The 53,346-nt window shown below is 41.3% G+C and overlaps 2 protein-coding genes and 3 non-coding genes across 5 annotated transcripts; 2 read left to right on the top strand and 3 right to left on the bottom strand.

Annotated features, from left to right (window-relative positions):
* The first annotated feature begins 350 nt into the window (after positions 1-350).
* Positions 351-4,048, top strand: rplp1 (ribosomal protein, large, P1). Its single transcript, XM_047383029.1, has 4 exons — positions 351-564; positions 1,347-1,421; positions 3,564-3,678; positions 3,899-4,048. Exons 1-4 carry the CDS (start codon positions 493-495, stop codon positions 3,979-3,981), a joined length of 345 nt encoding a protein of 114 aa, XP_047238985.1. The 5' UTR covers positions 351-492; the 3' UTR covers positions 3,982-4,048.
* A 5,818-nt stretch (positions 4,049-9,866) lies between these two features.
* Positions 9,867-9,939, top strand: trnav-cac. Its single transcript has one exon. It is a non-coding gene; the product is annotated as a tRNA-Val (tRNA).
* A 2,594-nt stretch (positions 9,940-12,533) lies between these two features.
* On the bottom strand, positions 12,534-12,606 carry trnav-cac. Its single transcript has one exon. It is a non-coding gene; the product is annotated as a tRNA-Val (tRNA).
* Positions 12,607-28,384: 15,778 nt separating this feature from the next.
* On the bottom strand, positions 28,385-42,562 carry clptm1l (CLPTM1 like). The gene is made up of 18 exons (XM_047384516.1): positions 42,303-42,562; positions 38,496-38,703; positions 38,302-38,396; positions 38,031-38,220; positions 37,101-37,300; positions 35,925-36,003; positions 35,608-35,725; positions 35,430-35,524; positions 34,499-34,583; positions 34,057-34,160; positions 33,774-33,839; positions 32,695-32,745; positions 32,522-32,604; positions 32,391-32,425; positions 32,199-32,254; positions 31,225-31,269; positions 30,972-31,087; positions 28,385-30,881 (listed from the first exon to the last, which is right to left on the bottom strand). The coding sequence occupies exons 2-18, from the start codon at positions 38,658-38,660 to the stop codon at positions 30,797-30,799; spliced, it is 1,668 nt and encodes a 555-aa protein (XP_047240472.1). The 5' UTR covers positions 38,661-38,703; positions 42,303-42,562; the 3' UTR covers positions 28,385-30,796.
* Positions 42,563-43,689: 1,127 nt separating this feature from the next.
* trnah-gug lies at positions 43,690-43,761 on the bottom strand. Its single transcript has one exon. It is a non-coding gene; the product is annotated as a tRNA-His (tRNA).
* Positions 43,762-53,346: the final 9,585 nt, after the last annotated feature.

The raw sequence follows: 53,346 nt of genomic DNA, 5'->3' as shown, positions 1-53,346 counted from the left end.
TGGCTGTATGTGTAGCGTTGTCTTACTGGAAGGTGAACCTCCACCCCACCTCTTCTGCTGCTTTTCACAGGGTTTTTTTTTAGCTCCATCTATCCAAAATTACAATGAAAATACTGAGACATTAAAATCATGATAGTTCAGATCATAACGGGTACAAATATATTTAGAACAAATTAGAAATGTAATGTTTAAAATATTTAATATAAACATATGCAGATATATCATTGTAAAGAGTAAAAATGTAAAAAGTAGAAATTTGATTCAGACAGGAAAGCCACCCTACGTTATGTGCGTAATTGCGTCATCCCCACGCAGAACTGACGTTTGCTATATAAATTAAAATCCCGCCTTCTGCCTTTCCTTTTCCGCTGTAGGAACGTTAACGTGCCTAAGGTGCTCGGTTCTTCATTCGAAGCTAAGGCCCCCAATCCGGCGACTAGCACCGTCAAACTTAGGCATCCGAACCCACTAAACAAAAATCCATCATCTACAATGGCCTCTGTGTCCGAGCTCGCCTGCATTTACTCCGCTCTGATCCTCCACGACGATGAAGTCACCATCACAGTAAGTCTCCCGAGAGTAGCCATGACAGCCGGTGCGCTATCTGTCGGCTGCCCAGTAGAAACAGCGTGTTGGAGGTTATATAATGATTATTATAGATAATAATAAGATGGTTTAGATTCTAACGTCATCAAATACAAGGGAAATTTTGTGATAATCACAGTAACGTAGACTTACAGGTGCCTCTTGTGCCAATATGGCAGCATGCTTGTAGCTATCATTAGGCCCGCTTCGCAGCACAGTTTTGATACTGGGAGGGTTTATACCGTACGAGTGAAATCAGGGAACATCTTATGAATTTCATTTCATTGTTTACAAGAAATTAAACCAATACCTCAACTAAAAACATGTTATAAATACATGCTGTGCGTGTCATCATAGCTGTAGGTTAGGATGACTTATGTATATCATGATGAAATTGCGTTAATTGATTTAAGTAATTACTTAGCCAGCTGTATGTCTTTTGTACTGAAGAAGATACTGTCGATCAACATGTATTTGCATCTGAGGAGGACATTAAAAGACCTTTCAAGACACCAAGATCATGTGTATAGGTCAGAAATAAGGGTAGTTGTAAAATTAACATGGTTTTGTTGGACCAAAAGTCCAACAATGTTCCCTGGCTGTTAATAGCAGGGATGAAACGAGACAGGAAGTCCAGTTACCTTCTAGTTAAGAATTTAGGACTAAATTAAGTCCTCAGCTATGAAGTGATTTATTTTCCTTATTAGGCATCAATTTGGTTACCTTTGTATAAAAAGTGAAAATGTTGTCTGTGTCTTTAGGAGGACAAGCTGAATGCTCTGATCAAGGCTGCTGGAGTCACTGTGGAGCCCTTCTGGCCAAGTCTGTTTGCCAAGGTAAGAACACAGCCCATTAAAAATACATGATCCGATTTTCTAGTAGATATGTAAACGCTTCCACCTTAAAGAGCATGTCAAAAGACATGAAAATTATACAAGAATCATATTTGTAGGTTAAAACATATGACAGTTGCACTGTTTTAAAGTTTTGGGATATTTAATGACCAGTTTCCATAGAAACCTGTTAAAAGATTTGACTTTTAATAGTCCTTAATTTAGCCAAACGGTCACATTTGTTATTGTTGAATATTTTCACCATAAAAAACAGCCAAAATTGGATATTTAGTTGTAAAAGGTGGTCTTCTGCTTGTCTTTAGACTCGAATCTCAACAATGTGCTCAGATTGTGTTGCTGATGCTAACAGGCATCAAGAAAATGGATAACTAGTGTTTGCTTTAGTTTATCAGCTGTGATTCTTGTAACTGCAAATAGCTGCATAATCACAGAAAACGCCTGGAGCTAAATTCAGTAGGTTGACAGCATAGAGTAGTTGTATCATCGAACTCACACAACAAATAGCCTGCCTACAGGGGTTGGACCATGAAACTGAAACACCTGTCATTTTAGTGTGGGATGTTTCATGACTAAATTGGACCAGCCTGGTAGCCAGTCTTCATTGATTGTACATTGCACCAGTAAGAGCAGAGTGTGAAGGTTCAATTAGCAGGGTAAGAGCACAGTTTTACTCAAAATATTGAAATGTACACAACATTATGGGTGACATACCAGAATTCAAAAGAGGACAAATTGTTAGTGCACGTTTTGCTGGCGCATCTGTGACCAAGACAGCAAGTCTTTGTGATGTATCAAGAGCCACGGTATCCAGGGTAATGTCAGCATACCACCAAGAAGGACGAACCACATCCAACAGGATTAACTGTGGACGCAAGAGGAAGCTGTCTGAAAGGGATGTTCGGGTGCTAACCCGGATTGTATCCAAAAAACATAAAACCACGGCTGCCCAAATCACATCAGAATTAAATGTGCACCTCAACTCTCCTGTTTCCACCAGAACTGTCCGTCAGGAGCTCCACAGGGTCAATATACACGGCCGGGCTGCTATAGCCAAACCTTTGGTTGCTCATGCCAATGCTAAACGTCGGTTTCAATGGTGCAAGGAGTGCAAATCTTGGGCTGTGGACAATGTGAAACATGTATTGTTCTCTGATGAGTCCACCTTTACTGTTTTACCCACATCTGGGAGAGTTACGGTGTGGAGAAGTCCCAAAGAAGCGTACCACCCAGACTGTTGCATGCCCAGAGTGAAGCATGGGGGTGGATCAGTGATGGTTTGGGCTGCCATATCATGGCATTCCCTTGGTCCAATACTTGTGCTAGATGGGCACGTCACTGCCAAGGACTACCGACCCATTCTTGAGGACCATGTGCATCCAATGGTTCAAACATTGTATCCTGAAGGCGGTGCCGTGTATCAGGATGACAATGCACCAATACACACAACAAGACTGGTGAAAGATTGGTTTGATGAACATGAAAGTGAAGTTGAACATCTCCCATGGCCTGCACAGTCACCAGATCTAAATATTATGGAGCCACTTTGGGGTGTTTTGGAGGAGCGAGTCAGGAAACGTTTTCCTCCACCAGTATCACGTAGTGACCTGGCCACTATCCTGCAAGAAGAATGGCTTAAAATCCTTCTGACCACTGTGCAGGACTTGTATATGTCATTCCCAAGACGAATTGATGCTGTATTGGCCGCAAAAGGAGGCCCTACACCATACTAATAAATTATTGTGGTCTAAAACCAGGAGTTTCAGTTTCATTGTCCAACCCCTGTATATTGGAGTGCCCATCTGCACTTTATTGCCCACAGAAATTAACCAAGAACATTAACAGGTGCAAAAAAGTGTCTGTTTTATCAGCTCTAAAGTTAAAACTTAGCACAAAGTAAAAATCTCATAAACTTCGAATTGTTCGTTTTGTTGCGGACAGAATAAGTCGTTGATCTGACGGTGTCAAAATTTAATCTGAAAAGTGTAGAAATAAACATACTGCAGAAAAATTATTCAACTGGTGATATTTATTTTAAGATAAATTGCTGAGACTTGCTTAAAGTAATTGTCATTTAGCAGATGAAGGGCTGGATAAATGAATGACCCTTGAACTTTGTTGTTCCAGGCGTTATCCAGCATTGACATCGGCAGTCTGATCTGCAACGTCGGCGCTGGAGGAGGCGCGCCCGCTGGTGTTCCCGCCGCAGGAGCTGTTGCAGTAGCTGGTGGTGACGCCCCAGGTAACTGACCCTAACATTTAGTTATTAAAGAATCTCATTTTTGATGAATTTGGGCACAGGGTGTACTTTTTTTATTTGAATGTGATTTGATTCTAAAACAATGTCTCTCCAAATGATACAAACTATACTTTTGCATGTGATCCAAAAAGCTTTTTCAGTTGTCTTATTGGAAATTCCATTTTTAAATTGTTTGTTAACTTTTATATCTTCACCTCTGCAGCTAAAGAGGAGGAGAAGAAAGAGGAGAAGAAGGAAGAGTCTGAGGAGTCAGACGACGACATGGGCTTTGGTCTCTTTGATTAAAGCGGCTGTTTTTCTAAGAAAACACAATAAAAATGTAAAAAGAAATAAAAAAAAAACATTTTCACAATTTGCCCTTGTTTTAATAGAATTTACTAGCTTTTATTCAAAGTGACTGTTTAGGTGAATTTGATTAAATTATAAATCTATTACAAAACAGTCAGTGAGGTTTCAATTATATAAAAAAAAAATTCAAAGATCTACAGAATTATGGCGTATAAATAAAAACCTCACTAACTTGAGACAATTATTCTGGAATGACAGAACGATTTCTTGAGGGACCATTGGATATGCAAAATAATTTCCAGCATTCCTGTTGCTTGGTTCTTAGAAGTGGTCTCATTTGTTCTGTAAGTTCCTTCTAATAAAATCTACCATCACAATTACGATGCCGTCTCATCTGGGCTTGGGTCCCGTTCCTCCACCATCTACGACCCATTCTTTGTTTCTGCATGGAGTCGTTATAGATGGCTGTGGGAAGAAGGATCTCATGTAGAGGTTTGTGTAAGTGCGGATATGCAGCAGGGTTTTACTGATGACACAGTTGTGCTGAGAAGAGGATGCTCAGAGTTGTCCATTAAAGAAGCACCTTTGCACAATTCAGGGTTCTTAAAAAGTCTAGAAAGTATGGAAGTTGGTCTAATTTTCCAGGTCTGGCAAAGTATGGAAAAAATATAGTGAAGTGTGAAAAAATGTTTGATTTTCCATACCTTTTCCATTTTTAAAGGAAAAGCATTTATTCCTAAGAATAACAGTAGGTATACCTTAATTTCTATTTAATTGACACACCTAGTCTTTGATTTGCTGCATCATGTTTATTTCAACATTTTACCCATCAGTATTTTTTCTTACTCAATGCACACTCATCCAATAAGAAGAAAATCAGCCCACTCTTTAATTATGGTTTTAAGAAATCTTAAAATATAAGATTACTGTTTGAATAGTTATTTCATCCAAATTATTTAAATGATTAAAACATTCCTAGTGTCGCTTTCTGAAATAAATCGTCTAATTACAACATGTAAGCACCTTACCAAAAGTTCCAGGTGAGAAAAAGTAATAGTACTTTAGTAATGTAAATTTTGAAGTGTACAAGTAAGGTAAGTTTATTTATATAGCGCTTTTCAGCAACGAGACACTCAAAGCACTGTACATACAATTACAATACAATCACAAAGAAAATAAACAGATACAGACACAGAAAAATCAAATGATAAAATCACAACAGAGGTAATTAAAAAAATAAAAACTAAAAGAATAGAATGATGGATAAGAGAATGAAAGGAAAATTGGACTGCAAACACAACTAATCATGCCTAAATGGCACAGTCAAAGGCCACTCTAAACAAATAAGTTTTTAATCTTAATTTAAAGCAACTTAGGGTTTCGGCACTTTTACAGTTTTCTGGGAGTTTATTCCAAATTAGTGGAGCATAAGAAGTAAAAACTGCTTCTCCATGTTTGGTTCTGGTTCTGGGTATGCAGAGTAGATTTGAGCCAGAAGACCTGAGAGGTCTGGCTGGTTGATACACTGACAACAAGTCTGTAATGTATTTTGGTGCTAAGCCATTCAGTGATTTATAGACTAACAAGTATTTTAAAGTCTATTCTCTGAGCTACAGGGAGCCAGTGTAGGGACTTTAGAACCGGGGTGATGTGCTCCACTTTCTTAGTTCTAGTGAGGACGCAGGCAGCAGCGTTCTGGATCAACTGCAGCTGTCTGATCGACTTTTTAGGCAGACCTGTGAAGACACCATTGCAGTAATCAATTCTACTAAAGATGAACGCATGAATTAGTTTTTCAAGGTCCTGCTGAGACATTAGTCCTTTAATCCTGGAGATGTTCTTTAGGTGATAGAAGGCCGACCTTGTTACTACCTTTATGTGCCTCTGAAGGTTAAGGTCTGAGTCCATCACTACACCCAGGTTTCGAACCTGACTGGTGGTTTCTAGCTGTATTAACTGAAGCTGTGGGCTAACTTTTAAACGCTCTTCCTTTGGTCCAAAGATTATTACTTCAGTTTTGTTTTGATTCAGCTGAAGAAAATTGAAGCCCATCCATGCATTGATTTCTTCTAAACATTTACCCAGCGCTTGAATGGGTTCATGGTCACCTGGTGACATCGTAACGTATTGCTGTGTGTCGTCTGCATAGTTATGATAACTTACGTTGTTGTTTATTAAAATCTGAGTTAGTGGAGCATGTAAATATTGAATAGGAGGGGCCCTAAGATGGACCCTTGGGAGACGCCACATGTGATTTTTGTGGTCTCAGATGTAAAGTTAGCTACTGACACAAAAAAGTCCCTGTCCTTCAAGTAGGATTTAAACCAGTTGAGTGCTGTACCAGAAAGGCCGACCCAGTTTTCCAGGCGCTCTAATAAAATGGAGTGATCAACAGTATCGAATGCTGCACTAAGGTCCAATAATACCAGCACTGTGGTTCTTCCACAGTCTGCATTTATACGGATGTCATTGAACACCATGACAAGAGCAGTCTCTGTACTGTGGTGAGCAGGAAGCCTGACTGGAAGACATTGAAGTGGTTGGTCGTTGTTGGGAAGTTGTTTAACTGCTGAAACACGGTTTTTCAATAATCTTACTGATGAAGGGGAGGTTTGATATAGGCCTCTAGTTCTGTAGTAGCTGCTTGTCCAAGTTGCTCTTTTTCAGTCGAGGTTTGATAATTGCTGTTTTCAGGGCCTGGGAGAAAACACCTGACAAAAGGGACGTGTTTATTATTTGTTTTAAATCAGATGTTATTACGGGCAAAGCTTTCTTAAGGAAAGCTGTGGGTAAAACATCGAGACAGCAGGAAGAAGAGCTCAGTTGCTGTACGATTTCTAAGTTTTTGTAGTTTATTTGTTGAAATTGGGACATTTTGTCGAAATCAGTTGTAGTTGGAGACAACATTGGTACTGGAGTTGTTGTGGATGTGCTGACTGCCTCTCTGATCGTTTGGGTTTTTTCAGTGAAGACGTTAGAAAAGTCATTGCAGGCCCTGGTAGAGGGGAGTTCAGATGCTACAGTTAGAGGAGGGTTTGTTAACCTGTCGACCGTGGCAAATAATGCACCAGCATTGTTAATGTCTTTGCTGATGATCTCAGAAAAGAAGGATTCCCTTGCATTTTTCAGTTGTAGGTTATATTTGTATAGTCTCTCTTTATAGATAATATAGTGAGCCTGGAGTCCAGTCTTTCGCCACCTGCGTTCAGCTTTTCGACACTCCTTTTTTTCACTTCTGACTGGTGGAGCACTTCTCCATGGAGACATTTTCTTCCCAGAAACGACTTTCACTTTAATTGGAGCAGATGAATCAATGATGTCTGAGATTTTAGAATGAAAGTTATCTACCAGCTCATCTACAGTGTTACAGGGCAAAGTGGAGGTAGAAGAGTAAATCTGGTTAAAGGTTTCAGCAGCACCGTCCTTAAAGATGCGTTTTCTTATCATGTCTCTTTGGCAAACTGAGTCATTGCAGATGATGCTTTCAAAAATAACAGAAAAGTGGTCAGATAGAGCAACATCAGTTACAGACACCTTGGAAATGTTTAGACCCTTAGTGATGATCAAGTCTAAAATATGTCCCTGTTTGTGCGTTTGCTGTTTAACATGTTGAGTCAAACTAAGAGTGTCACATACAGGTCCTTCTCAAAATATTAGCATATTGTGATAAAGTTCATTATTTTCCATAATGTCATGATGAAAATGTAACATTCATATATTTTAGATTAATTGCACACTAACTGAAATATTTCAGGTCTTTTATTGTCTTAATACGGATGATTTTGGCATACAGCTCATGAAATCCCAAAATTCCTATCTCACAAAATTAGCATATCATTAAAAGGGTCTCTAAACGAGCTATGAACCTAATCATCTGAATCAACGAGTTAACTCTAAACACCTGCAAAAGATTCCTGAGGCCTTTAAAACTCCCAGCCTGGTTCATCACTCAAAACCCCAATCATGGGTAAGACTGCCGACCTGACTGCTGTCCAGAAGGCCACTATTGACACCCTCAAGCAAGAGGGTAAGACACAGAAAGAAATTTCTGAACGAATAGGCTGTTCCCAGAGTGCTGTATCAAGGCACCTCAGTGGGAAGTCTGTGGGAAGGAAAAAGTGTGGCAGAAAACGCTGCACAACGAGAAGAGGTGACCGGACCCTGAGGAAGATTGTGGAGAAGGGCCGATTCCAGACCTTGGGGGACCTGCGGAAGCAGTGGACTGAGTCTGGAGTAGAAACATCCAGAGCCACCGTGCACAGGCGTGTGCAGGAAATGGGCTACAGGTGCTGCATTCCCAAGACCTGGGCTACAGAGAAGCAGCACTGGACTGTTGCTCAGTGGTCCAAAGTACTTTTTTCGGATGAAAGCAAATTCTGCATGTCATTCGGAAATCAAGGTGCCAGAGTCTGGAGGAAAACTGGGGAGAAGGAAATGCCAAAATGCCAGAAGTCCAGTGTCAAGTACCCACAGTCAGTGATGGTCTGGGGTGCCGTGTCAGCTGCTGGTGTTGGTCCACTGTGTTAGCTATCTCCTGATAGCTAGCTGCATTGACTGCAGGGTCAATGCAGCTAGCTATCAGGAGATTTTGGAGCACTTCATGCTTCCATCTGCTGAAAAGCTTTATGGAGATGAAGATTTCCTTTTTCAGCACGACCTGGCACCTGCTCACAGTGCCAAAACCACTGGTAAATGGTTTACTGACCATGGTATCACTGTGCTCAATTGGCCTGCCAACTCTCCTGACCTGAACCCCATAGAGAATCTGTGGGATATTGTGAAGAGAACGTTGAGAGACTCAAGACCCAACACTCTGGATGAGCTAAAGGCCGCTATCGAAGCATCCTGGGCCTCCATAAGACCTCAGCAGTGCCACAGGCTGATTGCCTCCATGCCACGCCGCATTGAAGCAGTCATTTCTGCAAAAGGATTCCCGACCAAGTATTGAGTGCATAACTGTACATGATTATTTGAAGGTTGACCTTTTTTGTACTAAAAACACTTTTTTTTTATTGGTCGGATGAAATATGCTAATTTTGTGAGATAGGAATTTTGGGTTTTCATGAGCTGTATGCCACAATCATCCGTATTAAGTCAATAAAAGACCTGAAATATTTCAGTTAGTGTGCAATGAATCTAAAATATATGAATGTTAAATTTTCATCATGACATTATGGAAAATAATGAACTTTATCACAATATGCTAATATTTTGAGAAGGACCTGTAGATCTATTGCACTTCTAGGAGGAGATAGATTAGGAGGTGGTGGAGGTCTGCGGCATTTGGAAGATGTTGGTTTAGTAGCAGGGCCTCAGCCACGGGGGGTGTTGAATGGAGAAGATGTTAGAGCCATGTGGGTCCTGATTTTAAGAGCTACTTTCATGTTATCAGAATCCAGTAAAGCGAAAAGCGGGTTCAGTGGGGAGATGGGAGAGTTCTGTGTAGTCTGGGTCTGGGGTCTGGCGGGTTTACCGGGGTTGTCGGTCTGACACACTTCCAAGTGTGTCGAAGTTAATAATTCATACAGTTCTGGCACCATTCTACCAATCAAATGTCTCTTTATCATTACCGAACAGGACGACACAGCGCCACCGGTGGCTAGAAAGTACATTACATCTGTAGGGATAAGAGCTACCATAGAAAATCAAGGGAAAGTTAAGAGAGTTAAGCCTGGGAAAACATACCCTCTATACCTGCTTTATCGCATTGTTCAGCGTTACAAGCGAATAAATGATTCTAGATATTTTACTAGTTATCATGTAAATAATTTACTGCACAGTCAACTTACGACAATACCTAAATCGGATAGCAGTTAACCGGAAGTATATATCGTAGTAATACGGGCGCCGTTTTAACGGACGCAGTGAAACAGCTGTTACGTGTTTCCGTAGTGTAGTGGTTATCACGTTCGCCTCACACGCGAAAGGTCCCCGGTTCGAAACCGGGCGGAAACATGTTTTTTTTTTTGTTTGTTTTAATGTACATTGCGATTGAAGCATCAAGTACCACAGTTAATGCTACCGTACATCATCGAAGTCTATTTTTTCCGATTTGAAATCGGAATTATGCATGAAAATATCATTTTAGCCAGCCAGTTGTTTCAGTTATGTCGTAAATCAAATGCGTAAAGGTTTCTTCAAAGAGACGTTGTAGATGCTGATGGCTGTGGGCAGGAAGGATCTCCTGTAGCGCTCCGTCTTACAGCAGATCTGAAGAAGCCTCTGACTGAAGACACTCTGTTGTTGTAGGACAGTCTCATGAAGAGGATGCTCAGGGTTCTCTATAATGTTCTTCATTTTATGAAGAATCCGTCTTTCCACAATGATCTCCAAAGGTTCCAGAGGAGTCCCCAGAACAGAACCAGCCTTCTTTATCAGCTTGTTGAGCTGGAAGTCTGAGGTGTACAGAGTGAAAAGTAATGGTGAGAGTACAGTCCCTTGTGGTGCTCCTGTGCTGCTGACTACCTGGTTAGACTCATAACCCTTCAGTCTCACAAACTGTGGTCTGTTTGTCAGGTAGTCTTTGATCCAGGAGATTGTTGAGGCCTCCACCTGAGTCTTCTGGAGTTTCTGACAAAGCAAATCAGGTTGGATTGTATTAAATGCACTGGAGAAATCAAAGAACATGATCCTCACAGTGCTGCTGGCTTTGTCCAGATGACAGTGGGTTTGTTGAAGCAGGTGTATGATGGCATCTTCAACTCCAACTCCACAGCGATAAGCAAACTGAAGGGGGTCCTGATGGTTTACTGTTTGCTTACTCAGGTGGGCAAACAGGAGTCTCTCTAGGACCTTCATGATGTGGGATGTCAGGGCAACAGGTCTATAGTCATTGAGGACTGATGGGTGAGTTTTCTTGGCTAGTTAAATCAGACATCTTTTTTACCTGAACATGATTGTCTCTGGATTGTACCTGGAATCAGAAATTATAATGCTAACTGAATTATAAATAAACTTTTAAAACATATAGCACATTTCTTCATTAAAAATGTAAAATGAAAAGCTTATTTATTCTCAATCACACTCTCCAGCGATACAGTTGGATTACATAAAACTGTCCATTTATTCTGGTTAACCTTAATATCACCTGAAATATTAAATCGATTTTCAGTAACAATTAAAATAATAACATAAACTGTTAGAAATCACTTGTGTTAAACGTTCACTGTGATGACTGCCAGCGGGAGCTTAGTGCCGATAGTCCGGTCAGATCTCTACCGGGCTAGCTCACCTCACCGCCGGTAGGGCTGGCGAGGCGAGCCGGTTACTACGGTGGGAACGGAAAACTCCGAACACGTCGGAGCACGTTTGAAATTAAGCAATGTCTAGATAAATCAAGCAGATATTTCACGTCTACATAGTTATATTCCCGCACTAAAAACATTGTAGAACTTAATTTGTGACACAGAAAGTGTAATTTTCCACAATTTACTCAGCTTTTGTTGCTATGGTCCGCCATGGCTTCCCCTGCTTGACCAATCCGCTTCGACCCGCAATGAATGATGGGAAATGATGGGCCGCGAAGGATACTCACGACCCATCCGTCAAATTGGGCAAAATAAGGACACATTTGTTGGCAGAATTTGCTCGGAATGATTCATGAATCGGGACAGCCTTCGTCGCCGCGCTGTAACGTAATCGGCCTACAAATACGGCCTTCGAAGGATGCAGCTCCTGAGGCTGACTTCCGGGTCAGCCTCGGCGTTGGTACATTCCCTTTCAGTTGATTTTCTGAAATGTAAATTTGTTTTCTGAAATGTAAATTTGTTTCGCATCTTGTTAAATTGTTTTCTGAAATGTAAATTTGTTTTCTGAAATGTAAAAGTGTTTTCTGAAATGTAAATTTGTTTTCTGAAATGTAAATTTGTTTCGGTACTTGTAAAAGTGTTTTGCACCCCCCGGCCACCGTACCAGCGAGCTCTGCTTCTCTGCATAAAGGCCAATGCAAGTCTCCCAACGCGGTTGTAGGCTCGTTTTAAGGTAAAATACGATTGTAGCTCACTGTCTGCCTTGCTGTGGTTGCAGAGAGGTGTCGGTTTTGTAGAAGCAATGTTCCGCTGATGAGTTATTGATCCGGAAAAGCTGAATCTGTGAATAACTTTCTAACTTTACCGAAGTGTTTATTAGTTTGGTAATAAGCTGTACAAATGAAAAACTAGCTAACATTAACGAATCGCGATGAAATTATTATTTTTTTATTTTTTTACAAATGTAAGAGTGGTAATTTACAGCTGGCCAAATAATTACTGAAAGAAATGCGATACCACAAATCATCATTTTGTTAATATTTGTTTGATATTTGGCATTTTCTAACGATGCAATAACCTGTTTTATGGCAGCGTTAGCTTACATGAAGAGGGAAAGGTGGGTTAGCTTTACGCATTTGATTTACGACATAACTGAAACAACTGGCTGGCTAAAATGATATTTTCATGCATAATTCCGATTTCAAATCGGAAAAAATAGACTTCGATGATGTACGGTAGCATTAACTGTGGTTCTTGATGCTTTAATCGCAATGTACATTAAAACAAACCAAAAAAAAAACATGTTTCCGCCCGGTTTCGAACCGGGGACCTTTCGCGTGTGAGGCGAACGTGATAACCACTACACTACGGAAACACGTAACAGCTGTTTCACTGCGTCCGTTAAAACGGCGCCCGTATTACTACGATATATACTTCCGGTTAACTGCTATCCAATTTAGGTATTGTCGTAAGTTGACTGTGCAGTAAATTATTTACATGATAACTAGTAAAATATCTAGAATCATTTATTCGCTTGTAACGCTGAACAATGCGATAAAGCAAGTATAGAGGGTATGTTTTCCCAGGCTTAACTCTCTTAACTTTCCCTTGATTTTCTATGGTAGCTCTTATCCCTACAGATGTAATGTACTTTCTAGCCACCGGTGGCGCTGTGTCGTCCTGTTCGGTAATGATAAAGAGACATTTGATTGGTAGAATGGTGCCAGAACTGTATGAATTATTAACTTCGACACACTTGGAAGTGTGTCAGACCGACAACCCCGGTAAACCCGCCAGACCCCAGACCCAGACTACACAGAACTCTCCCATCTCCCCACTGAGCCTGCTTTTTGCTTTACTGGATTCTGATAACATGAAAGTAGCTCTTAAAATCAGGACCCAAATGGCTCTGACATCTTCTCCATTCAACACCCCCCGTGGCTGAGGCCCTGCTACTAAACCAACATCTTCCAAATGCCGCAGACCTCCACCACCTCCTAATCTATCTCCTCCTAGAAGTGCAATAGATCTATGTGACACTCTTAGTTTGACTCAACATGTTAAACAGCAAACGCACAAACAGGGACATATTTTAGACTTGATCATCACTAAGGGTCTAAACATTTCCAAGGTGTCTGTAACTGATGTTGCTCTATCTGACCACTTTTCTGTTATTTTTGAAAGCATCATCTGCAATGACTCAGTTTGCCAAAGAGACATGATAAGAAAATGCATCTTTAAGGACGGTGCTGCTGAAACCTTTAACCAGATTTACTCTTCTACCTCCACTTTGCCCTGTAACACTGTAGATGAGCTGGTAGATAACTTTCATTCTAAAATCTCAGACATCATTGATTCATCTGCTCCAATTAAAGTGAAAGTCGTTTCTGGGAAGAAAATGTCTCCATGGAGAAGTGCTCCACCAGTCAGAAGTGAAAAAAAGGAGTGTCGAAAAGCTGAACGCAGGTGGCGAAAGACTGGACTCCAGGCTCACTATATTATCTATAAAGAGAGACTATACAGATATAACCTACAACTGAAAAATGCAAGGGAATCCTTCTTTTCTGAGATCATCAGCAAAGACATTAACAATGCTGGTGCATTATTTGCCACGGTCGACAGGTTAACAAACCCTCCTGTAACTGTAGCATCTGAACTCCACTCTACCAGGGCCTGCAATGAATTTTCTAACGTCTTCACTGAAAAAACCCAAACGATCAGAGGGGCAGTCAGCACATCCACATCAACTCCAGTACCAATGTTGTCTCCAACTACAACTGATTTCGACAAAATGTCCCAATTTCAACAAATAAACTACAAAAACTTAGAAGAAATCGTATAGCAACTAAGCTCTTCTTCCTGCTGTCTCGATGTTTTACCCACAGCTTTCCTTAAGAAAGCTTTGCCCGTAATAACATCTGATTTAAAACAAATAATAAACACGTCCCTTTTGTCAGGTGTTTTCTCCCAGGCCCTGAAAACAGCCATTATCAAACCTCGACTGAAAAAGAACAACTTGGACAAGCTGCTACTACAGAACTACAGGCCTATATCAAACCTCCCCTTCATCAGCAAGGTTATTGAAAAAGCTGTGTTTCAACAGTTAAACAACTTCCTAACAACTTCCAACGATGTCTTCCAGTCAGGCTTCCTGCTCACCACAGTACAGAGACTGCTCTTGTCAAGGTGTTCAATGACATCTGTATAAATGCAGACTGTGGAAGAATCACAGTGCTGGTATTATTGGACCTTAGTGCAGCATTCGATACTGTTGATCACTCCAGAGCGCCTGGAAAACTGGGTCGGCCTTTCTGGTACAGCACTCAACTGGTTTAAATCCTATTTGAAGGACAGGGACTTTTTTGTGTCAGTAGGTAACTTTACATCAGAGACCACAAAAATCACATGTGGCGTTCCCCAAGGGTCCATCTTAGGGCCCCTCCTATTCAATATCTACATGCTCCACTAACTCAGATTTTAATAAACAACAACGTAAGTTATCATAACTATGCAGACGACACACAGCTATACGTTACGATGTCACCAGGTGACCATGAACCCATTCAAGCGCTGGGTAAATGTTTAGAAGAAATCAATGCATGGATGGGCCTCAATTTTCTTCAGCTGAATCACAACAAAACTGAAGTAATAATCTTTGGACCAAAGGAAGAGCGTTTAAAAGTTAGCACACAGCTTCAGTTAATACAGCTAGAAACCACCAGTCAGGCTCGAAACCTGGGTGTAGTGATGGACTCAGACCTTAACCTTCAGAGGCACATAAAGGTAGTAACTAGGTCGGCCTTCTATCACCTAAAGAACATCTCCAGGATTAAAGGACTAATGTCTCAACAGGACCTTGAAAAACTAATTCATGCGTTCACCTTTAGTAGAATTGATTACTGCAACGGTGTCTTCACAGGTCTGCCTAAAAAGTCGATCAGACAGCTGCAGTTGATCCAGAACGCTGCTGCCTGCGTCCTCACTAGAACTAAGAAAGTGGACCACATCACCCCGGTTCTAAAGTCCCTACACTGGCTCCCTGTAGCTGAGAGAATAGACTTTAAAATACTTGTTAGTCTATAAATCACTGAATGGCTTAGCACCAAAATATATTACAGACTTGTCAGTGTATCAACCAGCCAGACCTCTCAAGTCTTCTGGCTCAAATCTACTCTACATACCCAGAACCAGAACCAAACATGGAGAAGCAGTTTTTACTTCTTATGCTCCACTAATTTGGAATAAACTCCCAGAAAACTGTAAAAGTGCCGAAACCCTAAGTTGCTTTAAATCAAGATAAAAAACTTATTTGTTTAGAGTGGCCTTTGACTGTGCCATTTAGGCATGATTAGTTGTGTTTGCAGTCCAATTTTCCTTTCATTCTCTTATCCATCATTCTATTCTTTTAGTTTTTATTTTTTTAATTACCTCTGTTGTTTGATTTTATCATTTGATTTTTCTGTGTCTGTATCTGTTTATTTTCTTTGTGATTGTATTGTAATTGTATGTACAGCGCTTTGAGTGTCTCGTTGCTGAAAAGCGCTATATAAATAAACTTACCTTGTACACTTCAAAATTTACATTACTAAAGTACTATTACTTTTTCTCACCTGGAACTTTTGGTAAGGTGCTTACATGTTGTAATTAGACGATTTATTTCAGAAAGCGACACTAGGAATGTTTTAATCATTTAAATAATTTGGATGAAATAACTATTCAAACAGTAATCTTATATTTTAAGATTTCTTAAAACCAAAATTAAAGAGTGGGCTGATTTTCTTCTTTATTGGATGAGTGTGCATTGAGTAAGAAAAAATACTGATGGGTAAAATGTTGAAATAAACATGATGCAGCAAATCAAAGACTAGGTGTGTCAATTAAATAGAAATTAAGGTATACCTACTGTTATTCTTAGGAATAAATGCTTTTCCTTTAAAAATGGAAAAGGTATGGAAAATCAAACATTTTTTCACACTTCACTATATTTTTTCCATACTTTGCCAGACCTGGAAAATTAGACCAACTTCCATACTTTCTAGACTTTTTAAAAACCCTGAATTGTGCAAAGGTGCTTCTTTAATGGACAACTCTGAGCATCCTCTTCTCAGCACAACTGTGTCATCAGTAAAACCCTGCTGCATATCCGCACTTACACAAACCTCTACATGAGATCCTTCTTCCCACAGCCATCTATAACGACTCCATGCAGAAACAAAGAATGGGTCGTAGATGGTGGAGGAACGGGACCCAAGCCCAGATGAGACGGCATCGTAATTGTGATGGTAGATTTTATTAGAAGGAACTTACAGAACAAATGAGACCACTTCTAAGAACCAAGCAACAGGAATGCTGGAAATTATTTTGCATATCCAATGGTCCCTCAAGAAATCGTTCTGTCATTCCAGAATAATTGTCTCAAGTTAGTGAGGTTTTTATTTATACGCGTTGTACAAATGGAATAGACAACAGGGGGAAATCTTTGGCGATTAGCAAGACACACTCAATAAAGGAGTGGTTCTGCAGGTGGGGACCACAGACCACTTCTCAGTACCAATGCTTTCTGGCTGATGTTTTGATCTCTTTTGAATGTTGGTGGTGTTTTCACACTCGTGGTAGCATGAGACGGACTCTACCACCCACACAAGTGGCTCAGGTAGTGCAGCTCATCCAGGATGGCACATCAATGTGAACTGTGGCAAGAAGGTTTGGTGTGTCTGTCAGCGTAGTGTCCAGAGCCTGGAGGTGCTACCAGGAGACAGGCCAGTACACCAGGAGACGTGGAGGAGGCTGTAGGAGGGCAATAACCCAGCAGCAGGACCGCTACCTCCACCTTTGTGCAAGGAGGAACAGGAGGAGCACTGCCAGAGCCCTGCAAAATGACCTCCAGCAGGCCACAAATGTGCATGTGTCTGCACAAACGGTTAGAAACCGACTCCATGAGGATGGTATGAGGGCCCGACATCCACAAATGGGGGTTGTGCTCACAGCCCAACACCGTGCAGGACGCTTGGCATTTGCCAAAGAACACCAGTATTGGCAAATTTGCCACTGGCGCCCTGTGCTCTTCACAGATGAAAGCAGGTTCACACTGAGTACATGTGACAGATGTGACAGAGTCTGGAGACACCGTGGAGAGAGATCTGCTGCCTGCAACATCCTTCAGCATGACCAGTTTGGCAGTGGGTCAGTAATGGTGTGGGGTGGCATTTCTTTGGGGGGCTGCACGGCCCTCCATGTGCTCACCAGAGGTAGCCTGACTGTCATTAGGTACCGAGATGAGATCCTCAGACCCCTTGTGAGACCATATGCTGGTGCGGTTGGCCCTGGGTTCCTCCTAATGCAGGACATTGCTAGACCTCATGTGGCTGGAGTGTGTCAGCAGTTCCTGTAAGATGAAGACATTGAAGCTATGGACTGGCCCGCCCGTTCCCCAGACCTGAATCCAATTGAGGACATCTGGGACATCATGTCTCGCTCCACCAACGTCACGTTGCACCACAGACTGTCCAGGAGTTGGTGGATGCTTTAGTCCAGGTCTGGGAGGAGATCCCTCAGGAGACCATCCACCGTCTCATCAGGAGCATGCCCAGGAGTTGTAGGGAGGTCATACAGACACGTGGAGGCCACACACAACACTGAGCCTCATTTTGACTTGTTTTAAGGACATTACATCAAAGTTGGATCAGCCTGTTGTGTGTTTTTCCACTTTAATTTTGTGTGTGACTCCAAATCCAGGCCTCCATTGGTTAATAAATTTGATTTCCATTGATGATTTTTGTGTGATTTTGTTGTCAGCACATTCAACTTTGTATAGAACAAAGTATTCAATGAGAATATTTCATTCATTCAGATCTAGGATGTGTTATTTGAGTGTTCCCTTTATTTTTTTGAGCAGTGTATAAATATATACATATATATATGTATAGAGAAAGAGAGGAAAATAAGTATTTGAACACCTTGCAACTTTGCAAATTGTCTTGATAAATCAAGCAGATTTTTCACGTCAACACAGTTATATTCCCGCACTAAAAACATTGTAAAAGTTAATTTGTGTCACAGAAAGTGTAATTTTTCACAGTTTACTCACAGCTTTTGCCAGTGTGGTCCGCCATGGCTGCCCCTGTTTGACCAAAACCAGCGCCGTAGAAAGAGAGAGTTACGACACTCCCATTGACTTCTATAGAAAGAATGGAATGCGGAAATCACGTGGTTCATGGAGCTGCTAATAGTTCCAAACACCAGCAGCTCCAGCATTGGACGTAGTTCATTCTCGGTGCTTCATAAAGATTTTTTACGGTAAGTTGATGAAAATACAACATTATATTGATGTTGTGAGGCTTTAGTTTACTGTTCTGTATCGCAGTTTAGCAATAATATTTTATATCGCCAGGTTTAGTTAATTAAGCATGTTAACTCGCTTGTTGTATTTTAACTGCAGCTAGCTCATTGTAAGCATGGCGGGTTTTAGACGGGTCTATCTCATTGTGTCTGATTCAGCATTTTAAAATGTCCATTACAGCTTACATTCTTAACGTTGATAATTTTATTGTAATTCCAACTACTGAACTAGCACATCTTGAAAAATACTGTGATATTGGCATGGTTAATTTAGTTAAAGTTATAGATTGTTTATCAACGACGGCCACATAAATAGGGACATTATCATTAAACGTGATTGTGAAGATGAGTAATTTTTTATTATTCTTTTCCAGATAAACCACACGAGATTGGCTTAAGTGAACTGCTGAACCATGTTGCATACAAAGCACCACAAAGTAACAAGATCTGTCTTTAAAAATAATAAGAGCTGAATCAAGATGTCTGAACAAAATGATTTTAACATTTTAAGACCTTCACAAAGTTGGTATTTACAGTCATGGATGAAGTTGAAGTAGATATTAGAATCTATCTCAAGACAGAAAAAGAAATTAAGAATTATTACTGGAACATATCAGCATCAATACACAGTAGAACAGTAACAAAAAATACCTTTAAACAATCAAACGTCCATGGTAACAGTCAAGGTGTTTGCTTAGGGCTTGTTTGTTGGGGTGCAAGATGAGGTTTGACATTGGTTTTTCTTTGTGTTTTTCGCCTGGCTTTTACTTCCAAGATGTCCAGCATTAGCCAGAATTTTTTTTCTTTCATTAAAGAAATGTTTTGCTGCTATTCTTAGTCTCAGCCGGATGAATCTCGTGGTTATTTTTCTTTGCACATCGTGACATGAAGGAAGCATGCTTTCTAATAGATTTGCTTCTCTCTCTAGAGTATCCATGGCATTTGGGAGCTCCATGACAGATTTACTGGACCTCGTTCTGAAAGGTTTTTCAACTTTCTGGACCAGACTGAAGGCTTCATGTGATGGCTGACACAGCACCCCTGGTTTGAATTCCTTCAGTATCAATAGGGTACTGTGCTCTCCTTCCAAAGTGTCATCATTTTGCTTAATTGAACTTGAGCATCCATCACAGATGTTGGAATGTTTGATGACTTTATTCACAATGTATCCTGTAAGATGATACAGAATACATGTTTCGCTGTTGGTGAGGTCAGGAGTACCTGTGTCTCCAATCAGCTGCTCCACACAAAGGCCAGGACTGGGAAATGTCTCCTTAATGTCCAGGAACTCTGCCAGAAGACTGCCGCCATCCTCCTGATAGCTTCCTGATTTTACAGTCGTAAGGAACTGCCCAACTGAGATTGATCTCAGTGCCTGGTGAAACTCCACTAGTGTTGGGACTGGATTATTTTGCCTTATGAAGCTGAACAAGTTTTCAAGGCAGTCCTGAGTAAACCTGCTTGTCAACACAAACATGTGTCCATGGTCAAGCATGTCTTTCTGAATACCTAAAATTGTAGATGTTGCCATCACAATTCCTGTTTGCACTGGTTTCCAGCTTCCTGTAGGACCTATTCTAAGTCCAATGAAGAGTGCTAACATGTCTTGGAGGAATTTAATAGCTTTGTTGTACTCTTCCATCTTGTGCCTGCTGAGTCCCGTCACAGGGTGACGAGAGGACATGAGATCAAACCAGTGGTTCACCTGCTTCAGAAACCAGGCTGTTGTCAGATTAGAGGTGGGTCGCTGCTCCTGCTCCACCATGTTTTTCCGACCTGCACTTGCTGACTTACTAAAGACATTCGATGCAGGCCCCACCTTCATTTTGTCAAAATGACTGGGCTGAAGGGTTTTTTGTGAAAGATTTGGAGCAATTTTCAAAGGCATTTGTTCCTGAAAATCTACCAAATCTTTCAAAGGACCTGGTGAAACCTCATTGTGTGGCAGACTCTCTTTTTGTACAATCTCTGGTGGAATTGTGAAGGTCTGACCACTAACCAGGGCACTTTTCAATTTCTTCACCAGATGAAGGACATCTGGCATGAAGTACAGCCTTTTGTCTGGTCTTACTGAGTGTTGGACAAATGTTTTCTTGTGGGCTACTCGGACTTGGGCACATTTCTACCTTGTCCAGATTTGATCAGATACAGTTTATTGGTGCAGATGTAATTAAAAAACTGTATAAATGGTGGTGCAAGTACTTATTTATTAAAGCTAGTTTTGCATTTTATATATTGTACAATAAATTGTTTGGTCATTTATTTTTGCACAATTCAGTTGTTTTGTCATCTAATACGATTTTAACTACAATTTCAATTAAATGAACATTTTAGTTAATGAATTACAATTTTACAACAGTTGTCAGACTACATTCACAATCAACTCTGTTATAGATACAAGTACTCAGTTCACATGACAGCAAAAAATAGTATAATTATGTCTTCTACAAAAATTAAGAATTCATCCCAGGTCTTCAGTCATATTTTCATACAGCTACATATTTTCCTCATTCATTTAAAAATTATTTAATTTTTAAATAAAATTTTAATTCTGCTCATTTTCCATCTGTAATATTTGGATATATTTTTTTTAAATACATAGGCAATAGATCTTTCCATGTAGTATAGGATGTAGATCCGAAGGTAAGTTTGATCAGAGCTCTTAACTGCTGGCACAGAATAGTTATAGCATTCCCATGCTAGCATGTGCTAGCATGCGGAGGAGATCAGAAAGAGCATTTATAATAGGTATTGTTACTTCTGTTTGGATTTTCCAATTACGATTTAGTAGCCATTAATCAGTTCATTATTATTTAATTACCAAAAGTCACAGGAAAGAGTGAAAAAATTCGCTTTTTGCGTTATGTTGCGCCTGAAGCCGTTCAACCTGACTGACACCACTGAGATGTTTGGAACTATTGAGAGCTACATGAACCACGTGACCGCCTATCGGCGAGTTCAAAGAGTGTCGTAACTCTCTTTCTATGGCGCTGACCAAAACGCTTCGACCCGCAATGAATCATGGGAAAAGATGGACCGCGAAGGATACTCACAAGTCATCCTTCAAATCGGGTAAAAGAAGGACACATTTGTCGGCAGCATCTGACAGACCTTACGCGCCGCGCTGTGACGTAATCAGCCCACAAGTACGCACTTGGAAGGATCCAGCCCCTGAATTGGGACACACCCTCGGCCTGCACATGGATCCTCCTCCTTCCTGTATATTGACCAATAGGAGAGGAGCTGGAGAGAAGAAGGCAGCCCTCCTCATTTGCATAATGAAGCAGAAATGCATACGGTAAAGGAAAATGAGAGACGAGGAAATGTCAAAAGAAAAAACGCATGTGTAAGGAAAAGGAAAAAGAAAACATTTACATTTCTTGATGAAAACGCATGTCTAATGAAAACGAAAAAGAAAACATTTACATTTCTTGATGAAAACGCATGTTTAAGGAAAAGGAAAAACAAAACATTTACATTTCTTGATGAAAAACGCATGTGTAAGGAAAAGGAAAAACAAAATATATATATTTCTGCTTTTATTTTTAATTTTGTCAGGATCGGTCCTCCACAGCGGCTGAGTAGACGGAGCAGTGGGCGGAGGAACTCGGGGAGCTGCGGCAGCGGCCGTGGAGCGTCTCTGCTGCTGCCGCTGATCACGGCGATCTCGCCAGCGGCCGATGGTATGGGACGACCGGAAGCCAGAGCGATTAAGAGACCCATGTCTCCTGACCCGCTCAAGTTCCTCTTGAGAGGTCTGCATCTGGCCCAGCACGGACTGGAAATGAGGACCGAACAGCCCATCCGGACTGATCGGTCACTCCAGTAACTCCCTCTTAAAATCCTCAGGGATGGAGGAGGAGAGCCGAAGCCACATCTGTCGCTGTAGCTAGGTCTGCCAGGCAGCGATGTGGGAGGAGCACACAGCTGTTGCCGCACAGAGGTTGAGGATGGTGTCTGCGAGATTGCAGAATTCCTCCACATCCTCCGGAGGCAGCTCCATCTCCCGAGCCTTCTTGGAGATGGCAATAGGCCAGGAAGGAGGTGTTGTTGGTCGCCGCAGCGACCTGAGCGGCACACTGGTGGGAGCGATCAGTCAGTCTGGTCGTGATCTGATCACTGGGGGAGGGGGGCACAGGCCGTCGTCCGACGCGTTGGGCCGACCTAACCCCAAAAACTGCCGACAGACTGGGCTCCAGAGCAGGAACTGGGGGAAACCCCTGATCCGTCAGGGACTCCACCCTCGTGATGGGTGTGAAGGTGGAGACCGGTGCCTTTAGCTGAAGCGGCTCGGCCGCCGCTCCCGACAGGTTAGCAGTTACCGCCGGAAAACGGGGCCAAACCGGATCTCGGCGAGTTAAATGAGCTGGGGCGAATTTTCCCGCCAGGTCATCAGTCGGGAGCTGGGCTAAAGGCGCGGGAACAGGGACACCTTTAGCCTCAGCTACTTTAGCGATGATGTCCGGCAGCGCGCTAACAAGTGCGCCCATCGCTGGAAAGGGGTGGTCGCCGACATCGGGAGGCTCTGAGCCTGGACTGATTTTGCATCTGCCTCCGCGCCCTCCGTCCGGAGGAAGGGAGTGGAGATATCAGTCACTGTCTCTGGGGCGGAATCGTCCGATTCCCGCCCAACACCAAAGATGTCCAATGCCTCATCGAGGGAGCATTGATCCGCTACGGGGAATTCCCCTTCTAGCGGGGAGAAAATGGCTAGCCGCCGTTGCTTCTCTTCCAGAGGCAGACGCCTGCAGGAAGGGCAGGTGGACTGCGGGGTCAAGGCCAGGCTTGCATGATCTGGACCGAAGCAGCCCTCGCAGATGGCATGCAGGTCGTAGCTCATGATGTAGCCTGTGTTACAAGCCGGGCAAAGGCGGATAATGCCAACGCTAGCCATAGATCTTCTTGTAATAGTGCTGTTAAGCTGTCGCTGAAGAAAAAATGGGAGCCGTTGTCCGGTCTCACCGTAATTTATATGGACCGGGGTGGGGCCTACACAGCAGGTGGGCGTGGACTAAAGTTTTCAGTGCTGCGCTGCGCGCGAAGGGATAAACCCACTAGCAATAGCCTTAAAGGGCGAAGCCTATACGAAATAGAACCAAGCACCTTAGGCACGTTCTATTTCATCCCTACTGACCGCCAGAGGCGGGGCTTCAAGTACTGAATGATCATTCTTGCACATGCGCAGGTCGAGAAATTAATAACAACATGGTCACATGTGACCTACCGGTGGCTCACGTGAGTCTATATAGTCACATGACACCGGGAGCCCAGTCCCTTCTTTCTTCTCGCATGCAGGTTGATGAATGCAGGTGTTGACTTGTGTTTGTTTGTTCCTCGTTCCTCTTGCCGCTTGCTGCTTGGAGCCTCGTGATAGTGATCGGAGCTACGGATGATTCTACCCTCCAGAGGCTGCGCAAGCTGCCTTTTCTTCCAGGGTTTCTGGTAAGTTTTTGCGGCTCGCCGGTAGCATTTTCTGCTCGTGCTGAGTCCGTTCATTCATTTATACGTTGCTATTTCTGATTGTCTGACTCGCAGGTAGCGTTTCTGCTCGTGCTGAGTTTATTTACTTTCTCCTCCCTGCCTTGTTGTTGACCATCTCAGGGAGGTGCTTTCAGATCATGCCTGCTCTAATTGCAGCGTTCTGCCCCGAGTGGTGCGGTTGGCCCGGCTGTCCTCGGTGGAACAGCCTGTTGACTGGACGGTCTCTGTCCAGCAGGATCCGTTGCTGCTTGGACAAGGTACGGCCTCCACGAAACAGTCTGCTGAGGATGTGCCCTTGGCATCTGGGAGGAGAGCCAAGCGGCGAGGGCCCCCAGGACTGTCCTCTAGAATGGACCAACTTTCTACGGAGCTGGCCCAGATGAAGGCCCTCCTTCAGTCTCTCCGGGGGGATGGTGACTGCAGTGAGCCTTCCCGGCTTGAACAGGCCGGGTCCTCGCATTGCGAGGATGATGTTATTTCAGTTGCGGCCTCGGGCACCCTCTTTCGAGAGGCCTTTCCAGAATTGGGCTCCCGGACCTCAGCTGGCGGGTCTCCATAGACTCCCCTGCCGGCCAGCTGCTGCTGGGGCAGCTAGGGACTTGTTCCGGGGTTCCCTCCCCCCTCCTGTCCCTTTCTTGGGGTCCACAAGCACGGCTCCTAGACCGAGACCGACTAGGACCCAAGGGGACCATGGTGGGGCCCAGGGTTTGCGCCCGGTTCGGTCTGTTCATCCCGGTCGGCGTTTCCCCAGGCCCTCCCGGGGCCAGGGGACCCGCCGGTGATGTTCCGGAGCCGGCGGTGGGGTTTTTCTCCCCGGGCCAGCTCAGTTATTGGCTCATGGGTGTTGTCCACTCTGTCCTGGGGATACCATTTTCAGTTCCGCCGCCGGCCTCCTACCCCCAGCCGGGCCAAGATGATGGTCATCTGCGACCCGATGAAGGCTCGGGCCCTGGACCGGGAGATCTGCACCTTGCTGGTCAAGGGTGCGATTGTTCCGGTGGACCCCCCTGCGGGATCCCGGGGGTTTTTATTCAGTCTATTTTCTGGTTCCCAAGAAAACCGGCGGTCTTCGTCCAATTCTGGACATACATCAGGGCGGGTGTCCCGCTCGGCCCCCTTCCGTGTCGGAGGGAAGTCGTTCATACGGATGCTTCCTCCAAGGGTTGGGGAGCGACCTGGCAAGACCGTGCAGCTCAGGGGGTGTGGTCCCCGCGACAGGCGGGGTCCATATCAATGTTCTGGAGCTGATGGCTGTGTTCCTGGCGCTCCGTGCTTTCCTTTCAGGGCTGCTAGGACGACATGTGTTGGTCCGGTCGGACAACACCACGGTTGTCTTCCATATAAATCACCAAGGGGGGTCCAGGTCTCTGAGACTACTGTCCCTAGCCCGGCTGCTCCTGGTCTGGGCGGCGCCACGCCTTGCCAGCCTCAGGGCAGCTTATATTCCCGGTCCGCAGAATGTCTCCGCGGACTTTCTGTCTCGGCAGGTGCCACTTCCGGGGGAGTGGCGGCTGCACACGGAGGTGGTGGATCGCATTTGGGCCACCTTTGGCAGGGCGGAGGTGGACCTGTTTGCCTCCAGAGGTGCAGTTCACTGTCCCCTCTGGTTTTCTCTGATGGACAACACCAGTCCTCTGGGCTACAACGCACTGGCGCACGAGTGGCCCCGGACCCTTCTCTACGCCTTTCCCCTGTTTCCCCTGGTCCCCCAGACGCTTTTGAGGGTTCTTCAGGACAGGCACGAGCTTCTGCTGGTAGCCCCCTTTTGGCCAGGGAGGACCTGGTTTCCTCTGCTCCAGCTTGCCGATGCGCCTCCCATTCAGGAGAGACCTCCTCTCCCAGATGGGAGGCTGGATTCTCCATCCCGATCCGGGCCGCCTGAAACTCTGGCTTTGGCCTCTACAGGTGCAGGCTCTGCCTTCTCCCGTTATGGAGGCAGAGTTGGACAGACCATGACTGGCGCATGGGCACCGTCCACGCGGGCCGCCTATGGTGCTAAATGGGCGGTCTTTGCCGGCTGGTGCCGTGGTAAGGGACTGGACCCTATTCGCTGTTCTGTTTCCCATTTGCTGTCCTTCCTCCAGGAGTTGCTGGATCTAGGGCGATCCCCTTCCACCTTGAAGGTGTATGTAGCAGCCATTTCCCGTTGGCATGTTGGGTTTGATGGTTGCTCTGTTGGCCGGCATGGGGATGTCGTGCTGTTCCTGAAGGGTGCTAGGCGCTTGTGTCCGCCCAGGCGCCCTGTGGCCCCTACGTGGGATCTGTCGCTAGTGCTTGCGGCTCTTCAGTCCCCCGCTTTTGAGCCCGTTACAGGGGTGGATCTTAAGTGGCTTTCCCTGAAAACCGCCTTCCTGTTGGCCATTGCTTCTGCCAAACGGGTGGGGGAATTGCATGCTCTGTCTGTGTCTGGACCATGTTGTTGGTGGAACCTGGATGGCTCCTTTGTTACACTGTGGACTACTGCTTCCTTTGTGCCAAAGGTGCCTGCAGTGGCTGGCAGTGTGCTGCCGCTCCGGCTTTCCCGATTTAATCCTGGTGCCCCCTCTGAGCTTCTTTGCCCTGTCCGAGCGCCTGATGCGTATGTCCGCTCCATGGCACCCATTCGTCGGACTGACTGTCTCTTCGTTTGTTATGCTGGCTCTCGGAAGGGTCAGGCCCTTTCTAGACAGCGGTTGGTACGTTGGATTGTGGAGATGATCTCTGTGGCTTACTCCTTGCAGGATCAGCACCTGCTGAGCGGCGTGCGATGTCACTCCACTAGGAGCCTCTCCACCTCGTGGGCTGCCATGACCGGTGTGCCTCTGGAGGCCATTTGTGAAGCTGCTTCCTGGACGGCTCCAAGCAGCAAGCGGCAAGAGGAACGAGGAACAAACAAACACAAGTCAACACCTGCATTCATCAACCTGCATGCGAGAAGAAAGAAGGGACTGGGCTCCCGGTGTCATGTGACTATATAGACTCACGTGAGCCACCGGTAGGTCACATGTGACCATGTTGTTATTAATTTCTCGACCTGCGCATGTGCAAGAATGATCATTCAGTGCTTGAAGCACCGCCTCTGGCGGTCAGTAGGGATGAAATAGAAGCGTAGTTACATACGTAACTTTCGTTATAACGTTCCTACAGCGGAAAAGGAAAGGCAGAAGGCGGGATTTTAATTTATATAGCAAACGTCAGTTCTGCGTGGGGATGACGCAATTACGCACATAACGTAGGGTGGCTTTCCTGTCTGAATCAAATTTCTACTTTTTACATTTTTACTCTTTACAATGATATATCTGCATATGTTTATATTAAATATTTTAAACATTACATTTCTAATTTGTTCTAAATATATTTGTACCCATTATGATCTGAACTATCATGATTTTAATGTCTCAGTATTTTCATTGTAATTTTGAATAGATGGAGCTAAAAAAAAAAACTGTTAAAAGCAGCAGAAGAGGTGGGGTGGAGGTTCACCTTCCAGTAAGACAACGCTACACATACAGCCAAAGATACAGTGGAATGGTTTTAGATCGAAGCATATTAATGTGCTTGCCAAAGTTTAGACTCAAATCAAACCGAGAATCCATGGCAACAGTTCACAATTGCTGTTTATAGGCAGCCTCCATCTAAAGCAAAGAGGACTGGGCAAAATATTTCAGTCTCTAGCTGTGTAAAGCTGGTGTGGAGAGACTGCATGTGTTAAAAAAACAATGTTAAAATCTGTCTCTTTTAAAAGGAAAAATTATAGTAGGAATGCTTTACAATGTTTGCATAGGGCTGTTAGGTATAGAAATGTACTTATAATGGTATCTGCCTCTTAATATCCGAATAGAAACTCCTGATATCTCAGTGGATTGACAGTTAGCAGCCAGTACCTCGACAAATCAGCTGCACAAACTAAAATACATCACTAAACTAGAAAAGCAACCAAAGAGGCCAGACCTCCACCAAGAAAATAGGGTCATGTGAGCTTTTTCCTATACGGATGAGAAATACTCTGGATGACATTCTGGCCACTGTGTCAGCTGCTGACTGGAACCAGGTGGGAATTCAAGTTGTAGCACCATGGTCTGGCAATGATAAAACATCCTTAAAAAAAAAAAATCCTGGATCCAGCATCACCACCGACATCTAATCATTCATTCCTTGTCCTAATGTGCACCTTCTCTGAAAGAAAATCATCAAAATCCATTCATATATTTTGCAAACAGACAGATGTACAGAAAACAAATGCTGACAAACACATTAACTGGGAATCTGTAACTGATTCGATTTTGTTTCTTCTTTCTTTTAAGCAAAATTACTGTAAAATACATGTAAGAAAAATGCAGACCATTAACAAGCGATTTCAGCGTTTTTTTTATTTTTATTACATTTCAATGAAAAACACAAACATTACAATCATTTCAAACAATTTTAAGTAAAACAAATCCAGGAAATCTGTTCTGACTGCATTTAGCTTTAAACAGTTTTTTTTTTTACTTCCTTCCTGTACAAATCTCACAATATCTGAACAATTGATTCCTAGTAGAGTCTTTATATTTCAAAGGAACATTTACAATAAGCATAACAAAGTAAAGAATTAAAATCATGATGCTTTAGGTCCAGATGTTATAATACTTTCCTTGAGCTTTTTCCCTCCAAAACCACAGTATATATTAGAAACATGGCATGGGTCATTTATGTCACACATTCAATGCTAACCAACATTTTAAAGAATAACTCGTACATTTGGCACAAATATTTTCTTGGCCCTGACGTGTGCAAAAAGAAAGTAAAAAAAAAAAAAAAAGACAGAAGAATGAATATCTCAAAACAAAACGCACCCAAGAAAAAAAACCTCAACTTCACACATTGCTGCATAAGTCATAAAGGGGAGAGTTCAATATTGTTGAAGTGAGGATCTCTTCAAAGGTTATAAGCAGTTCTTATCTTACCTATAGATAACCCCCTTGGTGGCTTCATTTAGTGTAAATCCAGATCCGTCTGCCTCAGAGGCAGAAGCTGGTGGCTAGTCAGGGACAAGACAAGACCAAAGTGGACTTCTACCATCTTAAACCAATATCAGCCTTAAAATATTAGGGTAGTTTAAGTGAATGCTATTTTACAAACCTGTAAACTGTCGTCACATTTGCATTACATAAAAGGGGAATGGATGTAGAAGGCCGTGCCCCTTCAGGTATCTTCATTTGTGAAACAAGTACTGAGATAATAAGGATTTCCAGTCAGAGTAATCAACAGAAAACATTAACCCACAATAATATATCAGCTTTTTAAGCAGCTATAATTTTATACTAGACAGCTAATATGAACCGGAAATGCTTTACATGTACTCTTCTCAGTACGTGTTTCACACAGGAAGATCATTGCTGGCGCATTGCTTATAACCGCCATTTCCTGCATAAAAAAAATAGGTTTCTGTCTAAATATCCCAATGGAAACCTGACAACAGTTTAAAGGTTTACAAAGAAGCATCTACATAAACCACTATAAAGCTTTTAAGATTAAAGTTGTTTTATGGTGTTAGAAATCAGATTTGGTCTTGGCCCCTCCTGAACTAGCAGTTAGCTTCAGCTTAGGACCAGCAAATCTGGATTTATGCTAAAATGGCAAAAAAGTAATCTGCCTGTTACAAGAATCCTCAATTATCACTTCAATAATCAGAAACGCTCAAAAAAGTCCTACATTTTCCGTGGCATCAAAACCTTAACTCCAAATCAGCTTTTACTGAAGCTAAAGATTCTTTCACAATACACCAGCTATTATTAATTTTTTTAAAGCTCCATTTAAAGAGATATTTTTAACCTTGATTCCAGATTTCATTTGAATTATTTTTATCTTGCAATAAAACGTTTAAAAGCTCTTTGTATTCGTCTCAGATTTGACTAATGCCAATGCATAAATGAAATCTCTGCACTGAAACATTAAACTTCTGAATGTTACCTTCCTCTCTTTTTACATTTACTGTGAAAACGTTTTTGCATGTATATCACTGAAAGCACAATATGAAACAGTAGACTTCTTCACTCCTGCTGGGTGTACTGTATGAGGTAATCTCTCAAAATGGCCTGAAAAAAGCTCCAAGGGTCAGTTCAGAAATTTTAATTGCTAAACCTGCGGAAATAACAAAAATAATCCATTTGATACTTTGAATTACACAACCTTTGCAGTGGAATATAAGCCGGTATAGTGATATGATAGTAAAGTTCTGGGTCATATCATAGCGTTTGATTAGATGCAGTCCATTCTCCAATTTCACACAAGGCTTTTGCATCTGTTTTGATGCTAGCTCCACAGATCTAGCTTGTTCACACACACGTCAGAAAACCTCTAGAACGATAATGGTTCTGGTCCACTTGCAACAGACTGGCCCATTAGACTCAGGTCAGGTCGTTTGAAGTTATTACAAGTTCATGTGTTTGTAATTCAAGGGGATCAACTGAAGGAAATTCAAATTCATGTCAGAGTAAAACAACATGAACATTTTTACCTTTATCATTTCTATCAACTGATGACATGGTTTCCCTTCCACCTAGCCCATCTGGTGTGTTCCTACAGTCGCCCAGAATGGACAAACCAAAAACTGGCTATATACCGGTCCTCTACCGATGTTCAAGTATTTAACAGTCGCCATTAGTGAGGAATGATGTGCAAGCAATGAAACCTTTAACTTTGCTAAAATTGTAGTGGATATGAAAACAGAAAGATGATATCCAAAGGTGCCAGCTCATGGAAGTCTGAGAAAACCTGTTTTCATTCTACTCCTTGTGAGTCTTCCCTTTGGGCTTCTCGTCATATGAAATACCATATTCATTTACTCTTGTTCTGTCCACTGGGTAGAGCCTGGGGAAACAGATGCATGAAAAATATATTTGTAGGTTTTGTTAGCAGATCAGGAATATGTATGGAGTTAGTTATAAAGTCCGTGTTTACCATCTCTGATAAAGGTAAATGAGGAAAACCACATCGTCCCTGAAACAGGCCAGTCTGTGGGATGTTGGCATGGTGATGATGAAGGCGAACACATCATCAATAAAGGTGTTGAATGCCTGGGAACAGTCAAAGTCAAATATTCTCAAAATATTAACAAAAACATATTTTTTGACTGTTTATATATTTAATGAGAAAAGTATTAATCACAGAAACATCCATCCATCCATCCATCCATCCATCCATCCATCCTTACCTTATACATAAAGGCTTTCCAGGGCAGGTGAGCCACAGACTTCAGCTGTTGAATAAATTAATAAGTTACGTTTCAGTGGGACATTTACAGGGTAAGAGCAGAAAACCAAAACTGCAAGAAATGTTTAAACATTCATCAATCTAGATCAGGCATTCCTGATCAAACAAATCTGCTCGTCTTTGTAGAAACCTAAGGTGGAGTGGGTTAAGTTGTTCCTCTACTGCTATAGGCTCAGATTGCTGAAGTACGCACCAAGGATTTTTCATCTTGCCTATTTTCTCTTGACACACCCCAAGTATGTGTAATTTTTAACGGCTGCTGGGATTTTCTCCAATTATTTTCTTATGCGCTAAAATAGAAGGTACCTCTTATTCAATGTTTCTTTGGAAAGAGACATTGACTTTACCTCGTTCTTTTACATAGAAAGTAAACCTGGCCAAGGGTTTGAAATTCATGTACTCATTGCTTTTTATTCCTATTGAAGGTGCTCCTGGCTGTGTGTACATTGCAAATAGACTGAATTTATATAATGATTTTCAAGTCATGCTGACTAGACTAGCTTTAGACTATAGTCACATTCACCCAACAGCACTCACTAACGCACACAGATCTGTAGGCAACTTCAGCTTAAGAGCCATCGACAAGGGGCAGATGGAATTGAACCCACAAACATCTGATTGCAAGACAACTAGTCCACCCACTGAGCCACAGTCTCCCATCGCTCACAGTGTGTCTTTCCTGAAAGAAGTCATTGACAGAGCTTTTGCTGCCATTGCCTATATGCTATTGATTCCACACATTTTTCTTTCTCAAGAAAGTACTCCTTGCTCATCTTACAGTATGACTGGATTGTAGTGGATTAAATGTAATTTAAATGTCTACATTTGGACCTGTGTGTCCTTTAAAGTGCCTTGGACTAATATTTGTTGTGAAATAATGACATAAATAACCTCAACTGAATCGAGAATACGAACCTTGTAGTTGACAAAAAGCTGAGGAAGCATGAAGAGGAAACCGAAGGCGTACACACCTGAAATTTCCAGTTAAAATAAATAATTTTAAGTTGGTAATTTAGATTAATTTCAATATTGCTGTTAAATCAAAGTAAAAGTTTAATCAGTTGAATACAAGAGAAAAAGGGCATTTTTATTTAGAAAGTAGCTCACCATTCACCAAGCTGTTGATTAACCACGAGTACCAACTAAAAGAGAACAATGTGCAACCAAGACAGATTAATTAGTATCACATGATTTCTACAAAAAAAACATGTGTCATTATTTTATTTGTTCTCTTGTACCTCTTATATCGCAGAAATATCAGCGCGTACACTGCCCCTCCGATGCATAGTGGATAAAGGAGATACGAGAGATATTTCATGGCCTGAAGAAAAACACGGAACAAATTAACCAGTCTGCCAAAGTGTTCATACTATTAGATTGGATTTTTCCACCCAAATGCAGATGTTCTTACCAGAGTATCATATTCTTCGGTTCTCCGCTCTGATTCATCTAATTTCCCAAACTGACAAGGAAAACAAACACAGAATAATAATAAAAAGCATTTTAAAACTGCTATCTAAAACTGATGAGCAGGATACGTTTACCCTGAATGGGCTAGTGTATCAGAAAGATGTTTTCACCTGTCAAAGCCTAAAACATAACTACAGTATTGAGCAAAAGTTTTAAACCATCCCTAATGTGCTTCGCTGTGAAGAAGCCAGACTTCCTCATTATTATTTAATGTGGTTTTGATTAATAATAAACAAAGTGTCAGGTCCAAAAGAAGCATCTTGTCTTTAAGAAAAGCTAAAAATCCAGAAAATAATTAATGGTCTGGTATTAGAAAGATAATGCATGGAAAAGAAGTTAAGACTCCAAGGGGAACATCGATTAAAATCCTTACATTTTACGTACAATAAACCTAGTTTAACATTTGCCCGACAGACCAGACATTTCTACAGGTTTTGTGGAGTTCCCACAATACAGAAGCACCCATATTATTATAGCTTCACTACATAAAGAGTGATATATTTCCGGTGTTTATTTCTGTTAATTTATCTTATGTTTTATGGCTAATGAAAACAACACAAAATTTGGCGTTAGAAATTCTAACATCGCAACAGACCAATACAAAAGATTTTTAATCCCGAAAAATGTTAGGTGATGTCCATTATGTCATGGTCTACACAATCATGTTTAAGACTGCAGACTGGAAATCCCAAATTAAACTGTTCAAAGGGCTCTATCCAAGCTTATTATTGGAAAATTTAGTGGAAGGAAAAAGTGTAATGTTAAGTCATAATTATGAAATTTAACATAAATTAACACTTAATATATCTCCCTTTGTATGTGATAAATCCTTTTTGAATTAAATAACTGAAATAAAAACATTTTTCTAATACATTAAGATGGGTCTGTATTGAGTAATTCTCTCCCAGTTTCCTCAAACAGATTAGTTTGTGAGCCCTGGTCTAATGCACAATCCCAACTGCGAGGTTTATGTGACAGCAGCAACTGCAGAAAACATATAGGAATTGCATTCACACCTACCAGGAATGTTGGTTTGCCTCCTTTCCAGAAAACCTGGATTTTAAAGGCCTTCTTCACTTTCCACACCTGCAGAAATTAAAAGAAATAGATTTTACAAAGAAATGAAAAATATGCTCTCAGCTTTGAAGTTGTGAGGGACATTTATTTTTAATCACCCAGAGATTTTTTTTTTGTCCATTTATGTTTTTAATTGAAGGCAAAATAAAAAAGTATTACTTTTTTCCTTCTACTTTGTATCCATCAATGCTTGTAGTAATGTCTGTGTGTGTAGGTGTGTCCTTACTTCGATTATAGAGCCGATCCCAGCAGGTACGAGTACAAGAAGGCTCGTTTGCTCATCAAACAAATAGAGGAAAATCACTATGGTGCTGAAACATCTCCACAACACTGAAATAAAGAACACAAAAATATCAGGAGATGCAGGAACAGTTCTGTCAATAACTGTAAGCAATCATACAATTTAGATTTGTCATTAATAAGTCTAGACACCATATTATCTATCCATCACTCTAAAATTATTAATGTGCTTATTAGTCCACAGCATCGACATATGCACACATGATGCGTTTCTTGTATATTCCCGTTTTACACATTTTTCAAAGGTTTATCGTTACAGTGTGTGGTGGATTTAGGTTCTAACAAGAAATTCTAAGCAGTTCTTCATGCAGAGTTTTCTGGTGGTGTACTGATGAGAGTAAAAATGAGTCCTGTGAAGCCCCACCTACCTGCTTTGCTGGACATTCCCACCATGCTTTTCTTCTGCTTCCAAAAGCTGATGTCATTTTTGAAGGCTAGGAAGTCAAACAGGAGCTGGGAAAAATGACAGACAAGATGAAAAGCAAAGACATTAAACCAGGCTTTCAAAAGTATTTATATTCATTTTGTCTCAAGCAAAACTGAAAGCATATCATCAGGAATTCCTGTAATAGATTAAACCAACACAGAGAAGCACACAAAACTGAAAAGGAATAAAAATTGTTTTTTAAATATTTTTACAAATACAAATCTGAGAAGTGTGGCTTGGATTTGCATTCAGCCCCCCTGACTCCCTTTTTGAAAGAACCATGTTTTGCTGCAGTGACAGCAGCAAGTCTTTTTGGTTCCCAGTCACTGCCATCTCCACGGCATGATGCTGTCACCACCCTGTTTATCCATAGGAACAGGATGTTCATTGTGATGTGCAGCACTAGTTGCTGCCACACAAAGCCTTTTGCATTTCAGCCACAGTAGTTCAGTTTTGGTCTGAACAGAGCACCTTCTTCCACAGGTTTGCTGTGTTCCCCATATCTAGATGACTTTTGCCAAACTGCTAAGGAATCTGTTAGGGCTTTATTTCAACAATGGCTTTCGTCTTGCCACTTTCCAATAAAGGCCAGATTTGTGGAGTCTTAAGGCAGAGTTAAGGGGATTTTGTGTTCCTCTATCACATCAAATCCCAATAGAACATATTGAATTTTTGGTTCCAACAAGATAAAATGTTAAAAAGCTCAATGCTCTGTAAAAATAATGTTTTAACCTTTTTATGTTTTCAGCAAACAAGGGAAAATGTATGTAGATGGACGAGGAAAAAACATTTAGAGGACATTGAAACTGTACAGTGTAAGTAATATGAAACAGTTTTGAAATCTTTGTCTTCTTTGTGTTTTTAAAACTCACATGGAAAGCTGCAACGAAGAAGGTCAGAGCCAGGAAGTACAGGTTAGTGTCCACAAAGATCCCTTTAATCTCATCAGCATCCTTTTCTGTGAAACCTACAAGGACAGCGACATGTTAGCGGGGTATTATGGACGTTCGTAAGTCTGTGTGTCAGCGAGTCACAGAAGGATCCGCCTACCGAACTGCTGCAGAGAGTAAACAGCATCCTGCATGTGGATCCAGAACCGAAGCCTCCCCAGAGAGATGGAGTCGTAGGAGACGGTCAGAGGGAGCTCCGTGGCGGTGCTGTTGATCTCCTAAGTTTTCAAACATGGAAATTATTCATTCTCTTACTTCAAAAGGGCAGCATTTTCAGTTTGGGAAATTATTAGAATTTATTATTTAAACGTAAAAGATTCAGGAAGGAAACGTATAACAGAATGGAAAGTGTATTCTTACCCTTACTACTATAGTAGCAGTGTGTTACATTCTGTTTATTTAAGGGTTAAAACTCACCACAAGGTCTTTGACCCTGTTGCTGAGCTCGTCGACAAACAGCAGAGGTAGATACACCATCTTCTTCCCATTCTGGAATCTAAAACAACAACAAATAAAACAATTAAGGGAACCTTTTTTCTTGAAATTCAACCTGCAGCTTTTGTACAAACCCCGGCAAAACAATAAACAGCACTCTTAGAGGACGTCCTATTGGCCGTTTTACTTTGTGGCAAAAAACATTGACTAGAGATGACACCAAACTCTCTCTTTATTTAAAGTTGAACATTTTGGGTTTAATTCCCCCCAAATATACCCTAATACTGCTATTAATGGCCTGTCTTTTCAGATCAAGTAGGGAGAAAAGTATGAAACGACCCATTAATTTGCATTTGTAAAACAAATACCTGCACAAGTCAAATTGTGCAAAATTCCCAGTTCAAAGAAAGTGCTGCAATGGAAAATATCATAAAACTCATTCAGGAAGGTAAATTCAACTTGAAATGTGGCAAAGGTTGTTGGTTATTCCCCGTCACTTGCAGCCAAAGCTGGACCAAATACAGACAAAGTGGGAAAGTTAGCAAATAACGACAGTCAATAAAGTGTGTAACAAGTGCCAGAATATTAAAAATAATCATTTATAGTTACCACAAGATAAATCTGAAAATAAATAACTACTAATCCACAATTAAATTCGATAAAATAAATCATTTAGGAAATTCATTAAAATGTATACACCATTCAAGCTTAACGTTATGACCAGCAAGAACACCCTGACTGGTCTGTATGTATGCAGCCCCATACACAACAAACTGCGATGCACGGTGTATTCTGAGACCTTTCCATCAGAACCAGCCTTAACTTCCTCAGTTTAAGCTACCGTCGCTAGATCAGACCCCATGGGTTAGCCTTGAGATCATGTTTGCTGTGTCAAACATAATTATGTTTTTCCATGATTACATGTTCCCTCTACAAATTGAAGTGATTAGATAATTTTTTCCCATTGAGCTAAAAAGTGTGTATTTGATTACAACAATCCCATTTCATTTGTAAGTAAATATATGGTTTCATATCTGTGATTTTTTTTGGCAAGAAAAGTAAAACAACTGACGGAACATCATCAAGAGTGGCGACTCCCTATTGTTACACTCAATGCTTAGCTGTCACTGTTGTGTGTGGGATCATTCTCTCTCTCACACTCTGAGGTATCTGTGAACGTCGCTTGGCAGGTATTCTCTATCGAACACGAAGTGGTCGCCGACGATGTTGAGAGTCAGACGGGAGCGCCAGTGAGACACCGGGTGATCCGATGAAGCCGTGGCTCCACCTTTAGCTCCGGTTCCTGCTGCAGGGCTACTGTCAGGCTGTTTCTTCTTCTGCTCCTCCTTTTTTTGACCCTGTGGGACAAAGACAGTTTACTAACAGATTCACGTCTTTTAGACAGAAATCAATCTTATGCTTTCTTGTAAAAGGTTGAAATGACATGCATCTTAAGAGAAATTTGTCAAAAACATTTGTCTTGATATTACTGGATCTCAGTGCTACAGTAGTCGATCATAATATAGTGAAAATCGGATATTCATGGAACTTTTTGGTACTGCAGTAATTTGGTCAAACTCAGACTTGGCAGAGCTACAAAGTTTCATTCGGCAATTATAAATCTGAGTGGAAAAAAAAAAAATCATGTGAGGTTCCTCAAGACTACATTTTTGGGAGGTGTTTATTTAATATCTTCATGCTCCCCAAAACCCAGATTATAGCGTATTATGACCTCTCATAGCGTACCTATGCTGATGACACACAACTTTAAATTTGTGTCACCACATGACCACAGTCCCTTACAGTCACTGAGTACATGTGTGCATAATATAACTGAGTGGATAGGTCAAAGAAACTGTTATCAAAGTTATTGTGGTTTTTTTTGGGTCCCAAAAATGCACGGTTTAAAACTAGGACCTAATTAGAATCAACAAAGTCAACTTAAATTTTAACAATCATATTAGTGTTCAACTACAGCTTTCCCCAGTGCTTATTTTATTCGTTCATTTTCATTCATGCTTTAGGTTAGCCTAAGCAACACCTCCAGCAGTGCAAGAGAAGAAGAGGGAACAGCAGAAAGATGCGTACTTGTGGTTGATCTTCTCCAGATATCAGAGAGATTTCAGGAGGCTTTGGGACCATGTAGGTGGTGAGCTGAGCCACAGAGTGGACCTGTCGTGGGTCCTGCCACGGATTGAAACCTGCTTGATGGACGAATATTAATGCAAATAATGTTCCATTATTACGTGTTTTCTTGGGGAGAGAGACGTTGACGATCCTACAGAGAAACAGATTAAAGAAACACATTATTTAGTTTATATCTATGGATGGATGTTACTTCCAATCAGTGCATATTTACCTCTCAAACTTGCTGTTGACATCGAAGTTCTCTTCTCTGTGAATCAGAGTATGGCCTCCATCTGCGTTTGGCTTCACCGAAGTATAGATACTCAACTAACAAGCAGAAACAGACGTTACAGATCACTTAAACCAACTGAAGCACCTTCTTAAGGCGTCATGTTCGAATGAACGAGTCCATAAGCCGCAGCTGACCTGTAGTTTGGGGTTCCCTGCCAGGAAGGGTGTGATACAGTTGTCTCCTTTGGGGCTGTCACAGGGTTTGGTGTACACTATCCCATACATCACCCAGCAGGTGTGGAGCACGTACACCACAAACACCCCAACAATCAGCGTGGTGAAGGAGGTTTTCAGAAACATGTTTGACGTCTCCCTCAGCTAGCTGAGCAGCAGGGCCATACGTCTGCAAATGCGGCGTTACAAATGAAAGATTCGGTTATAACATGGAGGAATCTGAGAATGTAATTGTTTCAAGAAAAATTGACACTTAGAAGTACATCCCAATAAATAACAATATCTTCAAGAAGGTAATTACAGGTCCTTCTCAAAATATTAGCATATTGTGATAAAGTTCATTATTTTCCATAATGTCATGATGAAAATTTAACATTCATAAATTTTAGATTCATTGCACACTAACTGAAATATTTCAGGTCTTTTATTGTCTTAATACGGATGATTTTGGCATACAGCTCATGAAAACCCAAAATTCCTATCTCACAAAATTAGCATATTTCATCCGACCAATAAAAGAAAAGTGTTTTTAATACAAAAAACGTCAACCTTCAAATAATCATGTACAGTTATGCACTCAATACTTGGTCGGGAATCCTTTTGCAGAAATGACTGCTTCAATGCGGCGTGGCATGGAGGCAATCAGCCTGTGGCACTGCTGAGGTCTTATGGAGGCCCAGGATGCTTCGATAGCGGCCTTTAGCTCATCTAGAGTGTTGGGTCTTGAGTCTCTCAACGTTCTCTTCACAATATCCCACAGATTCTCTATGGGGTTCAGGTCAGGAGAGTTGGCAGGCCAATTGAGCACAGTGATACCATGGTCAGTAAACCATTTACCAGTGGTTTTGGCACTGTGAGCAGGTGCCAGGTCGTGCTGAAAAATGAAATCTTCATCTCCATAAAGCTTTTCAGCAGATGGAAGCATGAAGTGCTCCAAAATCTCCTGATAGCTAGCTGCATTGACCCTGCCCTTGATAAAACACAGTGGACCAACACCAGCAGCTGACACGGCACCCCAGACCATCACTGACTGTGGGTACTTGACACTGGACTTCTGGCATTTGCCTTCCTTCTTCCAGTCTTCCTCCAGACTCTGGCACCTTGATTTCTGAATGACATGCAGAATTTGCTTTCATCTGAAAAAAGTACTTTGGACCACTGAGCAACAGTCCAGTGCTGCTTCTCTGTAGCCCAGGTCAGGCGCTTCTGCCGCTGTTTCTGGTTCAAAAGTGGCTTGACCTGGGGAATGCGGCACCTGTAGCCCATTTCCTGCACACGCCTGTGCACGGTGGCTCTGGATGTTTCTACTCCAGACTCAGTCCACTGCTCCCGCAGGTCCCCCAAGGTCTGGAATCGGCCCTTCTCCACAATCTTCCTCAGGGTCCGGTCACCTCTTCTCGTTGTGCAGCGTTTTCTGCCACACTTTTTCCTTCCCACAGACTTCCCACTGAGGTGCCTTGATACAGCACTCTGGGAACAGCCTATTCGTTCAGAAATTTCTTTCTGTGTCTTACCCTCTTGCTTGAGGGTGTCAATAGTGGCCTTCTGGACAGCAGTCAGGTCGGCAGTCTTACCCATGATTGGGGTTTTGAGTGATGAACCAGGCTGGGAGTTTTAAAGGCCTCAGGAATCTTTTGCAGGTGTTTAGAGTTAACTCATTGATTCAGATGATTAGGTTCATAGCTCGTTTAGAGACCCTTTTAATGATATGCTAATTTTGTGAGATAGGAATTTTGGGTTTTCATGAGCTGTATGCCAAAATCATCCGTATTAAGACAATAAAAGACCTGAAATATTTCAGTTACTGTGCAATGAATCTAAAATATATGAATATTAAATTTTCATCATGACATTATGGAAAATAATGAACTTTATCACAATATGCTAATATTTTGAGAAGGACCTGTATTTCAGTAATTCTGATCAAAAAGGGAAATGTATTCATTTAGTTGCCAATTTATTAGGTACACCAGTTCAATTTCTTGCTAACACCAATAGCTAATAGGCCAATCACATGGGTTGCTGAGGCTCAAACCACGTATCAGAATGGGGAAGAAATTGGCTTGTTACCAGACTGGGCTGGCCTGAGAATGTGGGAAACTGCTGATCTGCTGGGATTTTCTATCAAAACCATCAAAGTTTACAGAGAATGGCTGAAAAGAAAGAGAAAATATCCAGTGACATGCCATTATGAGGACAAAATGTCTTGCATTTGGTGGAGATTTGAAGAAAATGGGCTGATGTGAAAAGATAGAAAGGCAACAATACTTAAAATAACCACTTGTTACAACCAAGGTATTCAGAAAATCCTCTCTGAAGATATGTCCAACATGTCGAACATTAAAACAGATGGGCTGCAACAGCACAAGGGTCACACCTCTACCCTTTCAGAACAGGAAACTAACGCCACATTTCACACAGACTTACCAAACCTGGACAATAACAGATCAGAAAAGGTTGCCTGGACCGATAAGTTTCGGTTTCAGCTGCAACTGCAACATTCAGATAATAGATCAACAGTTCATGCTGCTGGTGGTGGTGTAATGCTGTAGGATATATTTTATTAGGACATTTTGGGTCCTTTAATACCATCTGAACATTGTTAAAAAAAAACACAGCCTACCTGGGTATTATTACTGAAAATGTCCATCTCACTGTGATCACAAAGTACCAATCTTGCGATAGCTACTTCCTGCAGTATAATGGACCATGTCACAATAATGTGTGTGATGTTATCATGTCAATATGGACCAAAATGTCAGAGCGATGGGTGCTAGAATTAGGCAGTTCTAAAGGCAACACCGAAAAAACACGATGTACTTAAAAATTTATTGGTTTTTTATCTTTGTTGACTGATAATTATTGCTTGCAGAAAATGGAAATCCACATGTTTGTTAGAAAATTAGAATATAACACAAGAACAATAAAAATTTTGCAAAAATGTTAATGTTATGTCAATTATGCAATTAAGTCGGGAAGTTGGCTGACTTGACAGTCATTGTGGTGGGTACGCCACAAAAGGTAATTGCTAAGGAAGCTGGCTGTTTAGACTGCTGTATCCAAGCATATTAATGGAAAGGTGAGTGGAAGGAAAAAGTGTAATAGAAAAATGGAAGTCAAACCCATTCAAGAGTTTACAGATGTTCCACAAGACATGGAGCGAAGATAGAGTCAGAGCTTCAAGAGCCAGCACACACAGACATATCCAGGACATGGGCTACAACGGTCACAATGCTTCCATTATTTACTTCTGACTGATTGGCCAGCAAACTAGGCTGATCTAAACCTCAGAGAGAATCTGTTTTATGGAGTATTGTCAAGAGGAAAATGAGAGACACCAGTTGATTATCTTTACAGAGTAAAAATAAGGATAAATACTTGTCAAATAGAAAAATCATTTCTCATTATCTAATCAAAAGTAAATCTGACTTGTGGGGACCATTTGCCACAGCTTGTTTTTCCAGTTTGGTGATTTACTGGTGAAGCTGTTAATTTTACAGACAACAGCATTGAAATGCCTCAGATTAAGCCGACTTCGACCCATTTAAACTACTACTAACCACAATTAGGCTGATCATCATAATTATTCACTATGAAGGTTTCTACTCCTAGTTTGTAAACAACTCATTGGAAGATGTCCATATGTTTCGATGTGTAATATTTAATCACTCATAATCAACACATAATTAGTGTTGAGGATTATTTCAGTTACGTTTACTTCACAGGACGAAGCTTTAAATGAAAGTAAAACGCCGTCATTAACATTACCGGTGTCAAATGTAACGATTAGACACTCAGTCTCAGCTGGATCACCGACCGTCCATCCGTCCGTTCACTGTACGGATCCCCCCGGGCGGATCACAGCGACCGCATTGTGTCTCTGGATCCTTCGTCTGGTTGTTACTGAAGGCATCAGCTGCCTGCTTCGCGGCTCACTCCTTCCAAGAAACTAAATACCTCCAGAATCTTGACTGAAAGCGTGAGGATGATCTACATTTCCGCCATTCGCTTCCTGGTTGGATCGCATAAACGAGATTTGGGGGGGGGGATACTAACGCGAGACTTAACGTGCAAGCGTTTTTGTGGGCGAGCGTTTCAATGAGAAAAGGCAGTTCTGACGTGTCCCAAGTTATGTTTACTTACCTTATTTAGAGTAACAGAAAGTCTAAACAACAAATTATGCTCTCGCATCAGTAATTGGTTAAAGTTTTATTTCAGATAATCGTATAGCATATAGAATACAGTTCATGTTAGGATCAGCTTGTTAAGGATATTTCTCTATATTTAAGTTATTCACATATATATTTGCTTGTGGTCGTTCTTGTGGAGGGGGGAGTTTCCACTTTGGATTTTTTCTTTTTTTAAAGAAATAATTATATATACAGTATTATTACAAGGAGAAGGTTGAATTTATGCAGAGTAGTGATGTCTGTATAGTAGCTGGGCACTCTGACGGTTCAGTGTTGGTCAGAGAGAAAACCTGTGCGAAACAACTGTCTCTATATCGCCAACCCAAAGGTGAAAGTCCAAACAATTTGTATCCAGGATGTGTGGGGATGTTTGCGACCCACTTCCTGACCGTAGACCTGTAAAAGTGAAGCATGGAGGGAAGGTCAGCCCAAATGATCCTCTATGCAGACCTGATTGTTTAGCTCCCGCTCCTGGTGCTTTTGTATTTCATTCATTCATTTAATTCTGCTTTAAAACTCTTTCTTCTGGTGTTTTTTATTTTTATTTTTTTATTATTTATTTAAGAGAAATGTATTCAAATATTCGTGAATATAACTGTATTTAATGTATAATGTTGAATATACATTTGAGTATCCTGCTCTAAATCAGCTACAGACTTGAAAATATTATAACTCTAGGACTTGACAAATACTTTAAGAGATCTGATGCAAGGTGTACAAGATGAACAGAACATTGAAAACGCCTTGCTCCCAAGCAGCGCAGAGAACCGTCAGAACCTGGTTCCACCCTTAAAATAAGTTTTACAATCATCTCCTCAAACCGAGCAATTAAAAGTTATGAAGTAGCTATTTAATGCCTACATGCTATGAAAATGTATAAGTAAAATGATAAAGGTGGAAGGCAATTATTTCTCTTGAGCATTAGAACACCCGAATTATTGCCACAACTGCATGTCTCCAAAAACTGCCGTGACCCGGATTCGAACCGGGGTTGCTGCGGCCACAACGCAGAGTACTCACCACTATACGATCACGGCTGGCTGGAAACTCCAGCCAAATACACTCATACTAGACCCTCAAGGATATTACAGCAAGCAACATGTAGCTAGTCATTTGTGCGGTCTGGTTGTAGCAGGGCTGTTATTCTCTAATTACTCTGAGAAATCATGCAAATATTGTAGTTCATGATCCAGATAGATAGATAGATAGATAGATAGATAGATAGATAGATAGATAGATTCAATTATTGATGTTAGAATACAAAGATGTTGTTTGAATACTAAGATATGTGTTTTTGAGTTAGTGGAGCACAATCTGGAGTGGAAAGAACTGGCTACTAAAATACTCTACTCAAGTAAAAGCACAGTTACTATTATAAAAGTTTACTCAAGGGAATGATTGTATCATTAATTCAAGTACATAAAAATGATTCAAAAACTTCCCTTGGACTTTGTTTTAGCCCTGTCACAGAATGGCCTGAAAATTAGTTCAGAGGAAAGTATTGACAAGGACAGAACAACTACAATTACTGTGTTATTTATACAAATGGAATCAAAATGGTCTTTGATTTATTGAATAATTAAGAACTTCTAGGAGAGAGGTTTAGTTCTCGTGAACGAAGCTTCAGGGAACCCAAGAGTCCCAGGATTCAGCTGAGGGATCGTGCTACCACCGGTGCAGAGCTTCTTTAAGAATGTCAGCAGGAAAGAAAGTGAACGCTGGAACGAGTCCCGAGTCATGCTGGCAGTGAAGTTTCCAGACATGCTGTTAAGTGGTGTTGCTTCTCGTCAAAAGGAGTGGACTCTCTCAATATTTTAATTAAAAGCTTAAGCATGAAAACAATATGGTGTCAAAACATCCTCTAAGAGCATGGTTGGACCTGCAGGGTGAAATACATGTAGGGTGCAATCCTTGCTATCCTAAAACTAGAAGTATCTGACAAAAAGCTTTAAGAACAATGAAATCAAATTTCAGTTTATCTCAAAACATTTGGCCAAATCTGTACAGTTCTTTTTAAAAATCTTAACTTGGTTGCATGTTTGATATTGACATTTTAAAAGTTGTTTCTGTGGGCTAATATTCCTCATTTTGCATTATAAAATAGTTGTCTTCTTTTTAACTTTGTACCACAGTGAGGTGAAGGGATTCACTTCATTTCTTTTTGCTGCATAATGCGATAAGCTTTTGTTGTCAGCTTTGTCTGCACTTTGTACCTGTGTGTCTCAATTTTTTTTGGGATTTTAGCACAGCTTGTTCTAACAACCTCAGGTAACCTCAGCATGAATATTACAGGTCAAAGGGTGAGGAGGTCACCTTGTGTTATTTTAGGTCTGAAAATTAAATAGAAGCTCAAAAGTGGCATCTTAACCTCAGGCTCCCCTAGGTCCTTAAATCTCTTGGCATTTTCCTCCAACATATGCCTTGCAGCCTCACTCCTTGACATCCTGCAGTTTGCCACTAAACTGAAGTGTCTTCAGCGTCAACATAGGCCTATAATTTCTTTGAGGATTCCATAAATCCTTAGCAACTCACCCATCAGGATATTGTACATGGGGTTTACAGTAGATTTCAGTACCATCGTCCTGAAAGTGCTCTGTGGGCAAATTTCCCAGCTGAACATCACTTCATAAATCTTCTTCAGCTTCAAATCATTAGTTTTCTCTAAACCTATATGACCCCAACCCTCTGACTCAGCTACCTGTATACTAGATTAAGCATTTTTCACTTTTTTCATTTTCTGTCAAAAGGTTTGCATTTGTAGATGAGGGGGTTGTTTCTGGGTTTCAAAAATTTCTAAGATGTCATAATTCACCCATGGTGGCCTAAAAACTGCAGTTATAGATGGGATATTGGATAATCTATAGACTAAATGCAATCGCTTACAAAACAGTTCTTTAGTTTATGTTAGTATAGTTATGTAAGCCAAAAAGGTTATTGGGTATACAGTTTTAAAACACAATGTGGGTGTTTTAAAAAAGGTCAAAACCAAGCAAAATTTTGAATTGCTAATTAGCCTAATATTCATGTGGGAGGAAACCAGACCACCACGAGGATATCCCACGCCTCACAACTGAACCTAAGAAAACCACAAGTTGAATATTAACCCAAGATGCTCTTGATGTGTACTAACAGGACAGTTCCTTTGTGCATCATTCCACCCTCAAATAAATGTTAATTGAAAAAAAATTATCTAAGGTATATTAATTATTGGCAAAATTGTTTTTTTCTAAGGAGTAAGGCTCTAAGAGGGCTTTTAAGTTTTCTTCTTACAATTAGGTAAGATTAAGTGAAATTTGACGCTTTTAAGGTCAACAATGGAGTGATTCCACAAAATTGGACTTTTAAAAGTTATCAGGGTGCAAATATTTAGCATGAAAATAAACTCTCACAGAGGTCTTGCTAACAGGCAGCAGACTGCTAATACTAATTAAGGTACTAAACGTTAGTAGGGTGCTAAAGTTAAGCTATAGGGCACTGAAAATGAATAGGGTACTAATTAGCAGGGTACTAATAGAAAGCAATCTAGGTACTAAAAGTTAGCATGGCATTGAATGTTAGAAGACCACAAGTGTCAGGAGGTTGCTAAAAGATTGACACTGGTACTCATATTTATTTGCAAGAAACTAATAGTTTCCAGTGTACTTAAAGTTCCCAGGGTACATTCCAATTGTTAGCAGGTTGCTAATAGCTATTAAAATGTTAAAAGTTAATCAGCCATTTAAAGTTAGGAGGCTGCTAACAGTTTGCAGGGTGCTACCATTGTGCTAAAGGTTAGGACTGTACCAAAACTTCATAGGGCAGAGTAATAAAAGTTTGCAGGGTGCTTCGTGTCATAGAACTGTTACTCATTAGCATGGTGCTAGTGGACTGGCATTGGTATTTATTTGAACAGGTACAGATATTGCACAATGAATCACAATTGTGGAATAGAAGGAGAGTGACATTGCATTAAATTGTATTACTACTTCCCACCATAGTCTCGGAGCAGGTATTTGGCATATTAAAGCAGAGAACATGGTGCTAATAGTTCACAAGGTGCTTTTTTCAAACACAATTTCAACAGTTTTGACCTGTTGACATGACTGAGAACAAGAAGGCAAGCAAAAGGACATTTGCATCACCACCAGGCTCTGCAAAACTGATCAAATAGAATAGACTGAACGTTTTAGGGAGCCTTTGGTTGAAACTTTACCTCAGGAGCATTAGAGACGTGTGTGCAAAGAAAAAGTGTCACCTTTCAAGATATGTGACTGAGAAAAGGGCATAACCTTCTTCAAATGTATTCCCTGAACATTTACTTGTAAGATATAATTAAAGATTTGAACCAACCAAATACCAGTGATTGAGCTGTCTCTTCCCTAAGGAAATCTGAGCTACATATATTAGTTAAATTGCTGCAATTCCTGTCCCTTGTTAGCCAGAGAAGAGACAGGAATTCTTAGGCAGATTCCTTTAAATCTTCCTAAGTCCTCTTTTGGGGCAAAAGGTGAGAGAGAGGAATTTTGTCTCAGGGTTTTAAGTGTTTAAGAATTTTACATGTCAGAAGCAGTAAAAATGTTTTTTAGGTTTCCCTAAACGTATGTCCTTTCTTACTGTCCTTTTCAGATAGTGTATTTTATTTATCTGCTTATAGTTGTAAATCATAAAGTGCTCAGGTTTTGTTTGGACTGACAAATCAGTCTATTACAATCAGAGGAAACAGCTGTCTGGCCTCTTTTGTGCCACTTTAGGTGTAAATTTTTTTTTCTTATATCACGCTTATAACTAATGTTTACTTTTTTAAAATTCATTCTACATGTCTAAATCATTCTCAGTAGTTGTACTTCCACCTTTCACCACACTGTGGCATAACTGCTCCACATACAAAGGGATTCAGGTCTATCATTTACAATTCTGAGCCCACAATCGACTCTTTCTCAGTTTCCATCTGTCTGTCTGTGTCCTTCCTCGATACTCCATGATCTATAATCACCTCTGTGTGTGTCTTCATCAACATCCATCACTCTTTATGGAGTTTCACAGTCGGGGCGCAGAGCAGAGATATCTTGGGAGAGAAAAAGACAGCCTTTCAGTCAGGGGCAGGAAGAAGGTTACACAGCACTCTTTTTCTAAATGACCTCCCAAATGGAGATAATGTATCCCTGCCCGCACATTCTCAGTCCCAAGCCTTGGGGTATTAACAATGACACTTTTTCTCTGCAGTCAAGCTGCTTCTCCTACTGAAAAAGCTGAGTTTATCCACATACAGAACTGCAAAGACATATTACAGCTCTATAGTAAGAATCTGCTATCAGGTAATTTATATTAAACAGTTATTTTTTTATACAGGCACGTCTTTGCCTTACACACTAATATTTATGTCTCACTACAGCATTGCTTGATTGACCGTTTAGATTGTTTGGCCAAACCAGAGAAGGAGCATTGATCCAACTCCTAATGATCCAAAATCATTCCACGTTTATGGGTTTACTCCAACTTAAAGGGTGCCCAAAATCTTGAAAGTAGTGCAACATTATATCTACATTTTCAAATGTTAAATCAATAGAAAACAATAAATCATTGATTAAGACTACAAAAGAGGTAAGTCTATCATGAAAAAGGCCTATGACTGTGTTCGTATTTAGCAAGAGGTGCTGTGGGAGTTTCTCATACCTGGGTTTCGTATACCCTAAGCATAATCTGTGTAAACATACTTGGCACAAAGTTGAGCTTCCTCCATGTGATGGTTAGCCCTTGTCACCGATACTGTTTGAGGTGTTTAGGGACAGGATCTCAAGGTGAAAGTTGTAAAAGGAGTGTCTGTTTTGGAAGATCTCTCAGTACAATCTTTGCTTTTTGCCCATAATGTCATTCTGTTGGCATCATCAACAAGCCACAACCTTAAGTGTGCACTGCAGAGGTTACAGCCGACTTTGAAGCAGCCAGAAACAGAGTCAGTTCCTCTAAGTCTGAGGCCATGGTTTTCAAGCTGAGGAGGTCAAGGATCTTGATGATCTGTTTATGAGTAATGGTAGAATGGAGCAAGATGATCTGGTCTGCTGTGATAAGGACAGAGCTGAGTCAAGTTCTCGATTTACGTCCTGACCCTCACTTTTAGATATTAATCAAGAACAGAAGGATGAGATTCTAAATGCAAGGGGTTGAAATGTGCTTCCCCTGTAACGCAGCTGGAATCAGTCTCAGTGATAGTATCAGGGCCTTACCATTAGAGCCACTGGTCCTCTGGACTGAAAGGAGTCGGCTGAGGTGGTTCAGGTATATAATCAAGATGCCTTCTGGACACCCCTTTTGGAAACTTTTCAGGCACTTCCCAATCAAAGAAGGCCACCAAGTTTATATACCCAGGTCAGAGGTGATGTATTAACCCAGGATATATAAACTCTGTGGAAGGAGACCACCAGGTTTATACACTGCTCAGAAAAATAAAGGGAACACTCAAATAACATCCTAGATCTGAATGAATGAAATATTCTCATTGAATACTTCGTTCTGTACAAAGTTGAATGTGCTGACAACCAAATTCCACAAAAATCATCAATGGAAATCAAATTTATTAACCAATGGAGGCCTGGATTTGGAGTCACACACAAAATTAAAGTGGAGAAACACACTACAGGCTGATCCAACTTTGATGTAATGTCCTTAAAACAAGTCAAAATGAGGCTCAGTGTTGTGTGTGGCCTCCATGTTCCTGTATGACCTCCCTACAACGCCTGGGCATGCTCCTGATGAGACGGCGGATGGTCTCCTGAGGGATCTCCTCCCAGACCTGAACAAGCATCCGCCAACTCCTGGACAGTCTGTGGTGCAACGTGACGTTGGTGGATGGAGCAAGACATGATGTCCCAGATGTCCTCAATTGGACAATGCCAAGCGTCCTGCACGGTGTTGGGCTGTGAGTACAACCCCCATTTGCGGACGTCGGGCCCTCATACCATCCTCATGGAGTCGGTTTCTAACCATTTGTGCAGATACATGCACTTTTGTGGCCTGCTGGAGGTCATTTTGCAGGGCTCTGGTAGTGCACCTCCTGTTCCTCCTTGCACAAAGGTGGAGGTAGCGGTCCTGCTGCTGGGTTGTTGCCCTCCTACGGCCTCTTCCACGTCTCCTGGTGTACTGGTCTGTCTCCTGGTAGCGCCTCCAGGCTCTGGACGCTACGCTGACAGACACAGCAAACCTTCTTGCCACAGCTTGCATTGATGTGCCATCCTGGATGAGCTGCACTACCTGAGCCACTTGTGTGGGTTGTAGAGTCCGTCTCATGCTACCACGAGTGTGAAAGCACCACCAACATTCAAAAGTGACCAAAACATCAGCTAGAAAGCATAGGTACTGAGAAGTGGTCTGTGGTCCCCACCTGCAGAACCACTCCTTTATTGAGTGTGTCTTGCTAATCGCCAAGATTTCCCCCTGTTGTCTTTTCCATTTGCACAACATCATGTGAAATTGATTGTCAATCAGTGTTGCTTCCTAAGTGGACAGTTTGATTTCACAGAAGTTTGATTTACTTGGAGTTATATTGTTTTGTTTAAGGGTTACCTTTATTTTTTTGAGCAGTGTATATCCTGGATTAATATATCATCTCTGACCTAGGTGCTGATCTAGGCTAATCTTGGAGAAGCTTGAGTGTGCCACTGGGTAGTAGGATTTCTAAGGTTCTGAATAAAGTGCCAACAGCTTCATCACTGTTTAGCTCGTGGACCTTAGGTGTTCTGGCTAAAACTGTTATGTATTTAGCCTAAGACAAAAAGCCGTCAAATATCATTGCTTAGAAGTATAAACAGACCTGATTTAGTCAGGACTGAAAAAGACGAACCTGTCCAGGGTGTACCCTGCCTCTCGCCCATAGACTGCTTGAGATAGGCACCAGCTTCCCCGCAACCCACTATGGAATAAGCGGTAGAAAATGACTGACTGACTGAAAAAGACGAAAATGAATTCGTTGAGCTGGGCTCAAATCCAGCAGCATGCGCACCCCTCATGGTTTAATTGTCGCTGCTTTATTTTAGCTCCCAAATAAACCAAAATAGAGAGTCTTTTTTCCTTAATTTTACAACTAAAAAGGATGAAATTAGTTCATTCATCAAATTAAGCTGGTTAGGGCTTTTGTATAAATATCCCATTTGAATGAGGTCTACGTTGTGTAACAATAATATTGAAACTGGGTGTATTGCTTGGTAGGTAAAATAAATCTGCATCAACCAGTTATACTTCTACATCTTGAAGAATGTATTTTATTTTTTACAAAATATGTTTTGCCAATGTTTTTAAGAGTAGAGAATAGCCAGTGTCAATATACAGGTTTCTATTTTGCTATTTCTTCACTCAGACAAGCCTTTGAGGTCAGTGCTGCCTCATGACGACGGCATAAATAACTGAAGGAATGGGTTTCATTGTTTACAGGTTACTGAAGTGACAGCAACTCCTTTTAATGTCAAAACCTCAAATAACACTTTGAAGAATTGCCTAATGCCTACTCTAAACTTGTAAAGCCCTATCTTAACCTATCTTAATTGTAAGAGTTATATATTGACATCTTGTTCCACAAGATAAAAGTAAAACTTTGAGAAGAATGATGCTTTCCTTCCTTGCATCCTGCGTCATCCTGTTGCGGATGCAGCGAGATGAACAGAGCCTTCCTGCAAGATACAGTGGTCCTGCCAAGAAAAAAGAGCATTAACGTATCTCTCTTTGACACGCACACTGTAGAGATAAGGTTTAAAATCACTGAAGTGGTCCTTTAGGCAAGGCAGCTTGCATCAGTCAAGCTGCTTGACGCCAAACATTGGTCGTTCTGGTTGTAGGCTACTGACTTTCATATCTCATCTTTGAATGGGTGTAACTCAGAGAGTTTGATGCAGGAGTGTTGCTGGAAAAGGCCAAGCGTGTTCACTCAACCTTTTCTGGGTCAATAACACTAAAACACCAAAAAACACCAGTCTGCCTCCTCTCATCTAAATCAAAGCCATTGCGTTCAAAATTTATAGCAGGCGTAAAAGGAAAATAACTTGCTTCATTTAAATGCTAATTTGTCTTCAGCAGAAGATTCAGCACAATGGCAACAGGTTTGCAGAGTTTAGAATATATCATGGGAAGGCTCACAGATCAAGACACAAAGACAGTTTTCCAGCCACGATTCACTATAAAAAATCTTTAATTCCTTCATGCATCTTTTGTGGGCCAACAATATTGCATAAATACACAGGAACCAATGATCCGAACTACTGCTGAGACTGAAAATCATTACAGATGCTTCTTTTCTATGTAATATCTTCTCCATCACAGACATTAGTGACTTCCCTCCCTTTCTATATTTTTATACTTTCAAATCATATAGTGCTTTGGAAAAGTATTAATTTCCCTTGCACTTTTCACATTTCTTCCTGTTATGACTGCAGACGTTAAGGTATTTTATTTGGATATTATGTGATAGATTAACAGAAAGTTGCACATAATTCTAAGAATATTGAGACCTAGGTTTGAAAATCTTTTAAGAATAGAAATATGAAAGTGTGGCATCAGTACTTTGTGGAACCACGTTCTACTGCAATTATGCAGACTTTTGGGTTATGTCTCTACCATCTTTGCACATCTGGAAACTGAAATCTTTGCACATTCTTCTTAGCAATGAAGAATTACTCAAACTCAATTGGACTGGATAAAGAGAATTTTTGAACATACATTTTCATGTCTTTGCACAAGTTATTAAACTGGATATAGATTTGATTTTTTACTGGACAAATGTAACTTGTAAATGTGCTCTGATCAAAACACTGGACTTTGTTGCCCTGAAAGAAGGTTAATATCCGCCTCAGTCTCAAGTCTTTACTCATTTTTCATCTGGGATTGTCCTGTCATTTAGCTCCATCCATCTTCCCTGCAACTCTGATCAGTTTCATTGACCCTGTTGAAGAAATTCATCACCACATTATGAGGCTGCTACCACCATGTTCCATGGTGAGTTTAGTGTGTTCAGGTTGATGTGCAATGTCACCTCACATTTCGTATTGCCCGTGGGCCAAAACTTTCTGACAAGAACACCTTTTTCCTTTTTCTGTTTTATTTTGTTTAACAATGGCTTTCTTTAAACTGCACTTCCATAAAGGTCAAATTTTTGAAGTGCATAAATAATAGTTTTCCTGTCAACAGATCCTCCCTCCCAAGTGTCGAGGTCTGCAGCTCCTCCACAGTAACCATCAACCTCTTGTTATCTTGGTTTGCAGTTATGCCATGGGCTCTCCATTTTCAGATAATGGATTATGAGTGGTCTGTTGTTAAAGCTTGGGACAATCCTTTATAACTTAGACTTGTTTTAAACTTCTGTTCAGCTTTATCCCTGTCCTGTCCCATGTGTCCTTTGGTCTTCTTGATGCTGTTTGTCCATTAATGTTCTATAACAATTGTCTTAGACCTTCACAGAACAGCCAGATTTATACTGAGATTAAATGAGACACACTATTTCCTTATTTCCTTCCTATACCTTCTACAGGGTACTTGAGTGTTCACATTTTCTGGAGTGGCATTATAACAGTCTGGATTTAAAGCCAATTGAGATGCTATAGAATACTATTAAACAGCCTGTTCATGCTCTAAAACCCTCCAAAGGGACTGAATTAAAAAAA

The sequence above is a fragment of the Girardinichthys multiradiatus genome, chromosome 13 (assembly GCF_021462225.1).
Source record: "Girardinichthys multiradiatus isolate DD_20200921_A chromosome 13, DD_fGirMul_XY1, whole genome shotgun sequence".
Lineage (NCBI taxonomy): Eukaryota > Metazoa > Chordata > Actinopteri > Cyprinodontiformes > Goodeidae > Girardinichthys > Girardinichthys multiradiatus.
The sequence above is the reverse complement of the archived record's forward strand: the minus strand, read 5'-3'. Positions and strand labels throughout refer to the sequence as shown.

Bases quoted from the DNA above. Each gene is read 5' to 3' on its own strand.
- clptm1l (XM_047384516.1), bottom strand. From the start codon at position 38,660: ATGTTTCTGAAAACCTCCTTCACCACGCTGATTGTTGGGGTGTTTGTG. The intron at 32,605-32,694 runs GTAAGAACATCT...GTTTTTCTTCAG, and splicing joins CCGAAGAATATGATACTCTG to GCCATGAAATATCTCTCGTA. The intron at 31,088-31,224 runs GTAAGGATGGAT...GACTGTTCCCAG, and splicing joins GGAAAGCCTTTATGTATAAG to GCATTCAACACCTTTATTGA.
- rplp1 (XM_047383029.1), top strand. From the start codon at position 493: ATGGCCTCTGTGTCCGAGCTCGCCTGCATTTACTCCGCTCTGATCCTC. The intron at 565-1,346 runs GTAAGTCTCCCG...CTGTGTCTTTAG, and splicing joins ACGATGAAGTCACCATCACA to GAGGACAAGCTGAATGCTCT. The intron at 1,422-3,563 runs GTAAGAACACAG...TTGTTGTTCCAG, and splicing joins GGCCAAGTCTGTTTGCCAAG to GCGTTATCCAGCATTGACAT.